The 51,845-nt window shown below is 39.7% G+C and overlaps 1 protein-coding gene across 6 annotated transcripts; it reads left to right on the plus strand.

Moving 5' to 3' along the window:
- The first annotated feature begins 511 nt into the window (after positions 1-511).
- LOC117762789 (alpha-1,3-mannosyl-glycoprotein 4-beta-N-acetylglucosaminyltransferase C-like) lies at positions 512-50,980 on the plus strand. 6 transcript variants are annotated; one of them, XM_034587390.1, is made up of 5 exons: positions 512-551; positions 13,602-13,693; positions 48,329-48,462; positions 48,574-48,721; positions 48,833-50,980. In XM_034587390.1, coding segments are annotated over exons 1-5 (1,545 nt in total). In that variant the 5' UTR covers positions 512-549; the 3' UTR covers positions 50,002-50,980. The 6 variants fall into 6 exon arrangements, with proteins under 6 accessions (XP_034443281.1, XP_034443283.1, XP_034443284.1 ...); XM_034587392.1 differs by lacking the exon at positions 512-551 and adding an exon at positions 9,675-9,946; XM_034587393.1 differs by lacking the exon at positions 512-551 and adding an exon at positions 9,675-9,946 and having other exon boundaries at positions 13,623-13,693.
- Positions 50,981-51,845: the final 865 nt, after the last annotated feature.

Here is a 51,845-nt window from a genome sequence, read left to right on the forward strand (position 1 = left end):
TGAATTTAGTCATTAGCTAACAAACATCACTTGCCCTGGTGGTCACACCTCCCCGGTTCATATCCGGCTTGGGACCTTTAGTTTGCTGAATGTTGTTGTTGTCTTGTTTTCTGTCAAATCTCACCTGTTGATACAATGCTCATCCCCAACAACAGTTTCCAAACTCTGAAAAACAATTTACATGAATGACTAGTAAAACTTGATCCGGATGTTTGAGAGGCTGAAAGTGATGCCTCAAATTTCTGCATTACAATTCATTGATGAGCCGAACAAAAATTGATGTAGATCAATTCATAGATTAATCTCTCTTCTGCATATCAAGAGGACCTCAGGGTCCCTACCCTGAAGGTTTAGAGACTCTGGTGTGATGTTGGCTAAGACTGTTAAGTATCTGTTTTCAGTGATGTGTTAAATTCATCACTGAATAATTTATTTCATTTCAGAAAATGTGACCCCGGGATTGAGCAGAGAGGGATTTCTGGCCGGTCCTTCAGGTGCAGAGGAGAGTGTCACGTCACGCCACCTTTCATCTGGTTCCACCGGGTTAAAATGTGAGGAGCAGTTCACTGAATATTTAGTCACACTGTGAACTCTTGCAGCCCCTCAAATTATAGGTCATGAAATATTCAGACCTCCCGTCTGTGGGGATGGAGCAGAAGCGAGGCATCTGACAGTTGATTGGATGACAGAATTTCCCTTTTGCATTGCATCCTGCATTCACCTTTTATACTGGCGAGGCTGACATTAATGACCACCCTTCACGCCTTCCAAGCATGTAATTATGGTGCAGGCAGATAGAAAACCAGTAATTGGCAGTTTTGAGAGTGGAACAATGTAAATTAATGAACTGTTATTCATCACCTGTGATAAAAAATACCAGTGAAATAAGTGGGATCTTGAAAGTATAAGTCTCTATTTGACCTTTTAATCAAAATGGAGTTACCCGATGTTTCCGTCCATGCTTATCTGGTGTTATATGTTATATATTTGTCTATAAAAGCAACTGTCAAGTACACAAAATAACAGCTTTGCCAGCTGGCAAGTAAATCTTGGGCGCTCAAAATCTCATTGCTGCATCCAATGCATAAAAATATCATTATCCCGAACCTGCTGCTCAGGCAATAAAAGCTTTACTGATGTATACTATCTCCGCCAAGGAGGTTACGTTTTCAACTTTATTTGTTTCTTATATAAACGGATTACGAAAAATCTACTGGAGGTATTACCAAAAACTTGGTGGTCAGTGATGGATGGTTGGTTTTGTTAATGGCAGCTTGTGGTATGGGTTAGGGAAGAACCCATTAAATGTTGTTGCGGATCAGGAGCAGGGGCGGATCCAGGAGTTATTTTTTCACTTTATTTAACATTGTGACATAGGATGTTTTGCAACAATATCGTTGATTTTCTCAGAGAACAATGTCGATGAATAAACCAGGTACATTTAGGAAACTGACATCAATGAGCATGTGCAATTGAGTGCAGCTTGATTGAATTGTAGGGGACTGTTGGGACCTGGCAGAGGTATTTGTGCTGAGCTGAGTGCCATTCTAGTTTGTTGGTTGGTTTGTTTACAACTCAACTGATTTCCATACATTTTGTGGATAGGTGGGGTATGACACAAGGAAGTTGCAGATCCAGGAATTTTGCTCACTTTCTTTAACATTGCGAGGCATTTTTCAATATTTTCAATGATTTCTCTGAGAATAAATCATACATCAAAATGATACCTATAAGTGTGTGAAATTATTTAGCTTGATTGAATTCAAGCAGACTGTTGGGCCTTTGCGTAGGTATGAGCTCTACTAAGAGCTATTCTATTTAAACATGCAAATAGCAGTTTAAACAAAAAGTGTGTAAATACAAATAAGGTATTTTTGCTTTAATATCAACATGTAGAAATATTCAAGAACCTTGAAACAGGTTTCATATTCTCACATCCATCCAGATGTGCAAATCCCTGTATTTGTAACCCACTGTCCCACTGTCCTATATTTAACATACAATGATGATAGAAATTAGGCCTGTTAAATGTCTTCTTAGTCCCACATGTCAACAGTGGGTGGTTAATGGCAGCATCAAATCTGTTGCGTTTATTTTAGAGTGTGAAACATGCCGGCTAAAGATAGAGAATGGTTCTTGAGATTTTACTGGCCTGTTCTCACAACCTTTGATTACTCATGTTTACTTACCTCCCAAAAGTTAGCTTCATCTTCATTTTTCAGACTCCCAACAGTGTTTGAGGGAATTTGTTTTGTACTTCACATTCTGCTGTGACTGTAGAGACATTTTTGAAGTGGATCTAAAAATGTAGCCTTTGGAACAGTTGTCAAGATGTCAGGCTGTCAGTACAGCCTGTGCACTTGCATAGGAAAGAGAAGGCAAGTGTTGAAGCGCCAGCATTTAAATTAACCTCCCTGTATGGTCCCTGGATTCCAAAGCACCTCTTGGATGATTCACATGTTCTTTCATGCATTAATTTATCCATCCATTCATTCAGTCAGAGACTCTAGGTTAGTCTGTTAGGATGCAGATAAGTTAGGATACCTGCAGTGGCATTGTCTGTGGAGTGAACATTCACTCTTCCTCCTCCTCTGCCGTGCTGCTGTCAGTGTCGGCCGCTTCACCTTCATGACACCCCTTGTTTACGCATGCCAGTCATTTAATTTCTAAACACCACTGTTTTATTATTCCTAGTATGAGATGTAAAAGCTCACAGTCCCCCATGGAAGCAACCAGAATATACTGCCATACATGCTGCCGTTCAAACACAATCCATCATAGTACACATATAGCTGCTGGACTTTGTCTTTATAATCAGTATTATATAGTTTTTCCTGTGACTCACATAAAGTACAAACACATGTTGCCTTTAAAAACTGTTTGCTGGTACTGCTACAATGACAAATAACAAAAAATCAAATAACTTCTAGTACATGGTGAAGTTTGTGAGGAGATGAAATCCAGACACAGTGCACCACTGACGTAAATGCATTTTAAATGGCTGACTATGCTCCAGCTGTTCTAGACAGATCTGTATCCATTGTTTCAGGAGCAATTCACACCTTCATCTCAATTTAAAATTCTGCACCCCAAAAACAATCTTAACACCCAAGACAAAAGGACCAACAAAATTGTCAGAACAATAAATAATCAAGACAGATGAATAATTACTGCAAGGTGAATCAATTCCAATTCAAAGTTTCTGACAAGCTAATGGATCGAGCTGAGGTCGTGGTGGTGATGTAAAGCGCTGCCAGCCCGGCGGAGGTGAGGAGAAAAATCTCAGCGCTGCTGCTATGATCCACTATGTTCTCTCTGTGATTGGAAATCTCATGATGTATGGAGGAGATGAGGTGAGGTATTGACTTTTTTACCTTGCACAATCAGCGCTCTTATTGCAGGTCCCATATTAATCATTCATTGCTTCGGGTTTTGAATTAATTTTATTTTCTGAGGTAGATGAAATACTCAGATCCTTAACTCCAAACCAATAGCGCAGTGTAAAAATCCTCAATTGCAATTCAAAATCCTGGATTCAATGGGGGTCCTCTCTTCGGAGGCTGCCATGTTTCTTGTAGTAGCCCAGACTGGACAAACTAAACACCCTTTGAGTTTTTATGAAAACTGAAGGTTACCACAGGTTCTCTTTCATGTTTGGAAGGGGGGGGGGGGGGGGGGGGGGGGGGCAACATGCAACTTCACCACTTTACGTCACTAAATTCTACACTCTGAACCTTTAACTCAGAGGGGAGGGAGGGGGAGAGCGGGCCTGTGGTCTGCAGTCGTACTACCACCTACAACAAAGCACCTGGTTAAATAGTCTGGTAAGTAATCACAAGGCAAAGGAAGGGTGAACGTACCAACAGCGTCAGGGGAGAGCTACAACTATATATAGTGTCCCTGTACTAGTGATTGGCTGATAAAGCCGAGTAATCAACAGCACAAAACACTATTCTGCCACACATAAAATGGAAATACTCAACTTAACTAGAAAGGCACACAGATTCCTGCATTCCTGCACCAAGGCCCAACAGTCCCCTTATGAAACCACATTTAAATTCACTAGATCCAGATTTGTATCAGTGCCCTTAACATGACTGTCTTTTTTCATCAAGCCCCATGAATTATTCTCTGAGAAATCAACGAAAACTTTGAAACACACCCTATCTAACAATGTTAAAGACATGAAAAAACAATATGTGGATCCCCCCCGCTGATCTGGATCAACACCAAAATTGTATGCGTTCTTCCTTGCATCATGCCGAGCCAATATTATGGAAATTAGGTCAGTTGTTTTTGCACAATCCTGCCAAATAATAAACAAACATCCAAAGCAACAAACTAGAATGACATGCTACAAAAAGTTAGCTTAAATGACTGTACTTAGTTCCTTTTCTTCACTGATTATATGTGAAAGAAAGAGTGGGAACAAAGTGCAACAGAAAAGAGGTTTAAAACTTTACATTAGACTTGTGTGTTTTTAACCGTGGCTGTTACTATTTCTCTATCTGGCTGCATAGCTTACCATGCACCAAGTTGTCATCAGAGGTCTAACTTCGTTTGGCAGCTAAATATAATAAGATCTTCTTTCTAATGTTCCTTAGATGGAGGAAATGGCAATTTGCAGCAGCAAACTGCTTGAGAGAATCTCTTTCCTTGTTTCCACCCTCCTGTATCTGCAATATTCTTAAGTGTCATCTGTCATCAACCCCAAAACGCTCACAGTGCTACTTGAACTTTTGAAAGAATCAATTAAGACTAATTCTGACACATTCACAGCAGATTTTTCAGGCAGGAAAATCCATATTCATATTTCAGAGAGAAGAGGTCATGCAGCACAATGCCAGGAGACCACTCACCCGTGGATGTCTTTCACTGGGACTTTACATTGTCTCATACATTTTTAATTGATTTATTCATCCATTCATAAATTAGCTTTACTTGTCTCCAAAGCACACATGCATATCTAAAGTACACACCACTCCCCTGATGTATAATTACATTCCCTTGTTGTATCAATAGTCAGCTGACTATCGCTCATCATTATGGCTGCCAGAGGTTTCAGGTTGCTTCTCAGAGAAGCCGACAGGGAACTTTTGGCTTTAATGAAGTCAATCCGGCTTGTTAACATTTGCTAATTAGCACCAAACAGAAAGTCCAGCTAAAGCTGATGGGAATTTCATCAGGTCATAAACCAAAGTACTGGAGAAATAATCACCCATGATGTGAGTAGAAATGTGAATGAAGCGCAAAGGTTGTTTGGATTGATCCACTGGAGAAATTAAATGTGCAAACCAAATTTCATTGCAACAGATAAATATTTTAGACATTACACTTTAAAAAAACAAATTTTAACCTCATGGTGGCGCTAGAGGGAAAGACAGGAGATCACCAAATTCATTAAGAATCATCCTGTGGGGACCATGACACTTATTTGCAACCAAAATGGTGGAATCAACTGACTGATATTACCATCGAGAGCCATTTCTGTAGCATTGGTAAAAATGTAATTTTGGATTTGACTCTTCAATTCTTAAAACATAATAACTCAGTTGGAGTATTGTCCCTTTGTCGCCTCTTTGGGATATCAGACCCCAATTAAAAACTATAATAATATTTTTGATCACATTTTAGCCCATTAACTACAGACTGTATTCTCTTTACAGTCCACCTGATCATCTCTTCAAACCATACCTGCTCACTGATCATTAACTACATTCAGGTAGACACTGGTTTCAGCTCCTTTCACAGTATGAAAATCATCAATTTTTCATCAATCTTAAAACTGAGATGAAATATTGAAAATAGAACACAGAGGCAACAGAGAACAAATAATCCTGAAGTGTATTGATCAAAATCTTATGGTTTTAGAAGTAGAACATTAACATTAACGGTACAGAGCTCAGATCTGGTTGTGGAGCGGCGCAAAGGAAATCTGACCAAAATATTGCAAACAAGTTAAGTTGTTTGATGCTGAGGTCAATGAACAGACAGCAGACATAGTATAAAACGTAACAAGACGATAAGATGACTCTTGGTTCGAGCAGACTCTCTAGTTCCCAGTGAGAGCAGGATAGAATTTCCACTACTTCTCTTTAATTTCTGCTTCATATCAAAGCTGCTGCACTTGAATTGGGCTAATGCTTACAGGAGTATTGTAGCAGCAGGGACTCGGTGTAGGCTTGTGGTGTTACATGGTGTGATCTGAATGATTTAGGACTCTTACATTTTAAAACAGCTGCAGCACAGTTTCAGATACCCAAACACGACAACACCGAGAGCACTTCACGCCTTCAGCACCAGCGTCTCTGGTTCTGCCATTAATCTGTTTCTTCATGCCAAATTAGACTGAATATCGCACAAGGACATGGCAGCATGGAGAATATATGTAATCTACATTTTAAGGAGCCTGAAGGCTAATTATAATTGCAAATTTGAAACTTGACTCCTGGCCCTCTTTCGGCGCAGACCCAGTTTGAACTGATCATTAAAGGCTGCATCCACTCAAAATTCACAATCCTCAGATCTTCTTAGTGAGAGCAGCTTGGTGTTGTGTTTCTATTTTGATTTCTGTATCTTACATAGTGCAGTATAGTTTTACATTTGCTGTCTTCAGAGAAAATATTTTGACTAATAGTGACTGGAGGAGAAGAAGTAAAATATTAACTAGCCCCACTGTATGATAGGACTCCAGCTGGTTATGAATTTAGGTTTTGTGGGGGGGGGGGGACTTTTTGGGATATATGTATAATATGAGATATATGTATAATTAAACACAAATATCAGCAGCCAGTAGCATATATTCCATAGACTGAATAAAGATGGACGACCAGACTGCCCCTCCAAAGTGAAGCCAAAGCATCTCGATCACCACCTGGCATTAGTATAGGTTATTAACCCCGCCTCCTCCATGTTTATGGATGGATTTTCCGTAATAATGGCTTCTGTCATTTTAGGTAGTTGTTATTACACTGATGTATGTTTGAGTGCAAATTTTCCCAATAAGTAACATTTTAATTGGTTATTTGATCCTATAGAAATGGGGTGAAACATCATGATTGACGGACTCGTGATTGGTTAAATGTTTGTATAGTCGGTACATTTCTACCAAGTCTTCATCCCCTGATTGCTACCGTGAAGGCTCCAAATGCGCAAGATGGCAGCGCTCGTATACGAGATATTTTGGCTTCATTTCTGGATAGTGGGAAGAAGTGGAGAAGCGTCGTCCATCCAGTCTATTATCTGAGCCAAATCTATACGAGGTTCTCCTTCTTCTATAAAATACTTTTTTCAAAAGTGGTTATACTTGAAAAAAAGGCTTCCATCAATAACTGTTCTGTCACACTTTTGGACAAAGTGTCGTCAAATGCATTCATGTTTCTTTATTCAACTGTAAACATGAAAAGTCATTTTGTGAGTGGAAAACTGTTTCTTAACATTGCATTTAAAAAATGATTGAATCGATGATTACTCTGCAGGTGCTGCTAGATTCTTCCATGCTCATGCACTGGTCACAATTATGACATGGAGTAGTTTAGTGAAACTTAAAATGATCAAGAAGAAATTACCTAGCTCTGATTCAGGGGTCTGACAAAAGAGATAAAAAATACATACACTACCGTTCAAAAGTTTGGGGTCACTTAGAAATGTCCTTATTTTTCAAAGAAAAGCACTGTTTTTTTCAATGAAGATAACATTAAATTAATCAGAAATACACTCTATACATTGTTAATGTGGTAAATTACTATTCTAGGTGGAAACGTCTGGTTTTTAATGAAATATCTACATAGGTGTATAGAGGCCCATTTCCAGCAACTATCACTCCAGTGTTCTAATGCTACATTGTGTTTGCTAATCGCCTTCGAAGACTAATGGATGATTAGAAAACCCTTGAAAACCCTTGTGCAATTATGTTAGCACAGCTGAAAACTGTTTTGCTGGTGAGAGAAGCTATAAAACTGGCCTTCCTTTGAGCTAGTTGAGTATCTGGAGCATCACATTTGTGGGTTCGATTATACTCTCAAAATGGCCAGAAAAAGAGAACTTTCATGTGAAACTCGCCAGTCTATTCTTGTTCTTAGAAATGAAGGCTATTCCATGCGAGAAATTGCGAAGAAACTGAAAATTTCCTACAACGGTGTGTACTACTCCCTTCAGAGAACAGCACAAACGGGCTCTAACCAGAGTAGAAAGAGAAGTGGGAGGCCCCGGTGCACAACTCAGCATGAAGACAAGTATATTAGAGTCTCTAGTTTGAGAAATAGACGCCTCACAGGTCCTCAACTGGCAGCTTCTTTAAATGGTACCCGCAAAACGCCAGTGTCAACGTCTACAGTGAAGAGGCGACTCCGGGATGCTGGCCTTCTAGGCAGAGTGGCAAAGAAAAAGCCATATCTGAGACTGGCCAATAAAAAGAAAAGCTTGATATGGGCAAAAGAACACAGACATTGGACAGAGGAAGATTGGAAAAAAGTGTTATGGACAGACGAATCAAAGTTTGAGGTGTTTGGATCACACAGAAGAACATTTGTGAGACGCAGAACAGGTGAAAAGATGCTGGAAGAGTGCCTGACGCCATCTGTCAAGCATGGTGGAGGTAATGTGATGGTCTGGGGCTGCTTTGGTGCTGGTAAAGTGGGAGATTTGTACAAGGTAAAAGGGATTTTAAATAAGGAAGGCTATCACTCCATTTTGCAACGCCATGCCATACCCTGTGGACAGCGCTTGATTGGAGCCAACTTCCTCCTACAACAGGACAATGACCCAAAGCACACCTCCAAATTATGCAAGAACTATTTAGGGAAGAAGCAGGCAGCTGGTATGCTGTCTGTAATGGAGTGGCCAGCGCAGTCACCAGATCTCAACCCCATTGAGCTGTTGTGGGAGCAGCTTGACCGTATGGTACGCAAGAAGTGCCCATCAAGCCAATCCAACTTGTGGGAGGTGCTTCAGGAAGCGTGGGGTGAAATTTCTACAGATTACCTCAACAAATTAACAGCTAGAATGCCAAAGGTCTGCAATGCTGTAATTGCTGCAAATGGAGCATTCTTTGACGAAAGCAAAGTTTGAAGAACAAAATTAATATTTCAAATAAAAATCATTATTTCTAACCTTGTCAATGTCTTGACTATATTTTCTATTCATTTTGCAACTCATTTGATAAATAAAAGTGTGAGTTTTCATGGAAAACACGAAATTGTCTGGGTGACCCCAAACTTTTGAACGGTAGTGTATGAGGACAACTAAACTGTGAATTCAGTTTTATAACAAATCCAGTATAAGCGATGAAGAAGAGTTGGGGGGCAGAACGGTGATTTAATCAGCTGAGACTCAACAGAATAACTATTGCTGTGTGTGTCCCTCTTTTATCCAGATGTTGGCTGTGATCTTTATGTGTCAACTTAGATTGGAGGAGGAAGAAAAGATTCGTTTTCCCACTGTGGACTGAGATCCTTAAGAAAAAAGGACCTTGAAAACGCTTGAAGACACTGTTGGGTTGTGCTATACAGATAAGCACCTTTAAATTCAGCGTGCTGCTGCGTCGTGCATCTGCCGCTTTAAGGCAGACAATTCAAATTAAGAGGCAGTGGGTGCAGACACGCTGTTTGTGACACCTTGTGGTGGAGAATGAGGGGGTAGCGGAGATGGAGAGAGGGGAGGCAACACTGGAGAGAGAGTGAGAGAGAGAGGAAGAGAGAGAGAGAGAGAGAGAGAGAGAGATCAAAGCAGAGGAAGAGACAGAGGAGGAGAAAGGAGGATGAGAGATAGCGGCTCTGCAGCGAGAGCGAGCTCCCTGCCTCCCTTTGCAGCGACTGTTTACTCCACTTTCTCTGAGAGCCGGTTATCTTCCCTCTGCGTGAGTCATGGAAGTGATTTAGGTGAGTGGAGCAGTGCGGAGCAGCAGGAGGAAGCAACAGATCTGCCTGAGTGTCTGCGCTGTGGCCAGGTAAGCTCACTCTGCATCTCTCTGGGTGTCGTTTTCACTGCCCCTCTTGTCTCCTCTGAAGAGGAGCAAACAACTTCTGCAGAGTTTGGCTCTTGCTCAGTTCACCTCTTCTCCTTCTCACCACACAAACACCCCTCTAATAGACTTCATCCTCCTCATTTGTGCTCTTGGTGGATGGCTAGTTTGCTCAGGCGGGCTGTACAGTAGGACTGTGCAAAGTGTGAAAGCTGTGCTGGCAGTCTGAGCAGCGTTTACTGTCTCTGTATTGACAGGCGGCTCAGAGGGGCTGTGGGCTGGAAGAGGATGAGAGGGAGATGAGGCAAATCTCTGCTTGAGGGACCAGGAGGGTACCAGCGTCAGCGATAATGATCCCGATCTGCATGAGAGAAAAGATAATCCTGCACAAGTAAGCCCTGGCTGCTTGTCGGATTTAATGCTGCATATTTTTTGTTTGTTTGTTTCATTTTTTTTTTTGGGGGGGTGGGGGGGCTAACAAAGCCAAGGTAAAATGTATTTTTCCTGTGTATCAGGATGAACAGGGAGCTGGATCTTTCCCTGGCCACCCCTCCATGCCCATGCCGACTGAGGCGTGCAGGTCCGTGGTTTACAGAAGTGTAAGAAGGCAGGTGATGAGAGATTTGTGGCTCAGCCCTGTCTGAGTGACAGCTGAGCTCTATCACAGCTTTTATCATGACTCAGCTGGTGACACAAATCCCCGTCCCCTCAGCGATGTGGGAATAACCTGCCTGGATTAGAGTGATTTACTGTTGCTCCCCAGCAGCCTCAATGTGTTTGTGTGGGGTTTGACCTATAATGGCACCTAATGGCATCATATGTTATTTTCCAAGAGGACACTGTCAAACGGGACACTGTCAGCTGACACATCCACTAGTAATATGGCAGTTGTTATTAATGTTAGCTCTCCTCATGACCCCCTCAAAACTACTACTGGCAGGGGTTCTGGACAAGAATTAATGGACCCTTTAAAATTAGAAATTACATTTATTGCCAACTGGATTTACCGTCAGCAAGGACCTCTATCACTCTCTATAAAGGACAACTGCTGAGGTTATTTCATCTTTGTTGGCCCACGATATTGCCCTCAACAAAGCCCTTGATTGAACGTACAAAATATTAGGGCCATCTGCTTGGTATTGATCTCCAGCCCCTTTCTCCACCTCTCTGTTGTCTCACAGCTTAAAAATCCTTCGCATTGATTTGTCTGCTTCTCTTTACCTGCCTCTCCTCTGTTGTGATTGGTATAGATTTAACAAGGGGGAGTCGGTAAAGGAAAATGGCTTTTACCTGGATTGACCTTATCCATGTTCCTCTTGGAGAGAGAAAGTGCCGTGCTTTTAGCTTCAACATAATGATGTTCTCTTTCCCTGTGTGACTCTTCACTACTTGAACCACCTTTTTTTAAGACCTCATATTAAAGTTTCAGTGTTGCAGCTGGGTGAAACAGCTCACGGATCAATAAACAAGCAGCAGCAAGAATTCAGGGGGGGAAGCAGTGCAGCCAGTTAACAAATGTAACAGCTTCAGTTGAGTCAGGTTCACTTGAAAATCATTGTCTTTTTGTCAATGTCAAAACCAATGCATGAACACAGGGCTAAATTGGGGGTCAGAGACTTTAGAGAGTGAAACAAATTTTGACCAAATAGTCCAGATTTCACGTGCACCTACCTTAAAATCTGCTCATGCTCTTTCCAGATCACACAGAAATGACGATTGCAAGCAAAAGAAGCCACACCACCGACTTTAAATCTCTCCGGGTGAAAAGTCTGCTTTTTTTCTCGACATCTTGAAATCCTGCACATTTCTGATATGCTCATCGCTATAGCACCAGTACTGATCTTGTTAAATGGGATCAGGTATCAGCCGAAATGTGACCACTAGACATTGAATAAAAAATGTTGTCATTGTTACAAAGTAAGTCATTGTTTCTGTTTTCAGTCCAGTCACGGTGGGTGACCAACTTGTTTTTAGCTTCACAGATCGAACGAAATTCAAAATAATGAAATGACCTATGCATTAAGATTTACAGATTTATTCAGCAAAAAGACGGCACTGGTTTTAGATCGATCCTCATTGGCGGCAAATACCTGGAGTTGAGATATTTAAATCTGTATGAGGCCAGAAATAGTTGGAGCTGTGAATCTCAATCTACAAACTATGGTTTTAACAGAAAGGTAACATTGTAAATGCTTTAAAAATCAACATTATATGAATGGACATAACTACAAAATCACAAAATGTTCATACTTATCACATCTGATAATATCAAGGTTAATATACATTTATTCATAGTTTGTACTACTGCATGCTTTATACACTTGCTTACAGATTTGTTGGCTATAGGCAAGTATGTTGTGAGTGATGTAGTCCAGCATCACAGATGCGTGTGAGTGATTGGTTGTGGTTAGAAGTCTGCACACTTTGAACAACACTCAACAGTGATATCATGTATTGACATACACTCGAGTGCACCTCTACATCCCTGCAGCAAGACGAGAAGTGGCCAGTTTCTTGCACACAAAAACGTTGCCAGTGATCACAGACCACACACACATCACATTTCCTTCCAAACATATTCAAAACTAAATAGACATTCATAATGAGACAGGGTTGTAGATTGAATTCTAATCAAACTTGCTGTTAGTCAGCTTTAGGCAAAACCATGTTCATGGGGTTGCTCAAGTTAAAAGGTGCAGGAATAAGTAATTTAATGTCAGCAAATTTACAGCTATTATGTTCCTCCTGGTTATTTAAAAAAGAATCGAAAAAATGGTCAAAATGAACCCATTGACATCAACACTATAACAATGGAGAGTGTTTTATTTTTTTATTTTCTGGCCTTCAGTTGTCTCGTCTGTCCCCTTTTCAGTTTTCCCTCCGACAAAGTAAAGTGATTAAGTGTGAAAAATATGTAAGGTGGGTGGACTGCCTACTTTTAAACAAGCAAGAAAAGTCTGCATGGCCATCTGCTCACAGAAGAATTTTATTTTAATCAGGGCTGTAGAACTCCCTCCTGCAATTTAGCATCTTGTGTTAAGAGCGAGCAGAACACTCAGCACAACATGTTAGTAACAGCAAATCCAAGCTGAAATCCCAGTGTGGCTTTGGGGCCATAAACAGATGCTGCATTCCACAAACTCGTCTGAGGTTTGTTGCAGGTTAATCTGTATCACACTTGTTACACAAAGAGACTTGTTTTATTTGAGATTTTTTTCTTATTCTCTTACAAAAAGGAAACATAGCTGTATAAATGACACAGTGTGTTGTGCAACTTTTTCCAGTGAATAAAAATAAAGAAAGTATACATATACATTGGTTGTAAGTCACTCCATAGCATTTGGTACTTAACTGAAAATGTACAAATATGCTGTAAGAAATTCGCCTACATTTGGACTTAAAGAGATCAGTTTTGTATATCTGGTCGATAATGAGCCGGGTTTTTTTCGGTCTAAACTCAGATGTAGGGAAAGAACATTTTCACTGGAGGGTGCTCTGTTTGTGAGAAGCTGAGGCTGGAGTCTGCTGAACATGCAGTCCTCCGTACTCTCTATTGGCCGCGCAGTTCATTAGGAGATGTGTGGGTGAAAATGCATTACAGTCTTTTGAATTATAATAACTAAATGCATCATTTCCTCAGGCTGTCTCACGTCACGATAAGGAGTCCATGCCAATCTCCAGAGCCAACACAAGAATCCCCACCCACAACATTCAAACTGATCGCGTCAGCAGGTAAGAGTTTTAGATTGATAAGAAGAAATGCTCAGTCGTCAGATTATGAGGCCTTTTCTCACATTTGGGTCATATTTGTTGTGATTTCACATTTTAATTATTGCCACCAGCAGCAACATGTCTCATCTCATAAATATATGCAAACTCCATAAACACACTTTGTGCTAAAACGGTGATTTATGCGTCACAATGATTATAGAGGAAGAGAAGAGATTAATTTATTGAAACTGTAATCGGACTGTCTTTTGCTTTACCAGTGATTCTGACCCAGCTGAGGTAAAAGGAGTAAATGTTTTTAGTTTTCCAAAGGAAGGTTACAGAGACCTAAGAACCAGTAAGACTTCTTTGAGTTTGTTGGAAAATTCGACAAAAAGAAGTTCATAAAAGTAACAATAGATCTAACAGCAACTTCTAAAACTAAAAGTTTCCCATGGTTTCAAACATGGGTCTGTTGTGGAGACACCCCAATGTATTATAATGAGAAAAATAATAATAATCTTCAGCTGTACCTTGGCGTCATCAGGTGTTTCGGCTTTTTAAACGCAAAAACGCTAAAAGCCGAGCCTGAGGTTACGCTGAGGCTGAAGGTAAATCTGAGTGGCTACTGGCTTGTATGGCAGTACCATGAAAGCCATGTAGATCAAACATCATTACCTCCATGCCGTTTTAAACTAAACCAAATACCTACTTTCATAGGCAGCAGAGTCAAAAGCTGTCATATTGACGAAACAACATAAAATGTGGTTGCAATAAAAGTACGATAAAAAAAGAATAAAAGAGTGAAAACAACACAGTAGTACCACAGTTACAAATCGCATGTTAAAAATGCTTTCCTATAAAAATAGGTTATGAGCACTGATTTAAAGACAGGCATTTTGAACAAGCTGCAAACGAGTTACTAAGGTTTGACTAAGGTATGTATAAAGTGCATTGCAATAGTCCAGATGGGAAAAGACAAAGGCACGTATTAGCTTTTCTAAGTCAGGGTGAAATAGAACTGATTTAATTTTAGAAATATTTCGTATCAGGATTTAATGATTTAATTAACACGTGTTTTGAAGTTCAGATGAGAATCAAATGTGACACCTAGATTTTTAGCTGTTGTTTTAATATTGGTTGCCAGAGGGCCGAGAAATGGTAAGAGTTTGCCTTCTAGCTGATCGGCACTGAAGATTATTATTTCTGTTTAATTTTAACTGAAGAAAGTTAAGTGACATCCATTCCTTAATGGCAGTGAGGCACTCTATTAGAATACTCACACGGCTGACGTTGTCTGGCTTAAAATACAGGTAGATTTGGGTGTCCTCGGCATAGGAATGATAGTATATCCCATTAAAATGGCTGATGACATCTCCTAATGGGAGCATGTACAGCGAAAATAGGATGGGACCAAGAATAGAACCTCGTGGCACCACGGACATCAGTGGAGCCGAGGATGAGATGTTATTTCCAATGGAAATATTTAGACACTGTTACAATGTGTGATGTTTAGTTCTCACCCTATTTTTCATTCCTCCCTACTTTAAAATACCTCACTTCCTCTGCTTCTTCTTCTCTGGTAGCAACAGCGAGCCCACATGTGGCAGGTTTTCAGGTTAAGAGTTAAGATGTGAGTACGTGGAGAACACTATAGCTGGTTCTACGCATGACATGAGGCAAGAGCTGTTGTTAGTGTCAGATTGGTGGTTTCCTGTAGGTGGAACATTACACAAGTGTAAACTCAATTTGTATGAAACACAAAAATAGATGTGGTCACCCTGATGAAGATCATTGTAATAAGTACTGCAACATCACAGGAAATAACAGCTGCTTTTCTGACCAAGAAAACCCATCCTGTAATTATTGAGCACACATGAAGAGCTCAGGTCCAAAGTAAGACACTAATACCTGTGCTCCAATGGATAACAGGAGCAGAGAATAAACAGACTTATTTCCTATAACTACAGTTCTTAAGAAATCCTTCTGCTACCTTACCTATCTTAAACTGCTTTCTTCCACCTATCCACTGTGGTTGTGCTATTTATTACCAAAACATTTATCAGTTAAACAGTTAAGATGGGGAAAAATATGAATGTGTTGTGTTGCATGTCGTTGTAAGTGTTGCACCATAACATTTTCTGCTGGTGCTCCTAACATTTTCAGTAAGGAGCACCACTGCTGCCTGTGGAAAACGTTAGTCTGGAGCCCTGGAAAGATATCTGGGGTTCAGTGCATGACTGACAGCTGCTCAAAAGTCTAATGATATCAAACTCTGAACAAAGTCTGAACTTTTATTTTGAAGTGCAGGATGAGGGTTAAAGGAAGACAATATGTTTATGGTCTCTTGTAGATCAGCTTTTTATTTCCGATGTGTTTCAAAACTTTGTTCTGAACTTCGTTTGATCTGCGTCCCTCTAACGTTTGAGGAGGAAGGCCTGCAGCAGTCCCACAAGGCTCAATTATCCCTCAGACTGATAACAACCTGGTAAGAGTGGAGGCCGGGAAGGGAACAGGAACTAAAAGGGAGATGGAGATGGTAGGATTATCGTAGATTGCTTAATATTACCTGGCCTCTGATCAAAATACTGTGTTGGCAGGCGGAGCACATAATCCTCTTGATTTCTCTTGTTGATGCCAAAAACTGCTGGTTCTGTCTGGATGGCTGGGCGTGGAGAGACTGCTCCCAATGGAAACACTCGTACTACTGTAAATAGAAATGTGACGGCATGAACCACATTACAAGAAAAAAGCACAAGATAGGGTCTTACAGTTTGTTATTCATAGATTTTTTTTAAATATTGACTACAATTCTCAGAGGTTTGTATTTCATTTCAATAGCCAAATCCATCCTTACATTTTTGTCAATTGTCAAATGGTGGATGTTCTCTTCCATAGAGACGTATTCTGGACAAATGTTCTTCTTTCATCTTCTTTTTCTCTTCTGAATTGCAGCTGTCTGCAATGAGCCTGCTCATAGTTCTCAGGAATGTAATTAGAATGATGTCAAAGTAAAAGACTAATTGGAAAGAAGTGCTTAAAAGAAATTTTGATAATTTTGTCATATTAAGATTTGTACTAAATTATTAAGTCACAAATGTGCTACATCTAGGTATCAATGTTTTCTGATAGATTTAAACTTTGTATGTTTTTTTTGTGTGCAATTTTTAAAAACATATTTTGATCATTTTTAGATTTTGGTTTGTTACCAGAAAAGATGAATAGAACAGTGACAGTGGGTACTTGAATCTGAAAATAGCAGATGCATGTCTGCACAGAGGAGCATACACATGATGATCAGTGTTTCCATTTTATATTTAGAGGACACTCAAACCTTGTTGAGGCAAGAGACAAATAATCACTCTGCTGTAGCTTCCCTCTCAGATAAAAGCAGTCTGTTGGGCCAGCCTTGAGAACGCACAATAAATACATCCTGTCTTCAAAATCAGAAGCTCACATATCTTTATATCCTCCATTAAAGTCACTATCAGCTCATATTGAATGTTTTTTTTGCTGCTGGATGTATCCAATAGTAACACAGTCAATAAAACCTGACAGAACATATTGTTTGCAACCCTCTCAGCTGCCTGGGTTTTAAAACACTGCCCAAACAACACCGACATTTGACTGTGTTGACAACAGTCTAAAACAGGTAGGAACTAGAAGTGTGGTCATTGAGCGCATACGTCTGCCAAGGCTGATCAACATATTGCATATATTTAGGAAGTGGAAAAAGAAATACTGTATCTGCTCATTCATCTGGACCTGCTGCAAAATGCAGTGGGCTCTTCCTTGGGTCATGTTCTACCCCTCTACAAAATTTCATGGAAATTGTTGAATAACCGACCCACAGACATATACGACAATAAAAAACATAACATTCCTGGGAGGTGGCTTTACTTTCACAAGGTAATTGACAAGTTCAGATATTTCAGAAATTCCGTGCACCTAACTTCTTTCTTTCTGGCACAGTCTACTAACATTTTATATCCCCATTCAGCACCTCCACCTACCACACATCATAATTGTCTGTAAATGGATATTAACATTTTTATTATACACAAACAGCAGGGACTTGGGTTTGCAACTAACGGCACTAATTGGGTCCCAAAACAAATCTACTTATACTTCTGTGATATAATCAAAACTAAATATGATATTCAGTTATTTTATCATAATTGATATTTATGATATTTGGATAAGTGTCTATCATACCACAGGAAATTGTGGCTGCTGCACTGTGATGCTTCTCCTGACTGAAGGTGAACTTTTAGAGAGATATCAAATGGTGATATATGATGAGATCAGATATGGGATGAGGTGAACCGAGTGTCTGTGTCTAATGACTCAAATATCCGCTTTCACCTCTGTTGGCAGAAGTAATTATGACTAAGTCACATGAGGCTAGAAGAGGGCGAGTGAAGGAAACATCAGAGAAACACACTGAGGAGGAGATGAAAAAGTGCTGCTCAAACTCAAGTCATTGTTGTGTTCGCTACTTTTTAAAATTAAACAATTGTTATGCCTCCGCGCTTGTGACAGCCACGAATGACCTGCTTAAATGTTGGTAGTTAAAGGTCAATGTCCCCGTGACCTCACTAATTGTTTATGTTCCTTGATATCTTAAGATCGGTCTTTAAATTCCGTACGAACATTTAACTGGACTTAAATATGAACTGATTATATTTTGGTGGTCAAAGGTCAGCGTGACTTTACATAAACGTGGGAAAACAATTTATGTAAACAGAAACTGCAATGGTTGGCAGAGGCATACAGCAGCGCTGAAACTGGATGTTGGGGCAGGGCAATGCACAGGGAGCAGCCACTCCACAGCGTAAGCTAATGGGACATTGTTTAGATTTGGAAAAGCTTTTTTCCAATGGACGAGCAGAGACTATTGTTCTGTAACATGTAATGTATTTATCATAACTGTCAGTTTATGACCTATACTGTCCAAGCTGTTGTTGGACAGCAAAAAAATAATAAACCACAAAATTGAATACAACAGACGATGTACTTATACCTCTACCAGTACTGCTAGTCAGTAAGTATTCAGTCTTTTATTTAACTCCTTACTACTCTCTGCTCCAACTGAGGTCACTTACACTGTGCAGTACAAATATAAACACGAAATAAACATATTTATATAATATATTCATCTTCTTTATGTGTGTAATTGTGTTCATTTTTAAATGGATTCCCCTTTCAGATACATAGTAAAACTCAAACTTTAAAACTAGAATGGCTCTCAGTAGAGAGCATATAACCGTCAAGGCCTAACAGTCGCCTTAAATTCAATCAAGCTGCACCAAATTTCAAAAATGATTTCTGTCTTTTGGTTGATATGGGTTGCACTTTAATCATTATGTAATAAACAGAAACTAACTAAGTAATTACTGCCAGAAAGATAGATGTAATGTAATGTAACTGTGACAGTTCACCAACATAAATACATATAAATAAATGATAAGCAGTAATAATACTTTTCAAAATGAGCAATAACCAAATTGGCTACTTAACAATTCAGTAATCACTGGATGTGTGGATTTGTCACGGGAGGGACAATCAGATGGGAGCTTATCAAACCTTCGCTTGATAAGTGAACCGTGAAGAGCACACCCGTCAACATTCTCAACACATGCTCTGTGCTGCGCTTGTGATGGGATGCTGATTCAGATCAGGGATTATTTGACTAATTAGCAGGGATATTCTCCTCTTTTTGACACAAACCGAAGCCCCTCAGTGATTGGATCAGATAGGCGTTTGACATTCAGGGCTTGGTTGCACCCCTCCTTTTCGTAAATCCCAGAGAGGATTTCATCACAGTCTGCCTGCAACTCAGCTCTCACATTCTGTTTTCTTCCTTTCCATTTCTACCCTGCGGTTGTACTCTGCTGTAGCAGCCCTGCTCTGGCCCAACTATTGTTATGCTACAGTGTCGTCATCCTTTTGTCTTCAGTTGGACTACTGAGCAGTATCACATGGGCGTGATTTCCATGCATGTTTCATTTGTGATGCAGGTGGAGTGCAGCAGATGCTGGCAGCGGACTGATATGTTTCCAGCAGTGGTGAATGTTACAGAGAGGCAGGCAGAGCAAACTACTTCATGCTGCCTGTCTCTCCTGTGCTGAAAGTCTCTTCCTGCTTCTTGCTGCTCTCTGTCAGGACGTCTCCACCTCTCTGCACTCCTCCATGACTTAAGAAGTATTAGGATTATTCCTTTGAAATGACAGTAAACATACTAAATGTGCAGTATAGAGGAAAAATATGTAAATAAAAATCACTTCTATGTTTATCTTCAAAATATTCATGTGGGATGGGATTTTTTCCTGGGGATTTATTTTGCACATCAACGTTTGTTGAGAATCTATAGAACTACATACATACTGATATCCTGTTCTTTAAGTGACATGAGACCCTAATTAACATGGTGCACTTTATGTGTACATGATGTGAGTGATGAGTCAGATATGCAGAGTGACATGATCTAACAGAGAGGTGATGTATCACCTTTGTTGTTAGTTTTCTGTTGTCATATTGTTGGAGCGGACATTAAAGTGATTGATTGAATCGATTGTATTAAATTAATTAAAAGCAAGATCATAAAAACAAGTTTTTTAAACGTGGATAGCACGACAGTGTCACATTATAATATATTATGTATTATAAGATGGTATTAGTGTTAATGTTGCATTACTATTTAAGCACCATCATGGTCATGTTTTGTTTGTACTGTGCGAACTATCCACGTAAAAAGTAAATCTCACAAGTTTTGTCTCATAGACCCAACCACACGATCGCTTATGTTGGTTGCTAATGGGATTGATTAATGATATCATCATGCATGTTTACCAAAGCTGAAACTCATGTGAAAAAGTAGATCCACTGATTGCTGTCTTTCCATTGAAGTTTTGCTGTTTTAAATTGCTGAGGCCTCTAGGTTCAACAATATGTACAAATCACAGGTCTCCTGTTAAAATTGTATAGCAGCAGACCCAATGCACCATTTAAACATAGCACAGTCGTAAAACTATAGGTGTGAACAATAAAATGATGGCTGAATTCGATTTAGTTGCTTTTGATATTGCGCAGTGTCATACTCTAACAAACCATAATGTCTGCTCCACAGTTTTTATTATATGTGAGTAGGTAGAACAGTTGGAGTTAATCCAGCTCGACTTTGTAATTCACACTAAACAGAGAGCTGGGGATTGAGGATTTTTTCTGCATTTTGTCCTGTGTAGTTCTAATTTGGTGAAGACGTTCCTGCCAGCAGCGTTTAAATTTGGCTTAAATCTGCTGACATCTCCTCCCACTGAAACATAGAGAACTGCTCAGTTTCAAAAAGACTTATAACAGCAGCAGACAGGTTTCATCTGTCAGCTTTAGCAGACATGCATAATATGAAGCATATTCTCCTTAAACTGACAGGGACTGGCTTGTTAGCTTTATTCAATCTTTTTTTTTTACTTATCTTGTGTAAAATGAAAGTTTGAGTCTTCTCAATTTCAAAATGTCCCAGCAGACAGCTACATTGTACACAGCTCCCCAAGTCTGAATAAGCTCAGCCAGTCTGCTCTGAAGGTGACAGGATTGCCAGACACCCCCCCCCTTTTGGAGGATCCAGTTTTACAGTTTCCTGACAGAGTCCTTTGTTTACGGAGGATGTTAGAGCTTCAACATGCGAAAAAAGTATCCAAGAGTTTTTTCCGAATAGGACAGTTTGTGGCTGGCCTCTTTCTTGGAACTATTTGAATGTGGAGGTAAAGAAACAGCCGAGAGATTGTAAAAACACCGTGTTTGTAATTGTTCTAAAATGATTGTTCTTGTGCCAGTTGTGTTGGTAGGCATCCAGTTGTGTTACAGCAGTTCTCAGCAAAACAAAGATGAGTGAGAAAAAGTTGACATGTAATTACATAAACAATATGTTAAGATGAGAAAAATGGGAAAAATATCAATATAAATATGATGTCAGTGTTTAGCACGGTTGCCTCAAAAAGACAAAACGTAAAAATTCATAAGCAAAGATGGAGCAGAGATGGTGGGTGTAGGATAACGCAAAAACTACTAAACTGATTTTCATGAAATTTTGTTTTGAAGAATCCGTTAGATAAGGGGATGGATCCAGGATATTTTTTTTAACTGTAGTTTCTTTAAAACTATGAGATAAAGCATTTTACAATGATTTCGTTGATTTCTCAGAGAAAAATTAATGGGTTTTGATAAAAAAATCTGGCATATTTAGGTGACTGGTATCTATGAGTGTTGTCTAATTTGGTGCAGAACAAAATATAAATCCAGATCTAGTGGATTTAAATGTTGTTTCATAAGGGGAGTGTTGGGAGTGTCATTTTAGTTGCTCTCATTGCATTCAGTTAAACAATATATAAGTCTTTTCTGCTCGTGGCTCCTCATTGTGTTTTAAATGTTTCCCCCAGTTAAAGAATACCAATCCTCTCTTTTTCAGTAACTCTTCAAAATTCAATGTTGTTGTTTTATTCTGACAACGTGCACATGCTCCTGTGGATGTTTGCAGTGGGTGGAGAGGTCAGAACAAAACATACATTTAAAAAAAAGTTTTGTTGAGCAGCACAGACACAAAGTACTCATCCACGAAGCTGAGGTCCAGGGTTCACTGTCTGGCATGGGCACCTGGGCGTGTTTGTGCGTGGGAAGCCAGTGAGGAGTTGTTCCATATTGTTGCTGTGTAAGCTTCTTCCACAGGTCTGTTGGGTGTCTGCGTGGAGGTGGAAGCTGTCTTGGGAGGGATCTCTCTGATACCACGAGTCTCATTGTATACTACTGTATGTCCTTTCAGTGAAGATATGGTTTCACAGGTCCTCTCCGACATCCAACTTGGGTCCAGTGTTTGGCTTTTCAAAATCATTTAGTCCAGGAAGGGTCTGCTGGTTTCATGATTTTTTTAAATATGTCTGATATCCAGGTGTCTTTTAGTTAGCAAGTTTATGCAAAAAGTTCTTGGTGGATTTCAAGGAAACTTGGTGGAAGGATGTGGTATCAGTCAGGAAAGAGCCCATAAACTTTGGGCGTGGATCCAGGTCAGGGGTGGGGATTTTTTTTTATCACTTTCTTAAGATAGGGCTTTTTGCAACATTTCTGTTGATTTCTCAGAGAATAATTCATTGATCTTGAACCAAAAAATCGGACTCGTTCAGGAGACTGATATTCATGTGGTCTCATGAGAGGACTGCTGGACCTTGGCGGAGGTATGCCCTCTCTGAATGTACTTCTATTAAAGACATGTGTTGGTTCTGTTCAGTTAAATCACATTTTGGGATGAAGACTCTGTGAAAATAATTTTGTACTCATTGGTTTTGGGTAGATTTCAAAGCTGTTTCAGATCAGGTCCATATTGTTTGCTAATCAGTGGAATCACATGTCTCCTGCCTTCCGAGACCCAAAGTTGGGACTTAGCCTTAAAAGCAGCACAGGCAGAAGTGTCTGTGGACAAGACAGATGTCGGTTCCAATTGTACAATCAAAGTGAAAAACATCATACGTTATGATTTCAGTAAGAAAATGAGATTTGATCACCTTCTACATGCAGGCAAAAGTCTGATAAACATGGTAGGTGAATAAAAAGAGGGACATGAGAGTGGTATTGACTTCAGGAACAAAATTAGAATTGATCTGTTCAGCAGTGAGAAGATGGTTTACACTTCCTGCAGTGAATTGTTATGCTGGTAGACAGAGTAAACCTCTGGCAGAGTCAGCCTCTCATTATTCCTGCAGGCATGCAGTCCTCAGATCGGAAATGAGCATGACTTCAGATGGTCCAAAAAAATCTCAATTGATGAGGCTGAGGTTGGTGCGGAGGTCCTTCTCCAGTGTCACATTCTCTTCTCATCAAAACAGCTCCTCAGTAAAGACAAACAGTCACGGAGCGAGCTGCTGCTGCTGCTGCTGCTGCTGCTGCTGCTGCCGCCGCTCTTAGCCATGAAAGAGATTCAACAAACAAAATGAAGAATGTTTTGTTTTCTCCAGCACATCCATATCTCCACTTTAAAGGCTGAAAAATAAAAGTGTTAGACTGAGCACTGTCCTCGGCTCCTCATTTTAAGAACACAAATCAAATGTCTACGAAATTCTTCAACAGCATAACTTTTGTTTTCTGGAGCAGAGCGGCTTGCAGGAGCTAATAATGTTCTCGCTGACAGATAATGTAATAAGTTGCACAAATTAAAATGTTCCACTAAATTGGCTGGTGCCATGGCTCTGTGCAGTAATATATTCCAGATAATTAAATACCACTTGTACAGTGCTGCCTTATCAATTAATTGCTCATGTTTTACATTATCTTCAATTGATTTTAAATATTGAGCTAAGTTTTGAATATTGGAACAATTTATCCAGTGCCCGAGTATACTTTGTGCTCCTTTCACTGTCTGTGTATTTTGTGAAGCATGGCATGTTGTTTTTATCTTTGGAGATCATTGTGCAAAGGATGGAAGTTTATCATTTTTACTTCTTGGATAAATTAAGACTTTCCCTTTTTGTCCCTAAGTCTTATTCTTCTTTGTTTAATCCCGTTAAATCTGATTTGTCTCGTCCAATACAATCTAATCACATCCACTTCAATTCAATCTCATCTAATCCAATCCATTTCAATTTACCCAATTTCTATTAAAACAGATAAGTCTTAATGTGACATTTTCTCAATGTAAATGTGCATTTTGTAATATTTATGATATGTTATGATAAGATCTGAAAGTGAGGGTTATAATAATTTAGACACAATGAAACTCTCTTTTGGATCAACTCCGACATGTTTTTCAAGTCAAGATCTTGACAATGGAAAATTGTACCTTAAAGTCTAAAGGCTGAGTTTTTCTTCATATCCCACTGTCTAAGTGCCCCTGAGCAAGGCACCTTACTCCCCTCTAACATCTGCTCCCCGGGCGCTGTCCAATAGCTGCCCACTGCTCCGTGTGGCCACTGCCATTGTGTGTGTTGTGTGCCATGTGTTGTGTTCACATACATATATTTGATTGTGTGTGCATGATTGATGCGGGAGGTATAAAGGAATCTTAATCTTAATCTTTTGTCCATCTGCTGAGGAAGACATGTGATATGTCTCTGAAAACTTCAGAAAAAGCTGTTTGTCCCTGTGCCTGGGCGATGTAACGTCGTATAGATGCCTGTAGTTTCTTACCAACTCGCAAAGTCTGTCCTCAAAAAGTTTGTATTGTTGAAATTTTTCCTTGTCTTATGGTCGTCTTGTTTGAACTAGTGGCTACACTGCCCCCCACGATTTCTAGCGGTACTGCTCTTTTTTGTCCATATACGTAAGCTTTCACAGGAGTAGTAAGAGTATGGACAGAGGGCTGTGTCCATCTCCGTATTCGCATATGAGCTTTAACATGTCAAAGAAAAGTTGAATGTCCTTATGTTGCTTTCTTGTGCACCTAAAAGCCTAATGAGCTTTAAAAGGGAATATATCACCATACGATCATAAGTACTGAATATTATAATATAATATTCTATAAGTTAAAGTGGTCTATTGAAGATGAATGAGGATAACCCTGAAAGTACAAACTTCTCAAGCACAATAAGACATAACCAGACTCTAACCAGAAGGTTGGTGGTTCGATCCAAGTCTTCCCCATTCCTAATGCCGAAGTGTCCTTGGGCAAGATACTGAACCCTTTCATAGAGAAAAGTGCTGCGAATAGATGCACTGTATGAATGTGTGTGTGAATTGGAGAATGTAGAACTGTACTGTAAATAGCTTATAGTGGTCATCAAGACTTTACAGACCATTTACCATTAACGGGAGAAAACAGGACGGACTGAACAGACCGTAGCAAGTCAGAGGCTGGAAGTGCTGCCAGCTTGAGTAACAGTGAAGTGGTAAAAGATTGTAGCATTACTCATCAAGTGACGGTTATTTACATCATAGTGAGATATTACAGAAAAACACAAGTGTGGGTTGTACTCCAGACAAAGCGAAGCGGTGCAGAAACAGGACGCCATCCAAGAGCAAGTCAGCCTCTTGCTTTCCTGATTGATGAGCATTCTGGGAAGCATCATTTAAAGTCCCGGTGATCTCCAGAGGATTTATTAGCATCCTATTATGTTCATCTTATAGTAGCAGCTTCACTTGTACACTGTTGGCAGGCAGCTGAGGAATGATGGTTTCGCTACCCTGCACTCTCGGGCTACATTCACAACATGGGCTTTCAGGCTTGGTTCCAAATTACCAGATTTTTTTTTTCCTTTGGAGAACTGTTCATGTCTCTGCTTGGGTGTTATAAATATCTGATATCAATATGAGCTGACAGTAACGCCCGCTAGCGTTCAGAGGGTAAGAAAAGCCAACCATGCTTTAACTGCTGACAAATTTACACCCAAGTTGGTGATAACCAAAGTTATGACCACATCTCATTTGCAAGATGTATGAAGAGCCATGAAATGCGGACATACACATATGCATACTGTACATATCGAGCACAAATTGTATGAAAACTATGAAAGATGTAATCATGAATTGGACAATGTTTAGCACTGCCTTAAAAATGTGACACGCTGCATTGGTGTGGGTATGTTGACCCGAGGAGATGAAAAACAAAGCAGGAACGTTAAGCTTAGAAATTGTATCAGATGTTTAAATACTGCACAACAGAGAAGGATATAAAAACACTTGAAAGCGATCACAGCATAATTTTACCCCCATTTACAGCATTTGTGAAAGTAAACGATAGAATTAAAGTGTTCAAGTTACAAAGTTATCCACCACCAATGTGCGTTTACTTGTATTTGTCCAATAAGGGATGCTGCCCGATTAAGTCTGTCTGCTTTTGTTCTCCCTGCTGTGCCAATGCAATGGTCTTATCGAAGTAAAGGGACTGCATTTTTCTTCACCACACCATTTTCACTTTTCTGTGTTTATTTTGCTAAGAGTTGCCCTGATTTCTTTGTATACAGTCTATAGTAAAACCTGCATATGCTGCTCATGGGTAGTAACTTAACTCAACCTGCATGTGCATCATGACAAGGACGAGGCTTTAACAGGAAGACACTTACATCCAACACTAACCGTGACCATGTCAACATGCAATATTGATGACTAAAATGTAGTTTAAGCGTTATTATAATACGTGGATAAATGAAATCCAGTAAGTTTGGACGATTGTTCCAGGTGAGATCTGTGCTGGGTGCACAGCTGGGGCCAGTGACTCCTTCGTTGTGATATAACAGAATTCTGAAAGTCCTGCAGTCAATTTTTTTTATAATCAAAGCAGACATGGAAATCTCACTTCCTACAATATGGGCTCTTCAGTCATGACCATGATCTTCCTTTATCTTTAACCAGTGCTTTTTGTGCTTATGCCCACTTGTGCCGCTCCAACTAAAAGTGCTCAATTACGTTCAAAGTCCTGTTTCCTTTAAATGTAGCTTTTGTCAAGAGTATTTCTTACATCGGTCTCTCCGTCTCTACATTGTCATGCTGTTCACATGCTGCTTCGTATCATCACCATCTCTGACACTGTAACACAAAATGTGAATCCGGGCATGCTCAGCTTTAGTGTGAATGGAGCTTGGTTTCCCTCAATTATGGTATTTCTGAATCATCATTTCTTGGGGAAAAAAAGGATGTAAGTGACGGAGTGAGCTTCAGAGCAGAGCTTTGTGCGCTCTGACACCTCTCCCTCCTCCTCTTCTCTGTGGAGCTGTGGGATGATTTTACAGCGAGCTGTGTCGTTTCAGAGTGACAGAGATAGAGGCCATCTGAGCGCCACTATGCCTCTGAGTTTGCACTGATGTTTCCACGACACACGTCGCCATGGAGACCAACTTCTTCTCCCCCATATTCCCCTGGCTCTCTAAATCTCCTTATTTCCCATATATGTATATTTTAAACTAGGGGCAATGAGACTGTGCCCTTCTTACTGCTGTCTGCCTCGGTGTGGATTTCCTCTGCTCCTGCAGAGCTCAGAGAAAGTGATGGGCTTGGAGAATACTTTCCCGTATTTCTCTCACAGGCAGTTTCATTTCACATGTGAAATCTTAGCTTCCCCTGCGCATATTTTGCATTGATGCAACACATGGTGTCATGCATCCAAAGTGACAAGTAGATAGCGCCTCACCTTGGGGCATTGTTAACTTCTCACAGGAGCGTTGTTTTGTTATTGGAAATGTGTTTCAGACTAGCTTGACACTTCCCAGTACCCCTGTGGTGCTTCTGGCTGATATGAATTTATTATTGGCAATTCCTGGGTGATATCATATCCCTTCGCCCTATTGCCCCACAGCAAGTGAAACGTAATAACAGGAGAATTGATTATATTTGGACAGAGCAGCAGAGCAGCACTCAGAGAATGTGTTTACTGTAGTCTTCCTCTCGTCTAAATGCCAAGAATCAGCTCTCAGCAGGCGCTCCTCTGCCCGATGAATGATTAATGAGAGAGAGTGCTTCCATAACTGGCCACACAAACAAATTTCCACCCAGGTCAGGACTTATTTTCAGAGAGTAAAGGCAGAGGTTTGGTTTAAATCCCTGGTATAACTATTAAACATGTGTACTAGGAATACACTCAGTTGCCAGTTTATTTATTAGTCTAACAGGGATGTCACGATACCAACAATTTTGTAATCAATACTGACACCATGGAATTTCCACGATTCTCGATACCCAACTCAGTACCACGGCAAAAAAACCAAAAACAAATCAGTAAATCCCATTTACTTCAACACACACTCCTTTATAAAAAAGATTTATAGATTTAAAGAAAAAACTATTAACATAACAGAACAGTCGCATTAGGAATATAATGAGATTTCAGTTATCAGGTAATAGCTCAATGACTGTCAGAAACTGCATACGGAATGTACTAATTAGAGATGCACAGATCGGCTCTAATGACATCCGAATCAGCATGTATATGCTAGACTCATCTGACCGAAATAATTATTTTCTCCAATTTAGAGACCCGCACCAGCATCAACATTCCACTCCAGCTCTACTCACTGCCGACACGTCCTTATAGGCGAACTACGCAATTTTTTTTGCATCTTTTGCAATGGCGGCGAAATGTGAATTGCTGAGGAACGTGTCGATCACGCTGCACCTGCAGCCGCCTCTTTCACCGCCCCCGGCTCTCAAGAGCCAGTGGTCGATTCAGTTTCACTTTATTTCACTTTATCAGGGATTGTCTTTGAGAAAAAAAATCCACTGAGAGCATACTGCAGCACGTCTAAATGACCAAAATTATCTGGTTGCGAATCTTGAAGTTCGTTGTTAAAATATATTGCAGTGTTGTGCATGTTCATCATTTTTGTAAACGCTGAACTGAACAAATCAGTTAACAAATGATGAACGTGAGTGGCGTTCACGCGCTGCTCACGTTTTTTTAGTCATCGTCATATAGGCCACCATGTGAAATACCAGGAGCCGGAGAAAATGTGTATGTGTGTGTTGTTGTGATTATTATACCTTAAGCGTGACGTGAGAGATGTGTCCAGGGGCAGTTTTAACACCTAGGTGTGAAGTTGAAGCACCCTGGGAGACTGAGTTCTGGAGGCTCTCCTTTGTCTCCAGAACAAAGAAACATGTGGTTGCAGACTTTGGCTACACATGTAGGCCCAACTATTGTTCACAAATACTAGGTCCCAACAGTGTCCTCGACATACACACGCCCAGAGTTGTGCCAGTTCACACTTAAAATGAACTAGTTCAAAGTTCAGTTCATGCAGATGAAAATGAACTAGTTCACGTTCATAGTAAATTTTTTTACATTTTAAACTAAGTTCACGGTTTAAAAAAAAAAACTAGTTCCCTTTCATTTTGTTGGATGATTTAGGTGACAGACTTACGATCATGTGTTTAGTTATTAATCGATGGTGTCGGATAGTGTCAGCCTCATAAACTCTGGAGCGAATCAAACAAACACTAAGTGACTTCATGTATTGATCAGGTCCTGATAACTGGTGATGAGTGTTTATTAGTTCAAATGAGAGCAGAGTGGAGGAGGACACAGAAACTCCAGCTCAGTACAAACCACCTGCAGCTTCTGCTCTGATCACTGAGCAGCTGTGACCAGACTCTGTGTTCTCACTGTTTCCACTGTTCCTCAACAAAGTCACTGACCGGCTGCTTCACGTGAACGAGCTGTGATCTCACTGCTTGTGTTGCTCTGAGCGAGTGAGGGCCCCGGGGCCTGTGTGTGTGTGTGCGCTGTCTGGGAGCACACACACAGACACATTTTCTCTCGCTGGCATTTCACATGATGTCCTGATACGATGATGATTTAAAAAATGAATGTCAACGTAAGTGGCGTTAACTCTCGCTGTTTACATCGACGAATAATGGTGACGTTTTGGGTTTTCGCAACGAATACTGATGATCTCATGGCTTCTTGAAGGGCTGTCCCAATACGTAGGGGAAGATTTCAACTACTCCTTGTGACTCCTTTTCAAGAGGCAAGATAACCCTCGAAAGCGAGGGGTAGGGGTCGGGTTAGGGAGAAGGGGTGAAATGGGATTGGGCCTAAATGTGGTTTTCTTGGCAGCAAAGTTTCCTGATTTACTCCCTGAATGGACTCGTGTCCAGAAGTGGACAGGTCAGCATCTCTGCTATGACAACACCCAGGCCAACTGTTTCATCGCCACTGATTAAATTCACCGATTTGAATCCTCTGGTTTTATGCTTACAGAGGCTGTCGTATATTGTTACGTTCCCTGGAAGATCCGGTTCTTTTGAACACCACTTTGGTCGAAACAAAGGGAACTACTCAACACTGCCTGCCCTAAATCATGTCCCTTACATGCAGGATCAGACGGAGAAAGAAATCCAGTTCATTCCTGATAGTCACAGTACTGGGTGTTTTTCAAAACTGAGAGTCTTGAGACATCCTGCTATTTTTAGTAATAGTCTCCACAGAATTGTCGAGTAGCTAAGTGGCACAACTCACACCTGCTACTCTTTTAGCTTGGTTGTCTTTTTAAATTAAGAAAATCCTGGTGTCAATTTTTTTTCTTGTTGACAGTTGTTTAGGATTTAAGAGGTCCATGTAGCCAGTCTTTGCATTGCAACACTGTGACTACAAATTAGTGTCATAAAGACGATATCCCTGATTTGGGCGCTGCCCTGCTGTGTGTTTGACATACTGTATCACTGGGAGCGAGCCTGTCAAGTCATGGAGCGAAGCCGTGGAATCGAGATCCTGCAAACAAACCCACTTGATCAATTGTGAGTCAGCCTCAGCCGTCAATCACGACGTTTCACTCTAATTAGAACTAGTTAAAACCGAAGTTATCAGAGACATGAACAATTAGACATACATCAGTGTGATAAGAACTAAACCTATAAATTATTTAACATGTATTTTTTATTTTTAGTTTGGTCCATATCAAAATTAATATGGAGGAGCCAGGGTTTATAAATTACAGCCAACCACCAGGGGGCGATCAAGATGATTTGGCTTCACATTTGTGGAATTGTCATGTTGTCCATCTTTATATGTATATGTCTATGGTGTCAACAAATATTAATATTGGCAACAATCTGTCCACTCCACAAGTTCACAAGACTTTTTCAAGATTTTTGTTTGAACCTCATAAAACAACATCATGGTAATAGTTTAGATTTTGTTCTAAATCAACCAGTTAAACTAGTTAATTAGACCACAGTAACTGGTAAATGTTTTTAGATCAAAATATAAACATATAAAAAGCTAAACTGCATCAATCAATCAATCAAATTTTATTTGTATAGCCCATATTCACAAATCACAATTTGTCTCATAGGGCTTTAACAAGGTGTGACATCCTCTGCCCTTAACCCTCAACAAGAGTAAGGAAAAACTACTAAAAAACCCTTTTAACAGGGTAAAAAGAAGGTAGAAACCTCAGAGAGAGCCACATGTGAGGGATCCCTCTCCCAGGACGGACAGAAGTGCAATAGATGTCAAGTGTAAAGGAGAACATCACCAAGAATGATCAATTACTGGCCTTAACCCGGAAATGTTTTATCACGAGTTTTTTTAAATGTTATATAAATCTATTAAATCTGCAGCAGACATGATCTCAGGGTTCCATCTGTGGACTGAGGGTGAAATGTGTTTCATGTCATCGCTGTGGTGCGAACTCCAGTCACAAGCATAATGAATTTGTGACCTCACCACCAGCTGTTTGAGACATGGTAAACCATATTTCTCTGCCAGAATAAACGTCCTTAGTTCTCAGATTTACACGTAAAATGGTCTCATGGAGAATATAAAAAAATCTGTGATGGGGGTGTTTCAAAATATGAGGTTCATCATGTTTTTTCCCTGCTCACTTTACCTGAAAAACACAAACTCTGTGTTTTAGGAAGCCAACCTGATAAACCCTCCAGCTTCAGTGATTAATGCTGAAGTGCCCTTGAACCTGGCAGCGGCCCAGCTAAGCTCATTGAAATTGAACATGAAACTGTGAAATATTACTGAAGCTCCAGCGCTCTGAAGCTCTGTTCTCAAATACTGTTCCTCAGTGCAGTTCTGAAGGACTAATGTTTATGTTGATGATTAATGATTCATTTCTGCATTAGGTTAGACTTTTTTTAAATCTAAATAGTTGAGTTATGAAAAAATAGTTAAGATTAAGTCAAAATATGTTTATTGTTAGGAATCATTTTTAATTGGTTGCTATTATGCTTTGCCCTCCTTCTTTTCACACTTTCTTCCTTCCTTTCCTTCCCTCATTCATTTCTTCCATTCTTCCTTCCTTTTGTTGTTCCTTCCTTCCCTTCTTCCTTCCCTCCTTCCGTTCTTCTTCTTAAACATTTCTGAAAAAGTAGTAACCATAAGAACTTAATTTACATTTATCACCCTCTTCCCTCCAATATCATTCATATCATATCGTATTCATTGCAGTTAATGTAACAATATTGTTACGAGTTTTACACTGGAATTTATTGTAGCACTAAAACAGGAAAAGAAAAACATTAAGGCCTTTAATATTTGAAATGACTCAGGTACCCCTTCCTGCACACTGACGGACACTCACATGCCTGTGTCTCAAACATATAAACAACCTTTTTCTCTCTGTCACAGCACGTTGAGTGAAAGCAGCAACAATAAAACTAAATGGAGCTAGAATCATTACAGTAGACAGCAGAATGAATCTGGACTGAATAGAACATAAAAGTGCTAATTTCAAATGTTCTGATGTGCCTTTGAGCAAGGATTACTCTAGTCACTGGTCGTCCTTGGCCACTCCCACAATATGTCTGCAGCCGGCTGTTGGGGACGCAGCGTGCCAGCCAACTTTGCCTTGATAAATCAGAAGAAGAAAATGTGTTATCAAAGGCTATTAATGTTTCCAAGGCGAACATTTTTCTCAAAATGACGCCACTCACCATCACACCACCCACCTCCTGTCCTCAGCCTCTCACCCATTCCAGTCATTTTCAACCACTCAGCCTATGATGTCACACAGACCTGGTAAAAGTGAGGGCTGACTGAGTCACCATGCAACACCGCTGATGCTGAACGCTACATAATAATTTGACAAGCTGTTTGAATCATGGAGTAATACTGAGACAATCACACTACGATATGAATCAGTCAAAATAGAACATTTCACCACCTCTTCCATAACAGAGCAGTTAAAAACTATTATATCAAATGTATTATATAAAAAACATTTCACATTGCAACTGACATATTTCTGCCGAAACTTTAACGATAGGGAACATTTCCTTCACTCATCTTCTCTCAATCTGCATCTCTTAGATTTAAAACACTGTCAGCGGCGCTATGCTCACTGACAAGCAATCAAAGCAAATATATTACAAAGTGTCTGTGAGACACCAACAACAACAACGTTGCAATCAGTGTAATGCTTTGCAGGAGATTGATTTATATTGAAATGCTGCTCTAAAATCCACTTGTTTCCCTGTTTAGCTGCAAGCGTAGAGACAGCTGTTTGCAGTTTGATAGCAATGAATAAAACAAGTCAAAGATTTATTTTAGAAAATTATATTGTAACGCTAAATGCTGGTGGCAGTGGCTCTGGAGGTAGAGTGGGTCGCCGACTTACAAGAGGGTCGGCCATATCGTCTCCCCAAATCTGGGTGCTGAGTTGTCCTTGGAGAAGACACTGCACCCAAAATTGTAGAAGTGTTGTGTGACAAAGTGCTGCACATAGAATGTGTGTGTGAATGGCGAAACTGTAGTGTAAAGAGCTTTGAGTGGGCATCAAGTCTAAAAAGTTCTATATAAGCACTATACCGTAAAAAAAAAAAAAAAGAGTGACGTTTGTGATGCTTACCTCCAGTAAGTTCACATCCCTGCTGCAAACGTTCTCCAGACAAACAGAATACTTCACCTTTATGCTTAATTTTATACTTGTCGAGTGTGTGAGTGACTGACAAGAAGCTTCACTTCTTAATGCAACTTTACACAGTGTGGTTTCGGGAGGTCTCAGAGGTAGTACTACGTGAAATGACACAGCATTAGGGATGTAACAAAGTACACTAACTTAGTTACTGTACATTTTTAATGTATCTGTACTTTACTTAAGTAACTTTGTTTTCACTAAATGTAATCAGCAAATAACTGTACCTTCTGCTACATAACAATTTTATGATAAATTGCGATAAATGTTTATATTGTTTTTAAATTAAGGAGTTCAGCGTTTCCTGCAGATTTCAATCTATGGTAGTCCACGTGCATGAAGGTCGCGATCAACAGCTTGCAGGTGACAGGCACACAGTTCAGGCAGCCAACTCGAGCTGCGCTGCTCCAATCATGTGACGTACATCATGTGACATACCTCACTTTCCACAACCATCTATAATACACACCCACCTTATCAGGTGGTCTATTTAAGCAGAGAAACTTTCCCATCACTCCCTTTTCTTGCCCCACTGCTGCAGTATTGCTACCAGTTGCTTCAGCACCTCCACCACCCCAGCATCCACCTGTAGGCTCCGACGGGGGTTAGTAAGTATTTGCTCATCACTCCCATCATATCTATGTGGGGGAGTGATTAAGTCAGAGCCTAGATGCCAAACACTAACCTGTTCTACTGTTGCAATAAACATTTGAACGTGAGTTGTCTGACTCAAATGCATTTATGCCACAACTGTAGCTGAAATGATGAGGTCTGACTGCCAGTGAAAATGTTATGGCCCATAGCACAAGCACGTAGCTCGTAGCAATGCAAGTATGCGCTAGCCTGACGCAGCAAATAGCACCGCAAGCAGCGCTGCTCACACCAAGTGAGAGATGCCAGCAGAAATTGTGCTGGTTTTATTGTTGACATGCTAAAACCACTGGTTTCTTTTCTGTTGTGACTTTGAATCCACCTGCTTATGTCTTTGCAAATATTCACGCGAACATTTCACAAACAAAAAGAGCTACGTGGTTTGTAGTAAATTGGCTTAAGTGTGCAAATCTACACTGCATCACAGACTTGGATCTGCTGGCTGCTAAGAGAGTCCCATCAGCTCTGCATGCTGACAACCTTACATGCGTGAATATGTGGTGCAGGTCGTGCAGCCGTGCCTGTTCCCATGCATTTTTAATCTGGTCTGCCCCTGTTGTCCAACAGCAGGAGGAGGGTAACTGCCGGAGCCTGGAGTCTGTGCAAACTAACTGGCCCCCTCCACCTTGATGAATAAGTAAACACATTGAACCAAGCAGAGATGCAGTCGGTGAAACTCCCAGCTGGAAGCAAGAAGATTTGCTTTCTTCCGAAAGAAATGCTGTTTACTTGCTGATGATTCCTCAGCTCGCTCCCTCTGAACTCTATTAACATTTCCCTCTAGAGTCTGGATTCATGCATCAACTCTAATTCTGACCAGGAGATTGCATTTCTGTGCCTCAATCAAACTCGCAGCAACTCTTGTTTAAAAAGCCTTGCCTCAGGTGTTACTCAGGAAATTCTTTTGTTTGTTAGTTTTGTAAAGATGGGGAGCAGATTTTTGTCTGCGTTAGTGGTTTTACTTTGCACTTTGTTGGTGGCTGTGTTGGAAAAAGGTGATATGAGGTGTTTCCGTGCACCAGTCAGAAGGAAACAAGGTCTGTTCAGACAGAACAGGGAGAGAATTTTAGATGCAGCCCAATTGCATGCAAAGTCAGTAGAAAGATGTGTTCACGAATATGCTTCAGGCAAAGTGAACAAATGCAAATGTGTGACCAAACAAGATGAAAATGTAAGGGGAAATGGCTTACCTGGTTCGGTCCAAAAATAAATTCACCAGCAGCTCTAACCCTCTCTCATTAACACGGTATGTCTTGTTTGTTTAATCTGTAAAGTTGAGGGTTATAAAAGGGGTTTATGCACTGTAACTATTTTTATTTTTATTTTTTATGCTTATAGCCTCCTGGCATTAGTTCACTACTTAAAACATAGATATTGTATAGCTGCTTTCGGATATGCACTAAACTCTATGCATGGTAATGCATACACGTTGCAGACGCTGACAGATGTCAAAATAGAAAGACAACAAGATTTGAGAGCTTTTGGTGATAAGGGCCGATGCCGAAACAAAAACATGTGATCTCCGCTGTTGAATTTATATGTCACATCCTGCCTCCTGCCTGCTGCGCTACCCCTTACCTGAACACTCTGGAGATTTCTGTGTTGCTGTGTGATGCGTCTGAGCAAGAGAATTACCTGCTGCGTTCTTCATGTGTGAAAGGCAAACTCAAATGTTAGCCTTATTCCAAGTTATAGACTACATTAATATTAGATAGGAGATTGACTTAAAAAAACTCATATGAACATCCATCCTTCCATTATCTATACTGCTAATGCTTTCAGGGTCACAGACAGAGTTCACGCCCACATTCAAAGTCTCCATTTAACAGTTTTTTACAGTTACACAATGAAGAACACATGTAGCCACTCCAGATATATAAATGAAACCAATAAAATAAGAGAGAAAGGGGTGGAGGGTATAAAATGTGCAGTTATACACAAATATTCATGTTTGGTTCATTATTCACATTATAAATAGATGAAACTTCATAAAATTTCACTTGGTAATTATGAGTGCTTAAGAGATTGCCTGACTGCAGTGGAGAGGAAATGAACAGCCAGTGCACGTCTAAATGTTGATTTACCTGGTTGGAAGAGAGACGTGTCTCTTAATGAACACAGCTGAGCAGGACCTGGCTGCAGTTCATACAACCACCCTTCAATACTTTTCACTACTTCTTTCCAAAAAAGGAGGAAGAACAACAACAACAATCCCTGATTAAACCAAGACAGGCCTGCTTCCTTTCAACCCCTCCCATAGTAACTGTCATCCTGTCATTCTTTAGTGTTGCTGACCGCCTAGCACCAGCCTCTATCTTTCTCCATGTACTATACTATGATCGATTGAAGATCTTTTCCAGACTTCACCTAAATGTTACCACAGTTAGCTAAGGAGTGTTTGCCATAATGTTAATATTAAATAACAGAATGTGGCTGATTGTGTGCACTCTTCAAATTGAAACAGAATAATAGTTTGTTCTTCTTTTCATCTCCTTGTCTCCTGCCTCACACACGCTGCCACACACCAGCTCAGCCTGGTCTCTGTTGGCTCATACACTGCCTGGATGTCAACAGACAAATGAACAATAGTGTTTACCAGATGGCTTTGTTGTTCAACACACAGGACTATTAAAGGGGCATCTCATTAAAGGCACTCAGTAGCCATTTTATGAAATTAATAGCATTTTTTTTAAAGCACTTTCTCTTCATTAATATTCTGCATTGCATATGGATTCGCTGTGACCGCAAGAACCCCACATATTCATATTACAGGAAGCTCAGAGACGGTTGGGAAGTGAGCCAGTGTGGGAGCAGTGTTACTGTATACAATGTCAAATTCGGTTTTCTGCTAAAGAAATGTCCATGAGGGTATCTTCCTCTGCCACCTCCGCCTGTCCTTTGGTACAGTAACACTGTGTGACACATTTTGATGACAAAACAGTTGTTGACAAGGGGGGATCCCGAGGCATTCCCAGGCCAGATGGCATATGTAGTCCCTCCAGCTGGTTCTGGGTCTACCCAAGGGCTTCCTCCCGGTTGGGCGTGCCCGGTAACAGCTCAACTGTCCCCTGTCTACGTAAAGGAGCTGTGGTTCTACCATACGAGCTCTGTCTGGATGTTTGAATTCTTCACCACTAAGGCCGAGCCCAGCCACCCGACAGAGACAATTATTTTCGACCCCTTGTATTTACGACCTTGTTCTTTCAGTCCCGACCCAAAGCTTGTTATCGAAGGTAAATCAGAAGCTTTGCTTTGCGACTTAGCTCTTTCTTCACCACAAGTTTCCAGTACAACATCTGCAATACTGATGACTCTGCATCGACCCGCCTGTCCATTTCACACTCCATCATCCCCTCATCGTGAACAAGACCCTAAGATACTTTAACTCCTTCACTTGGGGCTGTAAATCATCCCCAACCCTCATCTCACATGAGCTTTAGATAAATGTAACTGAGTGAAACAAGAACGACAGCAGTTTGGAAATGTTGTAGGAATTCATCAAAACGTCTTGCTGCAAATCAAAGTAATCAGCAAATAAAATATATTATATAGGTACAATATATATTATATTTCAAATCTGTTGATGTGTGAAGCACTTCACAAATTTTTCTTTAAGTCATTGGTGGAGACTAAGAGTCCACTATTGGGTTATTTTTACTGATAATATTTTGCCATAGATGTATAACAAAATGAAGCATCTTGACAAGGATTCCTTATAAGCCATCTTGTGCTTTTGATGTCTTTTGGAGCCAGGGTAAGTCTAATTCAAACAAACACTTGAACAAACATCAGTGTGATAAGAACTATCTAAAATGGCAAAAACCTTATTTAGAAAAAAATCTTCTAAAATGTACCTTGACTTCTGAGTTTGGTTCATGTTTCATCTGCTAACACAGAGAGTTCATGACCAATACTGCAGCCAGTCAACTGGGAGCGATCATCCATCATGTCGTCCATCGTAATATACAGTTATTTCAACAGTGATTTAAAGGGATGGTCACAGTAAATACTGATTTCGGTGTTTTTTGTTAGCTGCTATTTTTTAATTTAATTTAAATTATTTTTGAAAGTATCCCTACTTCACTTTTACTTTTCGGTACTGAATTTGACCATTCCTGTACTTTACAGAACTATGTAAATTATATACCTTTGACAAGTTAAAAAGTAGTCAGGTAATATCAGCCTACCTTTTTTAGATTATCATGGTTTAAAATAATCACCTCTCTGTGATCAGTGATCATGATCATGTAATCAATAAGTATAGCTGCACAGTCCTCATGATTAAAGGAGGCGTTAGCCCTCAGTAAGCAAACATAATACTCTACTTCTAAAGCTTGTACAGCAGGCCTGCAGTGCATGTAAATTACAGCTGGAGTGTATTTACCTTTCAGGTCAAACAGGAACATGAAAGGCTTCTTGGGTCCCAGTGGTGGCGATTGTAATGAGGATAGACTCTCGACGACAGTCAGTGCTTTGACCCACATTAGTGCTTTGCCAGAAGCCCGCAGAGGCCGGATGGAGATAGAGAATAATAGCTGGATATAGTGTCTGAGACGCGCATTGTATATTAAATTATATTCACAGAGTTCCACAAGACTGTGTGAAGTTCATAAAGTGGAGAGGATTAAAAGAAAGCTATTAACATCCCTTGGCTCAGATTCCTGTTATGATCTCTTGATTTAAAAGGATCTTAAACAATCTGATTAAAGACAAAGTCATCATTACTGTTCTGGTTGCAGCGGAGAGATGTTCCTTCAAGTTTTTTGAAAGTTACGTTTTCCGTTTATTCTTCAAAGTGACACATCCGGAGAAGGCCTTTACTTTAAGGCTGTTTAAAATATATCTGAAAGATCTGCCAAAGAACTGCAGAAACTTGAGATGGTGAAAACAGACGAAGCACCAGCTGGCCGTGTTCTGTATTTTTCTTGCTGTCACCAAATTCCATTAAAAAAACCAAACCAACAGTGATGTACTGTCTGTATATCCTCAGCATGATGCACAGTATTCACTATAGTCAGCGGAGAGCTCTACTGTCTCTCACTGTCTCACAAAAACTCAGCAGTGAGTCACATTGTTCCTCTACAACCATGAACATACACTGTAGTTCATTTTAAATCAGTCATACGTACATCGGCCTGCTGCTGTCAATACTTACTGGAGCCAGGAAATATGTATTATTCCTCAGCTGAAAAGACCCCAGAGCCACTTTAAGGGGGAAAAATCTCAGATTTCGGGAATGAAGTCATAATATTATGAGAATTAAGTCATAACCTTATGAGAATTAAGTCATAACCTTATGAGAATTAAGTCATAACCTTATGAGAATGAAGACATGATATTGATATCAGAGTAAAGTTGCAATATTACAAGAATACAGTTGTAATAATACAAATATTACAAGACAAAAGTTGTAATATGAAATTTAAGTCATATTTATGCCTGTGTGGGCAAAAGCCAGTAGCCAGATGTATTTTGTTTTCATGTTGTCTGTCCAGCCCATTCTTGTGAATGCAATATCTCCAGAACGCCTTGAGGGTATTCTTTCAGATTGGGCACAAACTATCACTTGGACTCAAGGATTAGCTGATTTGATTTTGGTTGCCAAATGTCATGCTCTTTAAATCTCCAGATTTTTTTTCTTCAATATGCCTTAATACTCTGTACTTGTAAATTATAAATGAGTGTGGTGAGGGATAGAGATTCTTACTTGAATTACTTCTCATGAATTTTTATGAGAATATTTATCAACGTTCTCAACACTATTGCATCATCTACTGGCTCATGCTTATTTGTATTCATAAACTCTCCAAATTAACAGCTGCTCGACACCATACTCCTGCACATGATTCTTGTATTTTTACTGAAAGACTCTTGCTTGAATGTCTTTTCTGGAATCATGTGGGATATGAAAGCATCTGATTCAGTCAGTCAGAAGCAAAATGTGGATTCTTGGTCATAGCTGAGTCATGAAATCCTTCCTCAATGAGGAGTGTCTCTCTTGCTGAGCTGCTGACAGGGCTGTCAGTTCACAGCCTGCCACAGCGCTGCTCTTGCACTGCTCTGTGTGAAAAAGTGTAGTGAGTCAACTCAAAAGTTGACTTATTGACTTCTCAACTGATGTGTCGACTCATTGAATTTCAAGGGAGAGACCTATATTGTCCAATTTCTCTCAAATCTGTCCCTCGTACAGATTCAATTATACAAACACAGACTGTAACGTTTATTGTCGACAGTGTCATAGTTAACCAATGACCTAAACTGGATCTAGAATTTAAAATGCATCCCAAATGTGTCTCTGTTCATCCCTTGTTGTCCGATTTGCCTACGACTTCAATTTGATTTTAGTTTTTTGAGTATGAGGTGAAACTGCACAACAAGAACAAACAATGAGTCAATAAGAGACAGAACAAAATGATAACAACCTGAGAGACAAACAGGACGGTGACTCACCTGGACTGTTAATATGTACTGGGAGCTTCAGAGTTGAAAAGACCACACTTCAACACAGTGATGTGTTTTATTCTACTCTGCACTCGAAAATACAAAATAGATCAGTGAAAGATTACTTCATAACCAATTCCTAAGATGGCATGATGAGGAAGTGCATCCCCACCTCCATTAATATTTAAAACTGTCTGATTAGATAAACTAACATTCATACGAAATAGAAAGTGTCAACTGTGTGATCTTGGAGAGTTCTGAAAATGAAACACAATATTCGTTTTATAGTCCCTTATATTATTGCCTTAGTCATAGTCTTTTGTGTAAAAGTGTCTGCAGAAGGTCTAGTGCTCTATGTCTGAATGTTGGCTTCAGTTCTTGTTTATACACAGTGTTTGAAGTAGCTCATTTTGTGTTCAACACCGACCGACAGCTTGAAGTGTTTTACGTTTTATACGTTTCGGGCAGAGTCAGTCATTTAGTTATGTTTCATATGTTTAATGTCCAAGGAGAAGGATTGTGTTTTAATGTGGTGCTTGTGACAGTCTGACATACATGAAGGGGTATCTGTTCTTCCGCTGTGATTCTGCTACTGCACTTGTTTTTGTTCTGTTTATCGAGTCTTGTAAGTCCATGCGGGTCGGGCACATTTTGGTGCATGACACATTTGAAAAATTAAGTACCAGTACAACTTCATGTTTCTATCCCGGACTAAAATGTGCTTAGGGAAAGTGAAAATATGGCTAAATGTCTTGTGTGATGGATTTTCATTTCAGAGCTCACAGCAGCGGCAACATGAAGAAAACATCACACGGTCAACACAAAGTAAATCCATTCACAATTTCAAATCATCCGTGTTCATGGAGTCAATAATGTGAGCCAGCTGGTGTGTACATTCATCACAGTCGAGTCTCACGGCGCTTTGTCTCTGCAGCAACAAGTATGCCATCCATCTTTCTCTGTCTTCATTTATTCAGGGATGGCTGCTTTGCTGAGGCAGCATTTTCTGCCTCAGCATTTCATACACACACATTCCCACTTGCGAGTCTCCCAGTACAACCACAGTCTCTTTTTCTGCAAGCCGACTTTCACATTGGTCCATTTATTGACTCTGCAGCCTGTTTGCAGCCTTTTATCTTTTGCAGGCCTTGTATTTTCTAAATTATTGCTTGAATCAGACTTTAAGGAGGCTTCATTTTATGATCTGTTACCAACTCACAAGAATTTTGAAGGTGCAGACCAAGCCAGCAAAAGGTGTTTTTTTTTTTAATGCATCAGTGTTGTCCTGGTCATTATTTATCCATATTTTACCGCTGTGGTTTCTCTTTTTGATGCACTAAGACAACATTCTCAGATCTGAGGTTTATGTTATAATGGGCCGGAAATGTTGATATTACATGATCCTGGAAAAACTGTGGATTATGTCCACATGTCAAAGCTTTAAAGCGCAACTCTAAAAATCAGTTATCTCATCATAGGGAGTACTACTCAATTTTTGAAAAAATTGACATCATGAAAATCTTTTGTGGCTCCTGAGGTGCTTTTTAAGGTCCTAGAAAAGATTAAATTGGAGTGGTTTATTGCAAACTTATACTATAGAAAGCCTGTGTTCCAAACCGGAGCACAGGCTTTCTGTGAGACCACTGCCCCATTTACTTGAATGGGACGGATATATATTTGCTTGTTTTTTAGCAGGATTATGCAAAACTACTGGAAAGATTACCACAAAACTTGGTGGAAGGATGTAGTTTGCGTCAGTGAAGAACCCATTACGTTTAGCTGCGGATCCACGATTTTTCCCCCCCTTTCTTTGAGTGTATGCAATTTTATTTCAAAACAAAAATCTGGATCTCGTGGATTTAAATGTGGTTTCATATGGATGTAGGCTTTTTTTAATCTGCGATGTGGTAACAAATAGGGCTTGAAATTGTGGCCTTAGCTATAAGGCTGGATATAATTTAAGGGGACTGTTGGGGGTTGGTGGAGGTATATGTGCTCTACTGAGTGATATTCTAGTTTTACATTTACAGAGTTGTTTGGGATGTGTCCATCTTTCATCAATAAGGTGACTCAGAGATCTTTACAGAAAACATTAAAAGGCATTTAAGAAAAACAACAAATGTTTAGCCATGTATTTTACACAGTTAGCTAAGTTAATTGACAGAGGTATTTGGGAAGTAGTTGACTTTGATATCAGCTATTCCTCCATTTTTTCATTGCTCAACCACTTCTCAGTGATAGGTAACACCATTGTGGTTGTTGAGGTTCACTCCACAGTGAATGGCAACTAGTTGTATCTGCACTGCTTTAATCTATATTGGATGTAAAAGTCAGTACTTGGACTAAACGTTTTCTCATAACTGTTTTCTCTAAGTTTATTTTGCAAGTCCCCCAAGGGAAACTCATCAACTCATCACTTGCGGCTGCCTAAGGAAGAGCCACAAGCTTGAAATCATTACAATCACGACCGTATTCAAATCCAAGACATTTGTCGTGTTCTTCTGTGCCTATTTTCCTGCTCATTTTAAACATATTAAAAGTGAAATGTGTGAGATTGCAACTAACTGAGTGCTCCTTATTTCACCCCTCCCTTCCTGAGTGAAAGGGGCGGTTAGGTGGCTTTCCTGCGTCAAAACGCCGAGAATTGCATGCACCTTGCGGGAGCACGCACAGCTACAGCGGAAAGACGCTACCAGTCGTAACTATTGGCACCGTACTATTTAAAAACTATATTCTTGTTTGTTGGTGTGTATTTATAATGATAAATGATCCAATGCCTATTGTTTATGAATGTTTGGAGTCATCAATGATTTCATAGACTCAGTTGAAGAAGCATTTTCATGCGATTGGTCAGATCAGTCAATATTTCTGGGGACGAGTTCGTTGACGTTAAAATGTGGAAAAATCCCAACTGCCCAATTCAATTGAATAAAACCTGTGCTATACAGTTTATGGCTTAAACCCATTTTCCTGTCAGACTTTGATTTCAGTGTCGTTATTTAGTGTTGAATGCTGAATGTGTGAGTCCATCTGCAGAACTGCTGCCATCTAATACATGCCCAGCTATTTCAGCATTATTGACCTGACATTTATACAGTCGATTCAAACGTCTAAAAAAAGCTATTTGCTTTACACATCTCTAGAAATACATTTCTATAGAATCCTACTTTCTGTCGTCATGTCATGTTTCATTTTCCCTCATCGTTCTTTGCTTCTTTGATGAAGTCTGTGTCCCTTGTTTTTTCTGTTGTTAATAAAGTATTATCCTCCATTCAACGTCATTTCTGTTCGCAAACTTCCTATTTTAGGCCCACTACTCAGTTAATATAACTTAAATATGAGGATTATATCATGTTGTTCCAAAGACAGCCTTAGAAATGTTTCACACTGCCCCTTTAAATCCTGTAGATACACCCCTCCTCCTTTTTAATCTAATAGTTGACCCATTTGAAAATCCTTTTTGCACTGTTTTTCAAGGGCTACGGTTCGGGTAATGCCAAATAAACTATTTTGATATGATTAGGGTTAGCCAACTAAAACACAATTCTAATCTGATTGTTCAGTTGCATTAGTGCATATCAGAAATGTGCCTGTGCAGCTTTGTGCTCTTAAGACGAACAGACAGACTGAGTGAGGAGAAAAAACACATTAAAGAGAGTGTTTGACTGCTCGTAGCCTTAATGTGCAATTTAAGAGAGTAATTCACTAACATTCACTGCAGCTACATCCTCAGACAATTAACCTGTTATATAATGTGTCCACAAGCTATTGTTGAGTCTGATCAGATGTAGTTCCTGGAAATATTAATGGGAGGAGAAATTGCTTATTTAAATCCTCCATTTTATCTTCATTTTACCTCCTTTTGCATTGATGCAGAAGATTTACCTGTAAACAAGGAGAGCCAGGCTTCGACTAATATTAAGTACTGTTGTAACTCCCGTCATCTGTGGAGTTAACATTTATAAAACAAAAGATTAGTGGACAGGACAAATCTCCCAGAGACTGTTTTAATGTTCCCCAGTCAAGATAAACCCTCCCATAGGACCTATAACAATGTTTAATCCTGAAACTCATTAGTATTCCTCTGTACCTGTTATTACTTTACCAGCTCTAATCTAAAATGACTTCCGTCATAGAAATGAGCTCGCCGGTCGTACACACTGATAATTTTCTGAGGGAAAATCAAAACAAAAACAACTTGGCAGCAGAGGAGCATTTTATACTAAAGCAAACAGGTCCAACAACTGGTGCTTATTTATTCATAGATGTAGCTTCATTTCCATATAAATGTGCGTGGCCTCTTGTGCCGCTTTGTTTGTTGTTTAGATTTACTCAGAGAAGGCAAACAAAAATCTAATTTCTTAGCAGTATTTCCTTTCCGGAGAAAGCATGTGGCCATTATGTCGCCTTGTTAGATATTCCTCCATCATCTCGATATCTGATTTGGCGTGTGTTTGTGGAGGTGCTTTTGTGAGGTGGGGGTTTCATAAAACTGACTCACAGCTGTCATTGTGTTTCCACTTATTCTTGCCGCTACGTCTCTCAGATGCACTTTTGTGACAGAAACACAAAATGGCCTACTATCTTCTCTCGCAGATGGTTTTCCTTTCTAAAATGGAACTTAAGCAGTGAATAGCACAATGAATAATAAGTTGTTTATTGAGTTGTTGCGCCCAGCGGCAGGGGCGAGGGTCTACGCTAAAATTGTCCCTGCCACTGGGGAGCTCATGGTTACTCACATAGTAGGCTTTGTCTTGTTGTTACATCTGAATTAGGGAGGACGTCATGGGATCAGTTGGGTTTTCTCAGATGTGATGCCAAATAGGACAGATACTGAGCAGGATAATTCTTTTTAGTGAAATGACTGTCTACTCTGTGAGGAAAAATCACACTGAACAAGAGTGAGAGCAGTTCTTTCCTAAATGTCACTGTTGTTTAGTCATTTCTGAAAATCATATGACAGCTGCACACAGACTGAACTGATGACTGATGCCTCCCCTCATGAGCAGTTAAATTAACGACCAAAGTGACTCATTATTAGCAATAATTTTTGTTTATTCCAATGATAAACCTTGAAATCAGCCTTCTGTATCTCTGTGGCAGTGGTGTTGGTGCCTCATCAAAACCCAATTAAGGATGAATGTCCATTTAGCTTTAAGATTGATACTTCGTGATGACAATTGCTGTTATTTTCACTAAATCTGCAGCAATCAATATTTTATATTGACAATAGATCAAAAGACAATTCGCATTTGGTCATAGTGATGATGAACACAGAGATTTATCATTGGACTCTGCAGTTCCCCTCAGCTCCATCTCGTGGGGCGACTGTGGTTCGGAGGCAGGTCGTCCACTAACCAGGACATTGGAAGTTTGATCCCAGTCTGCACACTGAAGTGTCCCTGGGCAAGACACTGAACTCTAAAAATTGCACCTGACTTCTGTGCCAGCAGTGTGTGTGTTGTGTGATAGAGACAGTGCTGCACATAGAAGCACTGTATGAATGCGTTTGTTAAAGCACTTTGAAAGGTCATCAAGACTAGAAAAGTTCTATACAAAAATACAGACCATTTACCAAACATTTTTAGCATCTTTCAGCTCATTGTTTTGGTCCAGTTCATCAACCCTCTTTTCATCAGATTATGCAAAAACTACTGAACGGATTATCATGAAACTTGGTGAAAGGATGTGGTAGGGGTCAGCGAAGAACCTGATCCTGGTGGATCGAGGAATTTCTTTTCAGATTCTTTCACATTGCATGATAGAGCACTTTTTGACATTTTGACAGATTTCCCAAGGGATAATTCATTGATTTCATATTAAGCGCACTGATATTTATGAGTTTGTGAATTTGTGCAGCTTGATTGAATTTAAGGGGATTGTTGGGCCATGGCAGAAGTATACGCTCTGAGTGCCTTTCTATTTGCAGCTGTTTTAGCTGCAAAGCTTGAGAAACCCACTGTGCACTACCTGCTCAACACCAAACAGCAGAAAGACGCAGTTAGATACAATCTGGTGAATGTAGGCCTGCTTCACACATGATTTTAGTCCTTTTTTTAAACTAACTGACTCACATTCACATTTAAATGTGTGCATCACTTTAGCTAAGATAGCCTGTGGAATTTCTATTTTAATCTATATTAATACCTCATAATTTATTTGTTATCTATGTTTTTTATGAATAATCTGATTTCACAAAAACAAAGGTTACAACTGCAAAGTACAGATGAGTATAGAAAGTCAGGCAGTTCTGGGTTTGAACCTGACGGCCGACTACTGTGGGTTCTCTCTGGGTGCTCCAACTTCCTCACACAGTCCAAAGAAAGGTAGCAATTGGTGGCTCTATCTCACCCTGTGATAGACTGGTGACCCTCAAAGGAGTAGAAAGTCGTATAAATGATGGATGGATGGGTGGTTAGAGTCGAAAGTACAATATTTGCTTCTAGAAGTAGTAGTGGAGTAGACGTAAAGAGAAGCATAAAATGGAAATACCCAAATAATAATTAGACGTCAAAATTGTTAGTGAATAAGTAAATGTAATTTGTTACTTTCCATCAATAGTGGTCTCCTGGATGTGTAAATAAGCAGCAGGTTGCTAAAATGTTCATTCTCTAATTAAGAATAAAAAATGTTTATATAATATGATAATGGTGATTTTCCAGATCCCAAGATGGAACTTTAAAATAGCTTTTTTGGGCTTGTTGTTTGTTACAGGTCTTGCCGTCCTTCTCTCCCCATGTTTCCTTTTCCATCTCCACTGTTTATAGTCTATAAACAACATTATATATATATTATTGATACATTATTATATATAAAATATATACATTAACAAGAAGGTGCTTGTTCTTCCTGATCAATAGAACAGAATCCAGAGACATCAAGTTGCATGAATCAAATTAAAAAGGCTGCAATTTCTTACATTCAAGAAGCTGAAACCAGTGAATTTCTGCATTTTTGTTTGATAAACAAGTTAAATAATTAGTTTTCTGTCCTGAAAATATTGCTGATTTGTTTTCTGATCATTTTCTTCAGTAACATACATACTTTTAGATTGAAGCAGGTGATGAGGTCTTTATTCTTTTATTCACTGATCTTTAGTTTTAATGTCATAACCCCAATGTCTTCAAGGATTAGAATTTATAAAAAGTACGTAGTTAGCCATGAATATAAGTTCATACATTTTACAATCCTTTAACCGACCAGCTTTCTGTTTGTCTCTGATTTCCTGCAGTGATCATGAGGCTGATATGGAAGTCCATGGACAAGATGAGGTGTTTCAGGAAGAGGTCAATGTTCCCGTTTCTTGGCTTCCTCATCACCTTTCTGCTCTTTTTTAACCTTTACATGGATGGTGGATATGTGCTGGTAGGTTTCCCCCATTATCAAATATGATGAAGCTCAAATGTGTCTGTCAGATGTTTGCTCTCATTTTGCTCTCGTGTAATTTTCCTGTAATCTTTGTCTTTATGATTTTAGGAGGCTGAAAAAAGACGGCTGGGGGAGACACTGATGCATCCTGCAAACTCTGAAAGATATGTCCACACATTCAGAGACTTATCCAACTTCTCTGGGACCATTAATGTGACTTATCGCTATCTTGCAGGGACTCCTCTGCCACGGAAAAGTAGGTGTCTCTACCAAGGCGATACTTGTTTGAAGTTAGGTTCTGAGGTCTAAACATTTCATTTAAAGCAACAAGAAATATATAACTGACTTAAGTGGTTTCTGTCCACAGAGTATCTTACCATTGGTTTGTCATCTGTCAAGAGGAAAAAGGGGAATTATCTTCTCGAAACCATCAAATCCATCTTTGATCAGTCCAGTTACGAGGAACTGAAAGAGATAGTGGTTGTGGTCCACCTGGCTGACTTTGACCTGGTCTGGTGTGAGAACCTGGTGCAGGAAATCACCAGGAAGTTTGCTCACCACATCATATCCGGACGCCTCCTGGTGATCCAGGCACCGGAGGAGTATTACCCGTCGCTGGATGGATTGAAAAGGAACTACAACGACCCGGAGGACCGTGTCCGTTTCCGCTCGAAGCAGAACGTCGACTACGCGTTCCTCCTCAACTTCTGCACGAACCTTTCTCACTTCTACATGATGTTAGAGGACGACGTGCGCTGCTCCAGGAACTTCCTGACAGCCCTGAAGAAGGTGATCACTTCCAGAGAAGGCTCCTACTGGGTGATGCTGGAGTTTTCCAAGCTGGGCTACATCGGGAAGCTGTACCACTCCAGAGACCTGCCACGTCTGGCTCATTTCCTGCTCATGTTCTACCAGGAGATGCCCTGTGACTGGCTCCTCATCCACTTCAGGGGTCTGCTGGCCCAGAAGGACGTGATCCGCTTCAAGCCCTCGCTTTTCCAGCACATGGGCTACTACTCATCTTACAAAGGAGCGGAGAACAAACTGAAGGACGACGACTTTGAGGAAGACTCCATAGACATTCCTGACAACCCCCCTGCCAGCCTTTACACAAACATCAACGTCTTCGAAAACTATGATGCCACCAAGGCTTACAGTAGTATTGTTGATGAGTATTTTTGGGGGAAACCTCCCTGCACTGGAGATTTCTTTATCATAATCTTTAATAAATCAACTAAAATCAGCAGAATAAAGATAGTTACAGGTACAGAGGATCGGCAGAATGACATTCTTCATCATGGAGCTCTGGAAGTGGGACAAAAGTCTGTGGAAACTAAACAGGGAAGACAGTGTTCATCATACATCACATTAGGGGAGTTTAAAGGTGGAAACATTGAGGTTAACAATGTGTACCACAAGATCGGCTTTGACATTGAGTGTGTGCGAATAGTTATTACTGCCAATCAGAAAGAGTGGCTCATCATAAGGACTATCAGCTTATGGACGACGCAGCCTTTGAGTCAGTTAAAGAAGTAACAGAGGATGTTTTAAAATGATCATAATCAGTATGTATAGTGTAAATGATGGATGCACTTCATTTTGGACCACTGCTGTTTACTGGATCTAAAACAATCCATATTTGTCTTGGGTTGTTCATTGATCCACTGTACTGTACTGTACTACTGTTTTTATTGGGATGTATCAGAATTACCAACATGTACAGTGTGGAGCCTTTATACTCATGTTAATTTTCAGAAAAATCTGTACATAAAATTGTTCACACCTGGATGGTATCATTTCTCCTTCTTTCTAAGCATTTAAATGGAAATTCCTCAGAACCCGAGCTTAAAAAACAACAAGCTTCTTATAAATGTGATGTTTTCTTGGTTCAGTCCACACCCACGTCTGCAGCCAGACTCAATTAATGAATAGCTGCCTCCCATTCAGTGTTCCTAAGTTTGAAAATGAATGAGGATGGATTCAGTTCTGAGGTAAATATTTGTTTTTACTTCTAAAATGTACCCGATATATGAATATTTCTATATTCATATACTGTATTTTGTGAGAGTGGATTGTGAGAGCAAGCATCAACCTGATGACAATGAAAAAAATGTCATATGTTATCCAAAAGTGTGATCATCTGACTGCGTAAAAGAAAAATCAGCTGTGGAAGGTGACTCTTCTCCTACAGGTCAACAATGAAATTGGAATAATCAGTAGGAACAGATGAGCTCTGCATCAGAAAAATGACTTCTGACTATGATCTCTGTTCCTCTCGCCAAACCGTAACATTTCTTTCATGATTAATGTCCTGGATCGTGTCAACATCCTTCACGGCTTATTTTTACATGTTGAGTGAATAGACTGTATATTAAGAGGTTAAGTGTTATTTTCACTGGGTTTTTGCTTCGTATTCTTTGCTGCCATCTTTTGGTCAATTCATGGCTTGGCACAGAGGGAACTTTTAGCAAAGATGAGTGCAACAATGACAAAATGTAATAAAATGTCCTGATGATTGAAAGTAAATGAAACAATACGTCATATAAATAGCTTTAAATTTCCGGAAAGAAACAAATTGCTGTAATACCTGCCAATTGTAACTTTATATAAAGGTTGTAAATTACCTAGTGATGTCTTCTTATGCACTATTACGAGCCAATGTGATACATTATTAATAAATGCAATAGCATAATTAAATAAATTTCATTATTACATCATAAATTAAAGTTATGCTTCAGCTCTTTTAAATCTGTCATAACTTAACAAGAAAATTTAAGTTATTTCCATAGATGCTTGGCTTAACTGAATTTACTTTAACTCCAATCATAAGTACTTAATTAAAATAAGAATTAAAATGATTATTCCCAAAAATGTATGACACTTGACATCAGCTCAGTAAATCGTTGCTAAACTTTATGCAACTTCAAATAACACTCGCGCCAGTTCTGTTCACACAGAGCAAACACTTGATGTTTACAATGTGGGATGAGCAGGCATACAGATCTTTTGTAAGTGACTCTCCTTGTGTCAAGTCAAGTAAGTTTTATTTATATTTGACCAAAACCACACTTGAATTTTGAAGGAGTAACATCATTCATATTTTTTTAATCATGTAACACCTGAGTTCTGAGATCAGATGTAATAAGATATTTTCATACATTATATATTACTTATTTAGCCACTATGAACATACTTTCTCAGTTTATTTGTCATCCCAGCCATATTTTTAAAACCCATACAGTGAAATATATAAAATATATATAAAAAAGAATAGAAATTATCACATATATTCATCCTTAAATAGACGATTAAACATTTGTACAGTCATATTACTTGTTTGAATAATTAACTTAAAATAATCTTTATAATTGTGTAAAAAG

The sequence above is a fragment of the Hippoglossus hippoglossus genome, chromosome 6 (genome assembly GCF_009819705.1).
Source record: "Hippoglossus hippoglossus isolate fHipHip1 chromosome 6, fHipHip1.pri, whole genome shotgun sequence".
In the NCBI taxonomy this organism is placed as follows: domain Eukaryota; kingdom Metazoa; phylum Chordata; class Actinopteri; order Pleuronectiformes; family Pleuronectidae; genus Hippoglossus; species Hippoglossus hippoglossus.

What these genes read in the sequence shown, in the direction of transcription:
- LOC117762789 (XM_034587390.1), top strand. An exon ending in CAAACTGATCGCGTCAGCAG is followed by an intron (nt 13,694 to 48,328) that starts GTAAGAGTTTTA and finishes GATTTCCTGCAG; the next exon opens with TGATCATGAGGCTGATATGG. An exon ending in GACTCCTCTGCCACGGAAAA is followed by an intron (nt 48,722 to 48,832) that starts GTAGGTGTCTCT and finishes TTCTGTCCACAG; the next exon opens with AGTATCTTACCATTGGTTTG.